This window comes from Sminthopsis crassicaudata, chromosome 1, assembly GCF_048593235.1.
Source record: "Sminthopsis crassicaudata isolate SCR6 chromosome 1, ASM4859323v1, whole genome shotgun sequence".
Taxonomy (NCBI): Eukaryota; Metazoa; Chordata; class Mammalia; order Dasyuromorphia; family Dasyuridae; genus Sminthopsis; species Sminthopsis crassicaudata.
Window position 1 is genome coordinate 616,705,320 of NC_133617.1, and position 72,089 is coordinate 616,777,408.

Genomic DNA, 72,089 nt, shown 5'->3' on the forward strand with positions numbered 1-72,089 from the left:
GAAGTAAAAACAGGAGAAAGGGAATTTCTGAGTTGGCATCATTAATTTAGCTTCATAATGCCCTATTTTTAAAAATAGACACATGTTTATTTGGTAGCCTTAGTTTTCTTGAAATGCAAGTTTAGCTAGATCAAGTGATTCCTTCTAAAAATCCTTTTATTTAGGGGGAAGGAGGAGCTTTTTTGTTTCTTCCGTTTTCTAAGCTGAAAATTAAATCCGTTAGGGAAAAAAAAAAGTTTTAGGACAATATTAAACTTGAATGCCTCCAATAATCATACCATGATTGAACTTTCCACACTGACAGTTTTTAATCTTCAGGCTTCATTCCTGCAAAGGCCAAAGTTGAGGTGACACAAAACTGTGTTATACTGTTTCTAAGGAACTAAGCCTGCCTGGAGTCAAAATGGGAATAAGGGGGAAAAGGAGATAATGCTTATTTGACACCCTATTATATATTAGGAATTAGTTTTACCTGGTCATGTGGGATCTGTTTTTGAGGTAACTGGTATTCTATTGAGATTTTTGCACCATGAAAAATCCTCAAACTTGCAGTGAATTATCTCAGGTCCCTCTCTGTCTCCAACCTCAGCCCCACCCCCACCCTTAGGAAACAGGACTGCTGTAACCTTGATTTGTTCCAACATGTTCACTGTTTCTGACCCTGATTCCCTCCTTTGGCTCAGCTTCTCAGACAAACTTAAGGCACGTTTGACTAGAAAGGGGGTAGCATTGCCCTATTTAGCCAAATGTTGGAGTTTGGGGAATGAAATTTTAAAACTTGATTTGGAAAAGTTCTTTAAACATGCAAAACCACTAATAAGAGTGACAGTTCTCAAAGTAGGAACCATGAATCGGCCCCGTTCATCTGAACCCTGAATCTTGAGTTCAAGTGTGGGAGAGTTCCAACTTTTGGTTTAGGTTTGAGAATTGAGAAGAAAATTAATGTGGAGAGCAAAAAGCCCCCTACTCAGAACGGCCTGGAATTTAAGCAAAGGAACTGTTTAAAGTTAAGAGATACACAGTGTTTAAATTATATGCTTTTGCCCCAGCCAAGAAATCTTTATTTACACAGCTGGAACTTTCTAACTAGGCGATCTCAGATACTGAAACCAATGTTGAGAAAAAAGATGACTTGAGTAATTCACTTTCACATTAAACCACACAATACAATAAGCAAAGTAATGAAGGTCTTATGCAAAACAAGGCAGAACTAGGAAAGGCTAAATTAGATCATAGCCAATTAGGACATTTCAGGTATGAAAATTAACAGCATAGAGATGGAACTGATTGATGTTACTTGAGGTATCAATCAGGCTTGCCCATCTTGGCAAATTATTTTATGTGAATAATATGACATTCTGTTGGGTTTTGACCTGCACTATTTTAACTAACAAAGTCATAATGTTTTCTTGGGGGCATTATTCCTCAAGAGAAGTTAGGAGTGTGACTGGTCATTAGGTAAATTGAGTAATAAATACTTGGACAAATAACACATACCACATTCTTAAGATGCCCATAAACCAGAAAATCTAAGTGGGGTTTATTGCTTTGTCAGTTTGAAAGAAAAATAGATTGCAAAATTACCATTTGAGTTTATTTAAAATTAGAAAATTGTCATAATCCAAGTTGCTTGGGGAAAATTTTAAAAACAAATCCAAAAATTTATTGGCAGTCTAATTGAATTCATAAAATAGAACAAAATTTGGATGTGTGTCGTATGCCCCGGTAGACACGGGATGCTTTCTTTGAGTTTCCTTCCTTGGAGTCTGGCAGCGTCATTATTGGGACATTCTCTAAAGCCCTTCTCTTTTGGACTCTGTGCAAAATGATACGGTAGACCCCAGTGATTGAGCTGCGGGAATCTCTCCCTTGGTTATTTCTGATATGTTCTTCAGTAATACCCAGATTTTCTAAGGTATGTTTGACCTCGTTCTCTTCTTCCTTAAGTATGCTTTTTTCTGACAAATACTTGGGGTCCAATTGGAAAGGTTCCAAGGGAGTGGGGTGTAGTACTCCTTGCATCCATTCATTGTCCATGATGTAGTCAATGCCATACCTTTCTGTAGGTATTGGCTGTAGAACGCCACGGATCAGCCTCTGACAGGGGTTAGAGACATAATGGGGTATGCTGTATGTCCCATCGAGAATACACTTCTTCAGTTTGGCCACTGTCTCTGCTCGAAATGGCATGGTGCCAGTCACCATAAAGTATAACAGGACCCCCAAGGCCCAGATATCCACATAAATGCCCACATAATTTTTATTCCGAAAGAGTTCTGGGGCAGCATATGGAGGAGACCCACAGAAAGTGTTCAGGGTTTCACCTTTTTTGCTTACTGTGCTGAATCCAAAATCGCCCACCTTCACACAGGTATTGCTTGTATAAAAGACATTTTCTGCCTTCAGATCTCTATGAATAATTTGATTTTCATGCTGTGAAGCAAGAAAAGACAAAGTCAATGTAAAAAACTGATTTAAGATAAAAAAAAAATCTGTGTTAAATATTCAACAATTCTATTTAGACACTGGATAATCATTTACAGAAGCATGAAGATTCATTTAAATATTAGAGAACTTGACTGCTTTAAGCTTTAAGCCCAATGGACTTTTTAAGGTAGTCAATAAACATTTTTTAAACTCCTACCTATGTGCCAGGCACTGTGCTATTGAAAGAAAGTTTGTTTTTTGTTACACAGAATCAGAATGACCATTTAAGATTTGGATGGAACCTTAGAGGTCATCCAATCTAACCCAAACAATAAAGGAATCCTCATTATAACAGCCCTGTCTGAATACTTCCAGGGAAAAAAGTTACTACATTTTGATACATGAGGAACTGATCTAAAGGGGAAAATGTGCCTCCTATTTAAGCACTTTAAAAGCAGACCTGCTCAATACAATAACACTTCCAAAGGACTTAGGTTATATGCTACCCATTTCTAGATAGAGAAGTGATAAGTCAACACATTGAGGTACTTTTGTTTTCTTGGACAGGTGTGGGAACTTGTTTTCTTTGACTATGTGTGTGTGCAACTAATTTTATTTTTTCTTGGTTTCTCAACAGAAGGAAGGGAAAGGTTAAAGGGAGAGAATGGAGCTGAAAATAAAATTGAATTTAAAAAACATTTTTAGCTACTACTGGGCAAAACAATATTTAGCTTGATAAATTCTCCCTTGCTTTAACATTCCTGAGGAAAAATAACAATACAGAGAGTCCTTTGGCTGCACTTTCAGTTAATTAACCTTTGTCATAGACCCCACAAAAAAAAGACTTGAAAATGAAATGTGAATAAGGGCTAGAGCCAGGACCATAAAGGAATACAACCTTGTAGATGGCTTCCTTGACCTCAACAAAACACTATGAAATCCAGCTACCAGAAGAAGCTGATCCCAACCTAGCAATCCCCTAATATATATCCCTGATCCTTGACGTTTGCTTCTAGTCTTGGAGAAGACAATATGGTGTTAATTCAAACAGTACTGGTTTTGGAGTTAAGGGACCTGAGTATAATCGATCTTACTTTTCTTATTTATTCATTGTTTAGGCAATTTTATTTCCTTGGGTCTGTTTCCTCATCTGTCAATCTGTGAAGCTAAGGATGCTGGATTTCAACCTGAGATCTGTCAACTTTAAAAAAATTTTTTTTGATAATCATTTATAAATATAATTGATTTTTTGGTAATCTTTTGTATTTTGTTTTATGCATTTAAAAACATTATTCTTAGAAGTCCATAGGCTTTGCAGACTTCCAATGCTGAACACATGCAAAAAGATGAAGAATATCATCAAAATAATCTGTAAGGTCTTTCCAGCTCTGAACCCTCCCATCTTTATATCTGTACCTTAGATGTCAGATTTATTAGAGCTGTCAAGCTCACAAAGAAACAGAGGCCTCTAACATGTACGTAAGGATCACTGCAGGCTGTATATTCACTTAGATAACTATATATTAACTATGTTCTCCTTTTCTTTATTTTGTTAAATATTTTCTAGTTATATTTACTTTGCTTGGGTTGTACTGTGGAGTGATACAGAGCAGAATTTGGCTTCTCTGCCTTAGTGAACCTGCAGTGACTGCCCATCCTTCAAAGGCTATGTGCTTTTATTCCTGGCACTAAATCTGACCCATAGTTATTTCTCTGCTTTGTCAATGAGGGGCTGCTGGAAAATGGTTCGATGTTCTTTTTCTTTCCTTCCTCTTTATATAGAAATATAGAGACAAGAATAGGGAGTGCAGTTTTACAGTGATCTACAATGTGCCCTTGGCCAACTGCCCCCTACTCTCTTACCACTCATATGCCTGCTGCTTCTCCTCCTAGTTTTTCTTCCTTTTTTTCAGTGGGTGTACAAGTAAGGAGAGGGTGCTTTATGTAAACCAATATATGGAAAGGTTTCTGCCTTAAAGATATAATGCTACCAGAAAGCACAGCCATGGTGGGGCTGACCCATTCCCTAGCAAAAGAAGGCAACCGGTGCCACTAAGTAGTAACATTACCACTCCTGCCCTTCCAAAAACACACAGGGTGGAGGGAGAGAGAAAGAGAGAAGAAAGGAGAAAGAGAGGGAGGGAAGGAGAGGAAAAATAAAGGGAAAGAAGGAAAAAGAGGCAGAGAGGGAGACAGATAAACACACACACGGAGAAAGAGCAGAGAAAATCTTATATTTTTCTTTTTATCTACCCCATGCCAAATTTCCATTCCCAATACAAAGGCCTGCTTAGGCCACTGATAGCTGTCTGAGCTAAAGAGTTTACATAACCTTATCTCTCTATCCATGAGGAAAGACAGGCAGTGTTCCTTCCCCAAATACCCCTATCCTGGCTGATCTGAGGGAAGCACCAGGCAACCATCATATAGGCTTTGAACTCAGAAGTTTAAAAATCACCTAGTGTACCTGCCTCATCCCCATTTTACAAAGAAGAAAGTGATTGGATCAAAGTTACATAGCTAATGAGGAGGAAGACTAGGATTTAGGCCCAAATCCTCTGACTTCAAACTCATTATTCTTTCTACTATGTCATTCCATTCTTTTTTTTTTTTTTTTTTTTTTTTGCTGGCTGGTTACACCAGTAAATGTGGTTTAGGTGAGGAGATGGTGAACTTGTTTGAGACAAGAGCCACGAAAAAATAAGGAAAAGCAAAAAAGTATTAAGTACTTATCAAATGCCCTACACAAAAGGGTAGAGATGAGACTGAAATTTGCGTTCTGGTTTTGGCAATAGAATTTGTACATATGGACAAACTAGAGACCAAAAGAAGAAAGTACAGGACTGCACAATTAAATAATGAAGTGAAAGTTTAGATCTGCTAAATGGTATAACATTGGGTATACATGAAAGAAGGAATTCAGAGAAAGGAACATTTAATGTAGGTTGGAATAGTTTGGAGAGAGTACATGGAGATGGGGTTTGAGAGAGATCCTAAAGGAAAGAACAGGTTTTTGATTGATGGAATAGAATGGAAAGGAAAGTGTTCTAAGCACAAGAGGGAAATGAGAACAGCTTGAGCTAAGCATAAAATACAAGTGATAGACTTGGTGAGGCAATGCAGGGTCAGACTCTATTCTCTTTTGGGGATTCCTGTTGACAAAACTGAAACCACGGGCCCATAATCCTAAATCCTATTGCTAACCTCCACAGAAAGGCTAGATACCAGAAAAAGATACTTAGCCTATTGGTCAAGCAGCCCTAGCCAGACCACTCCTGTTGATGGTCAGAAACAATGGAACTCACCATGTGCTTCACCGCTGACACAATCTGGGAGAAAATGAGCTTGCTTTCCATTTCTGACAGCTTCCCCTCAGTGCTGATCTTCACATAGAGCTCTCCCCCTCCGGCATATTCCATCACCAGGTGGAGCTTAGAGAGTGTCTCTACAACTTCATACAGGCGGATGATGTTGGGATGGTGAAGTTTTTCCATACTGGAGATCTCACGTGACAGTAATTTTTGGGTTTTCTGGTCTAACTTTGTCTTGTCCAGGATCTTAATAGCCACCTTTTCTGAAAATGCAAAAGGGACAATGGATTGATGAGAGCTGCAGTAATTCCTGGCCAACCTCACTGAGTTACACTGAGCTGTGTAAAATTATGTCTCATAGAGGTTAAGAAGCAAAAACTTAAGAAAAAATAAAGGGGGAAGACAGGTAGCTAGGTGGCACAGTGGATAGAGACCTGGGTTCAAATCTGGTCACAAACACCACTTCCTAGCTGTGTGACCCTGGGTTAATCACTTTATCCCAATGGCCTCACAAAAGAAAAAAGAATAGAAAGAAAAAAAAAAAAAAGAAAAGAAAAGGAAAGAAAGAAAGAAAAAGAGGTAATAAAAGCCTGAAGATCATTTGAAATTCAATTGACTCATCCAGGGTCACACAGTTAAGTGTTTGAGACTGGTTATGAACTCAGTTCTTCCTGACACCAAGTTTGGTACTCTGTCCACTACCCACATCACACTGGTAGTAAACTGCAAAGGCAAAATTTGATCCCGTTCTAACCACCCATATCAAGGGCTCTGGTCCACTATTATTCCTGGAGTTAGGAAGATCTGAATTCAAATCCTCAGACACTTACTAGTTGTGTTACCTTGGACAAATGTGTCTCAGCTTTGGTTTCCTCATTTTACAAATGAGAAATATAATTTGTAAAATATAATATCACTGATCTCCCAAGAATGATTAATCTCAAAGGATTAAGATAAGAATTGGAAAGTAGCTAGCAAACCTTAAAATGCTAGCTCTTATGCTTACACCACTCTTCTTCAACTATGTACACAGTTAAACTTTATTAATTCATATTCTCATGGTTCCATATTGGCTGGGATTTTATTTATGAATATAACAAGTAATTTGGTTCGGCTGAAGTTGCCTGATCAATGGCAGTTGGCTTCTCATTCTATTGTTCTTCTAACAATCCCTTTTATAAATTACTTTTAATAAAAACTATTGGTAGCTTAAAGTAACAAAAAAAGTGATCACAGAGTTGCTATAAATTTGTATTTATTTCAATGTAAATCAAATGTAACGGTTGTTAAAGTAGATTTCTGTTCTCTAAGCTGAATGGCTCCATAGTGATCCCTTTGAAGTTTTTGAAACTAATATAGAAATAGGCTTACTTGTAACTAGATAGTATTTATGTCTTTGTTCTAAAAAAAAAAATGAGTTAATATCTACTCTATACCTCTGATAGAATAAAAAGGTAAAACTTTTTTTTAAAGCAGGAAGTGGCTTATTGCTCCTCGTGTTTCAAAATTTCTGGCAAATATTGATTTCTGGGATTCAAGAATAAGAAATCACAATTCTTGGAAATTCCACAAATCATAAGTTGTTCTGTATTTAATATTTTTTTAATAATAAGTGACCATGATAATAAATTGTGAATGAATTTTCTGGGATAGGGTTATATGAAAAGTTTCAGAGGTTTTCTATTTTAAAAGATTGCATGTTGAACAATAATATTAGTAACAAATAATGTATAATATTTAGATGGATTTGATGACAAACTAAGATATTAGGACAATGATTTCAAATATTAAAAAAGGAATAATTTGGCAGTCATACTATGCTCCCTACTTCTTATCTCCCCCATCCTGAATTCTGCACAAGTAGGTAGAACATCAGCTTGAAGTTGTTTTCTTAATAGTACATACAGATTTATGATTGTTTTCCCACAATTTGTGGGAGTCCTCCAAGAGATCCCTAGTCCCAAGGCTGTGAACTAGAGCTAAGCTGACCAATTCATGTGAAGACGGATACTGTGATCTTGAACAACTTTAACCAACAGCCAAGCTGACTGCCTACAAACCAAACTTGTATAATATGAATCATTCTTTACAAGAGAATGCCAAGTACCTCCTTGTATAGTGAGGTTTGTGGTATGTTATTTTTTGTTTGCTTTTAATGAAACACAACTACTTTAAGTCTTTTCCTGGCTTCCATGTTGAACGAGGCTCTCAGAGTCCATGCTGGACACCAAAATGGCTTCAGAGCCACCCTGACTATTTGGTTAAGACTACAAGGGAATTGAAGGCCAAATTAGTCTTATCCAGAATAGCTCCTAGTATGGAAGATGCCACAGTTACAAACCCCAGATGGTCCCTGAAGTGGCTCTAAGTTGGTCCTAAAATGGATCTGTTCCACAACCAGTTGTTACTCCCACTGTTCTGGAATTCTGAGTCTGGATTAAGACACACAACTTAAAAAAGATAGTTTTTTTTTTTTTTTTTTTAACATTAAGTTCATTTATGAATTTCCACTCCTAAACCCAAAAAGCTAGCCCTTGTTTGGAAAAAGAAAAAAGAGAAAGAAAAATCAGTTGATAAAAACTAGCCAATGCATTTACCAAGTCTAACAGAACAGATAAGAAAAATAAATGCATTTCTCACCTCATATTTGGGAATAAATTTGGTTATTATAGTGAAATAGCTTTTTTTTTCTGTTTACATTGTTGTAGTCATGTGTGTTATTTCCTTAGTTCCATTTATTTCACTTATTCATGTCTCTCTGAATTCATGAATTCATACTAATCCATCCAAGCACCACAGTTTAGCCATTCCCCAGTCAATGGGCTTCTCTGAACTTCTGGAGTCACTCTAGGACTTGGTGTATGAGCTGATGTGGATTGTAGACAAAAATCAGCTACTAACAAAGGAACTCAGAATGTGGAATGGAGGAAGGGAAGAAGGGAGGAAAAGTGATTGCTTATTCCTTGGGACAACAGGGAGTCCTTGAGAAAACGATTATCTACATGGACAATTAAGCAAAATAAAGATCTCCAAGCTTAATCAGACGTTGTTATTTATTTGGATGATTGTAGGCAATCCTTCACTCACTATCAATTTAAAGAGTGACCTATACACATGAAGTCATTCCCCCAGCAATCTGTCTCATTCTATCTCAGTTTGTATGCCCTGCTACTAAATATTGAGCCTTTCCCTGACTTTGATGTTCCCTTCTCCAGAATCAGACTTAATGAATATAGAAAGGACCTTCTCACCAAAGTCACACTCTGTTGTATAGCTGCTGTCCATCCTGTTGGTACTGGAATCTTCTCTTTGTACTTACCTATCATGTAAACTATCCTGCTCATTTGCTGTATTCTACATTTTCTGCTTTAAAGCTCAGGCTTCAGAAAGGCTTAAGAATTCAGAAAGTTTTTGTTTCAGAGAACTTAAAATACTCAGTATTACTATCAGTACGATTTCATCATATGGATATATAGATATCCAGCCCTAATCACTCTCCTGAGCTCTAGTCCCCACATTTCCAACTGTTTTATTAGACATTTCCAAAACAGATGTCCTACAGACAACTAAATATGTCCAAAGCAGAACTAATTTCCCTCTCAACTTATTCCTCTCCTGAACTTCCCTATTTCCATCAAAGAACACTGTTGTTCTCCCTTTTACCTTGTTACAAAGCCAAGTCTACATATCCGTTCAAATTGACTGACCCTTGTACCTATCTTCTCAATATCTCATAGCCTACTTTCCCTCTACTCTCACACAACCATCTCCTTATTCCTTTGAATTGTTCATCACCTTTTGCCTGGGACTATTTCAATATCCTCCTAATTTATCTCTTTCTTCACTTCAAAACATCTTTCACATAGCTACCAAAATGATATTTCCTTTTTAAAATTTTATTTATTTTATTTTGAATTTAACTGAAACAAGCATTTCTGTAACAGAAAAAAAATTATTGTACATAAAACTCCACAACTATTGTTTACAACTTGCAATATCTTTTAAATATATAATATAAAATTACCATGAAACTTTCCCTTTTTTCTTCCCTTCCCCTAATATAGGAATGGTTAATATAAAGCCATTCTACATATACTTCTATTTATCCAGTTTTTTTTCCTCTGGATTTATATAGTGTCTTCCTTCATATGTCCTGGGTAGTTAATTTGGATATTTGAAATAAGTCAAAATGACTTATTTACTCAAAGTTGTTCTTAAAACAATTATTGTTATTATACTATGTTCTCTTGTTTTGTTCATTTCAATCTTTATTTCATACAAGCCTACGCATGTTTTTGTAAGATCATCAGGCTTTCTTATACCACAGTAGCATTTCCTCACAATTATATAACCACAACTTGTTCAGCCATTCCCCAATTGATGGACATCCCCACAATTTCCAGTTCTTTGATATTTCTAAAGCATAGATCTGATCTCATTGTTCTCCTTCCCAAGAAGCCTTAATGGGTATCTATTGCCTTTTAAGATCAAACAGAACTTCCTCTGTTTTTCTTGTAAAATGGGAACATCTAAAGCTATTGCCTAAATAATAATACCTAGAAAGGTTTTTGTGAGGCTTCTATGAGGTAATCCATATAAAGTATTTTGCAAACCTTAAAGAGTTATGTGTGTCTATTATTATTACTTTGTACTTATGCTGGTTTTTCCCTTAAGAAAGACCATCACAAAGAAAATATCATTTCTTATTTTTCAATGACAAGTAGAATTCTGTAAACCTAAATGTTTTTTAAAGAAAACCCAAAATGGACATGTATACATATATTGTATTTAATTTATACTTTAACATATTTAACATGTATTGATCAACCTTCCATCTGAGGGGGAAGAAGAGGAAAAATTGGAACAAAAGGTTTGGCAATTGTCAGTGTTGTAAAATTACCCATGTGCATATATATATATATATATATATATATATATATATATGGTAAATAAAAACTATTGTTATTAAAAAAAGAAAAAGAAACAAAAAAGAAAACCCAAAATTTTAAGGGTTTAGTGTCCTTTGGAAAGAATGTATTATCATATGTGACCTGAGTTAAGTTATTTCCCTTCGTTAAGCCTAGTTTAGACTGGAAGTTCCTTCCAGATCTAGTATTCTGTGAAAACAGTAACTTTGAATTATATTTTAAAAGGCAATCTGACTGAGTTGTTTCCCATATCATCTATTCAAAGAGACTGAATATGTTTAGGGGACACCACATTGTTTACAGGAGGGAAAAAGAAAGCCAATCTTCCAGTTTAGAAAGAAAGTCTTTGGCTTATCGATAAGGAATGGTCAGAGAGAGATTGGCTAAGGGAGAAGAAAGCCAGGGAGGGAAGCTTATTTGACATGAGGTATATACACAATTTAATTTCTAATTCCAATCACCTGTTTCTCACATATCAAATTTTAAATTAAATAGGATTGATCAAAAAACTGCTTAATAAGCAAATAGGCATCTGAGGTACCATACTTTACACTTCTCAGATTGGCTAAGACTTCAGGAAAAAGATAATGATAAATGTTAGGGAAAAGAGGGAAAATGGGATACTTAGTGCATTGTTGGTGGAGTTGTGAACTGATCCAACCATTCTGGAGAGCAATTTGAAACTATGTCTAAAAAGCTATAAAACTGTGCCTGCATTCTCTTTAATCCAGCAGTGTTCTATTAAGTCTGTATCCCAAAGAGATCATAAAAGAAGGAAAAGGACCCAGGTGTACAAAAATATAGCAATCTTTTTTTGTAGTGGCAAGGAACTGGAAATTGAATGGATACCCATCAGCTAGGAAATGGCCGAATAAGTTATGGGATATGAATGTAATAGAATATTATTAGTCTATGAGAAATGATGAGCAGGCTAATCAGAAAAGCCTGAAAAGAATTACGTGAACTGATGCTTAATGAAGTGAGCAGAACCAAGAGAACACAGTAACAAGATCTGATGATCAGCTGTAATGAACTTGGCTCTTTTCAACAATGTGGTGATTCAAGGCAATTCCAACAGACTTCAGATGGAAAGTACCACTTGCATCCAGAGAAGGAACTCTGAAGACTGAATATGTATCAAAGCAGAGTATTTTCACCTTTGTTGCTGCTGTTACTTTTTTTTTTGTTTGCTTGTTTTTTTTTTCCTTTCTCATGTTTTTTCCCTTTTATCTGATCTTTTTTGCATAGCAGAATGAATATGGAAAAATGTTTAGAAGAATTGCACATATTTAGCTTGTATCAGATTTCTTGTTGGCTTGAGGAGGAAGGCAGAGGAAGAGAGATAATTTTGTAACACAAAATTTTGCAAGGGTGAATGTTGAAAACTATCTTTTCATGCATTTGGAAATAAAATACTAATGAATAAAATCAACCAGCTGGCATTTGTCAACATGGAAATATAGAGAAAAATGTGCAGCTTTTAACAGTCTTCCTGGGCACCAAACTGAAACAAACAGATAATACTGCAAAAAAAAATCAGTTATTACAACTTGACCAGTTTTGGTATGTTGCTGAGCAAAATCCTGGAGAGGAGGGATCAATTTCTAGTACTTCTCAGGATACTAAAAAATACTCCCCATCCGTGGGTGTTCAACAAACAACATTTGTATGACTAACTTCAAATCAAAGTATACTCCCTGTGAACACTGTGAACTGGCTCCCCAACCTGAATATGGCCTTGGAGGCTTAGAAAGCTAGAGCATCTTCAAAGTTTCCTATGAAGAGGAAATAAGGTGGTGGACCAGAGGTGACCTATCCTGCTACTTGGTTGATAAGCTAACTGGAGAGAGTGAAGAACAGTAAGCAGTACATTGGTACCACTAAGAAATTGGCAGGGTCAGGAATGGGGGGGGTTGCGAAGAGAAGTACTGATCAATCAATAAGCATTTATTAAGACCCACTATGTAATGGTCATAAACATACTATGTGGTGAGTATAAAAGTACTAAAAAGAAATAATCTTTTCCCTCAAGAAGCTTATATACTATCTGGGAAAAGTGACAGAGACACAGTGAAGGCAGACAAAGGAATTCATAGCAAGGGAGAAGAGGGAAAAGAGGAGAAAGGGGGAGGAAGTAAGAGAGGGCAGAAAAAGGGAAAGGAGGGAAGAAAGCATAAGCTCCAGGCATTTGCAGTAAGACCAGCAGAACATCAAAGTACTGATAACTTTGAGATGATCTCGTTAGGTTTGCTTTTTAAAGTTTTACCAACAACTTGGAGGTGCGCTGGTTGTTATGAACTAAACCCAAGGTGACATGGATCAGTTAGTTTATATCTAAAACCCTATAAAATGAGACCTCAAACTGCTCTGTCCCCCCGCCCCATTCCATACTCTTTCATCGGCATTACTACCCACTGTTACAAAGTCTGATCCATGGTTCCACAAGGGATCATCTCTGTCCTTTTCCCCACACAGCCTATTTCCCTTCGCCATCCTATCCCTGTACTCACCCCATCTGCTTCTGAACTACTCCTTTATCTCCTTAAATCTGAGCTTTCTGTGCCTGTTCATCCAGACACCCTCTGTGCCTTATTAAAGTATGATTTCAGTCTCTTACTTCCTGATGCCATCATGGTCTTTATCATCAAGTACCCAAAGAATCTAACACAACTGCCCCACTCCATAATTTTATAAATGAATAATTCAGGAATAATGTACAACAAACCTAGAAATGTAGATTGGAGCCTGATTGTAAAGGGTTTTAAATGCCAAAGGGAAGAGCTTCTATTTTATCTGAGAAGCAATAAAAGGATCTATTGGAGTTTCTGAACAGAGGATGACAGGTTCAGAATTGTGGATATTTAGGAGTATCATTCTTCAATTGAATGGTGGATGGATTGCAAAGGGGAAAGACTAATGACAGGGAAGCTGATTAGGAGGCTATTTTAATAATCCAGGATTATTGGGTAAAGCACTGAGTCTAAAGTCAGGGAGACCTGATACTTCCCAATGCTGATGCTGGGCAAATCACTTAACCTGTTTGTCTCAGTTTCCTCATCTGTAAAATGGAAATAATAGCACAAATCTCCCAGGGTTGTTGTGAGAGGATCAAATAACATTTTAATTGTAAAGTGCTTAGCACAGTGCTTGGCATGTAATGCAGTGCTATATAAGCATTAGCTATTTGTAATTATTATTATTCCAAATGTGAAGTACTTTCAGGCCTTAATGACAAATAATCCTTGAGCTGTAGCCATCTGGAGCAACCCACATTTCCTGGGGTAAAAGTTTCCATTTAATCTAAGACAGAAAGGGGAGGGAACAAAATGAATCCCGCCCCTGGGCATAGCAGACCCAGGTCTGGGAAGCAAGAAGGCTATGAGCAAATATGAGATTCAGTCAATGTACCTAGTCACCTCAGGATGGATCTACAGTGTTCTAGCTTCATCATAGAATCTAGAGCTGAAAGGGACTATCAGAGACCATCTTCATCTTTGTACAGAGGAAGAAACCACAACCCAGAGAGATTAAGTTATTTGCCCATGGCCACACAGATACTGAAATCTCAGAGACTGATTATGAATCCAGATTTTTTCATTCTAAATTGACACAAGGACTTCCTAAAATCATTTACATAATTTGCAGGAAGAATGAGTACAAAATCGAATGAGCAATATCTATATGTTCCTCGAAATCAAATAACTGAATCCCTTCACCCCATAAATGAAAGTTCAAGCTTCTCATTATGGATCTTCCACCAACTGACTTCTCCTTGCCTATTTGCTCATGTTGTGCTGTTTTGGTTATACCTTCCACAGGCCAGGCAAACTAGAGTAAATGGAAGATAAACCGAGAGGGGAAGAGAAAAGGTGATTGGAGGTGGTGGTAGGAGGATTTGGACAGACCTTTTTTAGAAGATGGCCTTTGGGCTGAGTCTTCAAGCAAATCAGGAAAATCAAAAGAATGGGGCAGCTCAGAGCATTTCAGGCATGGAGAAGGGAGGTAGAAAATCATGGCCACAGAAAATAAAACTGTCAGGTTAGCTAAATTATAGAGAGTATAAAAGAGAATAAATACTAGATAGAAGACTTTGTATTTGATCTTTGGTAATGGGGAGCAACTGAAACAGCTATATGAACTGCAAGGGAACTGAGCAAAGGAAGGTAACATAAATCTGTGTTTTAGAAAAATCACTTTTGGATCAGAAAGGGGAGAAATTAGGCAGGGAAACCAGTTAAAAGTTCATAGCCCAGCACTCAAACTACTGTGCCAACTAGCTGGTCTCATCTATTCTCTATATGTATATCTTTTATGGACTTTTATGGAGTTATTTGCTTCTCTGGTTTCCTCCACCTACCGTGTTTCCCCGATAATAAGACACTGTCTTATTATTTTTTTGGGACTAAAAAACACCAGAGGGCTTATTTTCAGGGGAGGGCTTATTTTATCCTCCATCATGCCCCTTTTATCCTCCATCATGCCCATTTTAGCCTCCATCATGCCCCTTTTATCCTCCATCATGCCCATTTTAGCCTCCATCATGCCCCTTTTAGCCTCCATCATGCCCCTTTTAGCCTCCATCATGCCCCCTGAGTGCTTATTTTATTCTCCATCGCTTACTGAACTTACCGAGTTTTTAGATGGTCCTGTCTCAGCTCTACTCCGCGGCGCTGCTCTCAGTAGCGCCAGCAAGCAAATCACCAGGGAAGAAGAGGATGACGCGCTCACTGCTGCAGCTCTGATTGGATGCAGCTCGGACCGCGACGTGCGTTTCACCCGGGAGGGGAGGGCGGCGCTGCTTACTGAAGGTACCGCTACGCAGCATATAGCGCAGGGGATCACCATGATGACCATTTTCATAGTAAGTTCGATAGGGCTTATTTTCGGGGGAGGGCTTATTTTAGCGGAATATTAAAGAGTATGTGGGTGTCTTATTTTCAGGATAGGTCTTATTATCGGGGAAACACGGTAGAAAGGCAGGTCCAGAGGAGAGAACAACAATCATGTTGTGGGATCAAGTGACTTGGAGAAATGCAAAGCTGGACCTCTAGGAAAGGGGCCAGATGGTGAAGGACTTTAAAAGCCAGACATAGGATTCTGTAATCCCCAAAACCTGCACAAGGGGAGCTGCCCATCTGCTCAGGGTTTGGGGCATAAATGGAGGCAAACCATTAATTAGCTCCTTTGTTGACAGACAGCATGCCTCTGTTAATATAATGCATTTTATTACGCTCATAAAACTATTTCACTAGAGAACAGATAGACTGTTCTCTATCTGTCGATCTCTCCTTGTGTCTGTCTGTCTGTGTCTGTTCATCTCTGTCTCTCTCTCTCCCTCTTGCCATCTGTTCTCTATCTCTCTCTGTGATGATCCCTAGTGCTTAACACAATGCCTGGCATATAGTAAGCACTTAAAAAAATACTTGTTGAGTGACTGACAACTTGTTTTTGGCAATTCAACTTTTAATGTTAGTAAATTCAGAATATGCACAGTGCATACAGTGCTAGTATCTAAACTAGTACAATAAGCAATTACCAAACATACAGTAACTTGAAGTTCATTCAGTACATTCGGCAAGTAAAAAGCTGCCACTATTTTCTCTCCTCTTGTCAGTCTCTTACAATCTGATTTTCAGCTTCAACTCATCTGAAATGGCTCTTGCCAGTTGCCCCTGACCTTTCAGTTTCTCAATCAGATGGCCTTATCACAGGTTCTCATGCTTCTTGATCTTTCTGTAGTATCTGATATTGCAAATAGAGATGTCTCTGATGACATCTCTTGCACAGAAGCACAATGTGCCCCATGCTGGGAAACATTTCCTTTCCTCCTGCATCTCAAGAATTCCTGATTTCCTTAAAGACTGAGCTTAAGAGCCGCCTTCTACTTGAGGTCTTTTCTAATCCCCCAGTTAGAAATACTATTACCATATTATTATTATTATTAAATATTATTTAATATAATACTATCTGTGGCCGTGTTATTTGCTTCATTACAATGCAAGGTCCTCAAAAATTCCTTGAGAACAGTGAAAATTGTGTTTTTCTTAGTATCTCAAGGACCTAACACACCTGGAGTAGAATAGGTGCTTAATAAATGTTTGTTGGTGAATTAATTCAAGGCTTCCTATGATGTAGTATCAAAATACAGTTCTATCTCATGTCACAGTACTTGCCTTCCTTCACTCTGGTGAACTGGACTACTGGGTCCCATACTTTCTTGCTGCTTAGCCCAATCACTTCCCTCCAACTAAAAGTCCCTTTCTCTTCATCTCTGCCTTTCCAGATTTTACCCATCCACTCAGATACCATTTAAACTATATTTGCCCTTTTGGTCTGATTTTTCTCTTCCAACATGATTCATAAGGAAATGTACATTTTTAAAAATGAATATACATGCTTAACCAGAAAAATAAAATCATAATAAAAATTATATTTACCATGAAAGTTTTGCTGATTGTAACTTCTTCCTCTTCTGAATGGTCATAGTATCTTGTACTATGCCTTTAGCAAGGCTAGGGGATTTCACTATTCACAAAGTGCTTTCCTCAACTGAGCACTATGAAGAAAATGGGAATTTGCCTAGAATCCCATTTTACACATCTAAAGGGAAGCTGTGACTTTGTTTAAAATCAATAGGCCAATAAAGGTCTTTTGACTCAAGTTCAGTGCTTTCCAGATGACATTATTTCACAAAGTTAAAAAATAAAATGTTTTTCCCTTCACCTTTGCCCCACTATATTGTGAGTTCCTTGAGAAACAAACTGGATCTTTTTCTTGATTGCCTCTGTATTCCCACAGTATATAACAAAATGCTTTGTAATAGCAGATACCAAGTAAACTTATTTATTCTAATGAATTAATGTTAATGATTTAATGAATTGATATTAGCAAAATCAATTTTATAACCTTAATCTTAAACCAAGCACATGATCCACAACAAATTTTCAAATATAAATTATTTCTGGATTATTTAACTGTTCAAGACTCTTTTGGGCCATTGCTAATACATATGCAAAGATAAGATATTAATTGATATGTACTTCAGAAATGGGTTGGTTTGACAATATACAAACTCCAATTAATCATTTTAAGAAAATTCAGCATTATTATGTCACTATGATTGTGCTTGGTTCCCAAATATCATGAGGGTTTCATCTTGAAAAGTCAAACCTTACCTTTGGTTAGGGAGTGAATTCCAAGCTTCACCTGGGAGAAGTTTCCACTTCCAATTTCCCCTCTGACCCTGTAGAAGCCGATTCTTTTCCCAAGTGTGATTTCTCTCACCACCTTCTCATCCTTAGACATGTCCCGCATGAGTTTCTCAAATGGTGTCAGCTTATGCTGCTGCCCTTCTGCATCTCCCTTGTAGTGCTCAGTCTGGCCATAGTCCTCAATGCTCTCCCGACGACTCCATCTGGCATAGCGGGGGTTCCCCAGGCCTCCATTCACATACACTGTGGTCATCGTCCAGGGGAGGCTCACGTCTCCATTGTGATATCCAAAGGGTGTTAGCCAGTTTTTAAGAGTTCAGTGGGCTGGGCAAGGTTCTACACAGAAAATAACTTGACTTTGGATTCAGAACTACTTGTTTAGCCCAGAGGATGGTCATCCAACATGAGTAATTTCAGTTTCTCAATTTTACTCTGAAGACTATCAAAGAGATCATGGTATAATGTATTTGTAAAACGGAAAACTGCTCATTTCATGTGAGAAGTTCCAAACATTTTCCTGTGGGCATAATCTATAGGCTTTCATTGACTGTGGGGTCTAGGACCATAACCAGCTGCTCATGTAGGGACTCTGATCACTTTCAGATCCCACTGAACAAACCATAGCATCTTCTTATCAGGCTGAAGATCAAAGACCCCAAACTGCTATTTCCTGTGATTCATCTTCTAGTCTCAGTGAACTTTTCATTTAAGCATATACAAGATTCCTTCTGCCCACAAAGTCCTGGTTCTTTGGATACCTCTTTGATTCTCTCCATTTCTAACTGTTGCCAATTGAATAACTGCCCATGAGTTCTAGAGCTTGTAATTTGGCTCCATTGAAAGGGAAAACTTATAGATAGATCTTGCTTTAGTCACATGGGAAACCAGAGAAGGATTCAAGCACTACAATGTCATTTTAACATACATTTATTTATATGAGCCTTCTTCTATTGAGTCTTCTCAAAAATTTGGCAGATGCCTATTCATCCTAAGAGAAGAAATGAAAATCATTAGCTTGTTTATATTATTGAATTGTTTTATTACATATTTAATATATGATATACATATATATTTAAGGAAGGAGATGATATATATATGCATATATACACACACATTCATTCATATTGAACAATTGGAAACTGTTATATTCTAGTAAAGTACAAATCTCACTTCTTAAAGTTTAGGGGAAAATATATATTGTCTTCTCTTTTAAGGAATCCTGGGTATTTTAAACTCCTGGTGTCAAACTCAATTAGAAATGGGAGCCGCTAAATAGCTTGTAAGGATCCCTGCAGATTCATACTGACTTTGAAAACTACATATTAACAATATAGGCATTTTATTGGATTTTTATTTATTTTCTTAAATATTTCCCAATTATATTTTAACATTGTTCAGGTCACACTCAAGGAATGTTGGGGGCTGCAATGTGGGCTGTGTGTTTGACACTTTGGGCTTAGACAACACACAAGAAGACTCAAGATAAGAATGAAACTCAAAAGACCATTGTACTGACTGAATAAGCATTAAAGGTGTCACTTTTCTACTCTTAACAATCTCAAGAGTTGCAAGATACCTTGCTAGGATTCAACCTCATGTTTCCCAATGGGAAATGAAGGAATCTGATTCAAATTCTTAAGGTAAATTTAGATGAATAGACCATAGACTATGTCTTGGAAGTGTTACCTTGGGATCCATCAAAGGCAAAACAAATGTCTGATAAAATGATACCAAATTAACTATCCAGACCATAACCAATGACTGGGGACATGTTGCTGCTTTCCATCCACAGAGATGACCATGTGGAGTTGCTATCTATAGCAATGAAGATTCAGTCACACATTCTTGCCCACTCAGGAGATAAGGACTAGGTCTCCTAGTCAGGAAAGGGAGAGAGCAGGGTGTGGGGGTATCAGGTGGAGACTTGGCTTTATTAGCCCCACACACTAATCAATTCAATAAAATGTGATGATTCTTCCTCTTCTTCAGTAGTGTCTGACTCTTTGGGACCCTATCTGGAGTTTTTTTGGAAAAGATAATAGACTGGTTTGCCATTTCTTTCTCTAGCTCACTTATAAATGAGGCAAACAGGGTCAAGTGACTTATCCAAACCACACCAGCCAGTTAAGTGTTTGAGACCAGATTTGAACTGTGGAAGATGTCTTTCTGAGCACTCAATCCACTTGCGCCATCTAATATTATGCTAATGACTTAGTAAATGTCCAATACAACAATTTATAGTGGTAGGTGCCAAATAAATATTTGCAGTTGAATTCTTTGTCAATTCATTTGAACAAACTTTTATTAAGTTTATTAGAACAATCCAAGGATTTCTTGCTTCAACAAACCATAGAACTTAAATGGAAAGGACCTGAAAGGTCATTTAGTCAAAGCCACTAGTTGTACAGATGAAGAAACAAAGGGTATGAGTAAGTGACTCCCAGAGTGGGTGACTTGCCTAGAGCTTTTTGGTAATAGAGAGTGGAGGCTAAATAATCCACATCTTTGAACAGCCAATAATCTTCCCACTATACTAGACTGCTTGAATATATCGCCACCTAAACTTACTATAATCACCCAATTTTAAACTAAATCAAGCTAGCATGGCAGAAACAAAGTTTAGACCAAAATTGTCCATTATATACCAAGACAAGTTCAGAGATGAGTACATGACTTAGGTGTAAAGGATGACATCATAATCAAATTTAGATGAACTTGGAAGAAAATATTTGTAGGCACTATAGAGAAAGGAAGAATTAATAACCAAACTTTACCCACAGAGATTACTTCTGGGCCACTCAAAATTTCCTATTGCACTGTGGCCACCTATTTATAGGACCCTTACAATTCCCTTCTCTTGTTTTGCAGGAACTGCTCATCTCATCAAAAATGTAGAAAATTTGACTACATGAAGTTAAAAGTGTTTGTATACAAGAAAAAAAACAATTCAACTAAAATTAAAAGAGAAGGAAATAGGGAAACAATTTGCATCATTTAATAAATGTCTCATTTCTAAAATATATAGGGAATTGATTCAAAGAACCATTCTTCAACTGAAAAGTGATCAAAGGATATAAATAAGCAGTTTTCAAAGGAAGAAACCCAAGCTATCAATAGCCATATGAAAAAAAATTCTCTCAATCACTATTAGAGAAATTCTGAGGTAGTACTTCATATCTATCAGATTTGCAAAACTAACAATGGAAATTGACAAATGCTAGAAGGTCTGTGGGAAAATGTACCTTAATACACAGTTGGTGAACTATGAACTGGTCCAACCATTCTAGAAAGCAATTTGGAAGGATGCCCCAAATCCTGTTTAATTATCCATTTTCTTTGACTCAGCAACACTGATAATAAAGCTATGTTCCTTTTTTTAAAAAAAATATAGCTTTTTATTTATAAGATATATGTATGGGTTGGTCAACCTGCCACCTGGGGGGGGAGGAGGGGAAAATTAGAACAATTTGGAATTGTCAATGTTGTAAAATTACCCATGCATATATCTGGTAAATAAAAAGCTATAAAAATAAATAAATAAATTTTAAAAAGAAAAAAGATATATGTATGGGTAATTTTTCAGCATTGATAATTGCCAAACCTTTTGTTCCAACTTGTGCCCTCCTTCTCTCCACCCTCTTACCCCAGATGGCAGGTTGACCAATACATATTAAATATGTTAAAGTATATGTTAAATACAATATTAGTATACATGTCCATAGTTATTTTGCTGTACAAAAAGAATCAGACTTTGAAACAGTGTACAATTAACCTGTGAAGGAAATAAAAAATGCAGGCTGACAAAGGTAGAGGGATTGGGAATTCTACGTATGGTTCATAGTCATCTCCCAGAATTCTTTCGCTGGGTGTAGCTGGTTCAGTTCATTACTGTTCTATAGGAACTGATTTGGTTCATCACATTGTTGGAGAGGGCCTCATCCATCAGCATTGATCATCATATAGTATTGTTGTTGAAATATATAATGATCTCCTGGTCCTGCTCATTTTACTCAGCATCAGTTCATGTAAGTCTCTCCAGGCCTTTCTGAAATCATCCTGGTGATTGTTTCTTACAGAATAATAATATTCCATAACATTCATATACCACAATTTATTCAGCCAATCTCCAACTGATGGACATCCACGTACTTTCCAGTTTCTGGCCACTACAAAGAGGGCTGCCACGAACATTCTTGCACATACAGGTCCCTTCCCCTCCTTTAAGATCTCTTTAAGCCCAGTAGTAACAATGCTGGGTCAAAGGATATGAACAGTTGGATAACTTTTGGGGCATAGTTCCAAATTGCTCTCCAGAATGGCTGGATGTATTCACACTTCCACTAACAATGTATCGGTGTCCCAGTTTTTCCACATCCCCTCCAACATTATCTTTCCAGGGAACTAGTCATTCTAGCCAATCTGACAGGTGTGTAGTGGTATCTCAGAGTTGTCTTAATTTGCATTTCTCTGATTAATAATGACTTGGAGCATCTTTTCATATGGCTAGAAATAGTTTCAATTTCTTCATCTGAGAATTATCTGTTCATATCCGTTGATGATTTATCAATTGGAGAATGGAATAAAGCTATATTCCAAAGAGAAAGGACCCATATGTACAAAAATATTTATAGCAGGCCTTCTTGTCATGGCAAAGAATTACAAACTGAGGGTTTACCTTTCAATTAAGAAAAGAATGAACAAATTCTAACAACAGAAGCATGTGAAGTGATAAAATACTATTGTGCTGTAAGAAATGATGGACTTCTATTATTACATATGCTTTCTTGAAATGGAAACTTATTGTTACAGATTTTGAATCCTTCCTGATGTTTTGTTAAGCACTTGACTATGTTTTCCCCCTTTTTCTGTTCTTTTTCCATTTAATTTTTTTTCTTATTTTGCAATAATTTTTTTAAAGAGAAAAAAAGAAATGACAGAAGATAGTTTCAGAAAAACCTGGGAAGACTTATATGAACTAATAGATGAAATTATCAGAATTAAGAGAACAATTTATTTACTGACAATATTTCAAAAGACTTCAAAAGATTTTATAACAAATATTGTAAATTAGAGAAAAAAAGCCTTATTGAGATTAACATATTTTGGTCAAAAATGTTTGTGCCAGCCCTTTTTGTAGTGGCTAGAAACTGTAAAATGAATGGATGTCCATCAATTGGAGAATTGTTGGGTAAATTATGGTATGTGAATGTTATGGAATATTATTGTTCTGCAGAAATGACCAGCAGGATGAATGCAGAGAGGCTTGGAGAGACTTGATGCTGAGTGAACTGATGCTGAGTGAAATGAGCAGAACCAGATCATTTCAGATCAATTCTTCCTTTGCAACAACAACAACAACAATAATAAAATTCAGTTCTGCACATATGTATTGTATCTAGGATATACTATAACATATTTAATATGTACGGGAATGCCTGCCATCTAGGGGAAGGGGTGGAGGGAAGGAGGGGAAAATTCAGAACAGAAGGGAGTACAAGGGATAATGTTGTAAAAAATTACCTATGCATGTGTACTGTCAAAAATGTTATAATTATAAAATTAAAAACAAAACAATACATATTTTGGTCAGTTGTGGGGTTTCTCATGTTCTAGTTTTAAAGGCCCTTATTAACTGTTTGAAAACTGAAACATCATAAATTTAGAGCTAGAAGTGGCCTGTGAAGTCTACTTCAATTTCTTCATTTTTCAAATGAGGAAACAATCAGAGAAGTAAATGACTTAGAACCATATTTTCTTTTCTTGCTTTCTGTTTTGGGGGTTGAGGGAAGGAGAAACGTAGCTTATGCAGAAATTTATTTTGCATGACTGTGTGTGTGTGTGTGTGTGTGTGTGTGTGTGTGTATATATATATTAAGGGTTTTGTTTTTCTTGCCTTCTCAATGAGTGAAGTAATGGATAAAGGTGGGAGAGAATTAGAAACTAGAAATGAAAAAAAATTAAATTACAAAAGAAAGTGTAACATGCTCTCCTAGCAGTTACTATTACCAGTCTCTCCTGATTCCTAGGCCCTCAGAGACCTTTGGTCACTGACCTTTGCAGTGTCAACTAATTCTACCAACTCGCCTCCTCTGAGGCCTTCAGAGGCCTCTGGCCACCCAGGAATGGTAAATATGAAATAGAGTGGGAGAGCATATGAAAGAAAAGTTCCTCAGTGAAACAATACCCAAGTAAAAAGGGAGCACCCATGAGGTTGGGGCATGCCCTTAGCTGGCAGGCTAAATCCTGAAAGGGACTTAGCATATTAGAAGAGTTAGTGAGCTGTAATGAGAAATGGGGTTAGGAAGCATAGTAGAATTAGGGGAGATACCACGTGGCATCAGGGAAGGGGAAGGAAGAGTGGTACTATGGTGAGCTGATCCAAAGGAAGGTACCTGCCATGGGATGGCTCATAACTAGGTTTTATAGGGAAATTTTCAGCTCAGGGAGATGACTGGGATTTCTGACAGGGAGTGACAAAGTGAGACTGCTGGAGATCTCTACAGAAGGTGGGTTCTCAGGAGTTTAACATAACTTGGACTTCAGACTGGACCATCTCCCCAAAGGGTAGGACCATGAAGCTAAACTGATCTCTAACAGAGCTTTCCACCTGCTTGCCTTAGAGATCAATGGTCCAAAACAATAGCCAGGATCTCATCACTCAAGACTCCATATGGTATGGCAGGGACCTGGGCTCTAGATATAGTCTAATATAGCTTAAACTCTGGCACATTCTGCTATCCTTTACTTCTACTTTTTTAGGTATGTAAACTACTTTGTAAATGTAGAGCATCATTATTATATATAAAACATAAATACATAAATAAGAATGTATATATTACCTACTATGTGTCAGGCATGTGCTAGAGACTGGGGCTACCCAAGACAAAAAAGAAACAGTCCTTAAAGAATTTACATTCTCTAGGGGGAGATTATCTATCTGTCTGTCTGTATGTTCATAAAATAAACACAAGCAAAGTTTTACAGGAAAATAAGAGCAGCTAGGGAAGTAACTAGGTGATAGTAGAGTCCCTGGGTTTGGCGTCAGGAAGACCTGAATTCAAATATGAAGTCAGACACTCACTAGGCTTGTGTGAGTCTGGACATATCACTTAATCTGCCAGAGAAGGAAATGGCAAACTATTCCAGTATTTTTGCCAAGAAAACCCTAAATGAGGTCACAAAGAGTCTGACATGACTGAACAAGAATAATAACAAGTAAGTACAGGGATCAGGAAATACTTCATATAGAAGATGATACTTCAGCTGAACTTTTAAACAAACTATGAAGTGCAAGAAAAAAAGATTAAAAGGAAATTCACTCCAGCCATGGGAGAACACCTGTACAAAGGGCACTGGGGTGGAATGGGAGATGGGACCTCATGTGGGAGGAACTACAGCGACATTTTGGCTGGATCAAAGACTATATGAAAGAGAGGAATGTACAATAAGGTTGGAAAAAGTAGATTGGAGCTCGGTACTTCCTCCCCCACCCTGCTGTTTCTTTTAATTGTTCCTCGAGACAGATTAGGTTAAACTGAATAGCGTAGTCTAAGTATCTCAATGAAAAATGAAGGATTGGAAAGAGAAATAGTAACTGTAAGTCTACATGAGGTTGAAGGCAGAGGTTGGCAGTCCTATAGCCCCAAGAGAGACCTGAAATCTATGTGGGATCTAAAATTGCTGGACTTTATATGCAAGAAGATTTAAGAATAACAAAGGGTATTTTTATTTTTTATGTTTTTGCTCTTAGTTTGTTGTTTTTTTTGCAATTGGGGTTAAGTGACTTACCCAGGGTCACACAGCCAGGAAGTGTTACGTGTCTAAAGCCAGATTTGAACTCAGGTCCTCCTGAATTGAAGGCTGGTGCTCTATCTTGCTATTAATTTTTGACCTATAAATGTATTTGAAGCTTTTCTCCAAAGGGCTTGTCTTAGAGGGTAGTAGGAAGGCCCCTAAGAAAGGGAAACTGTGCCATCTGCAGGAGGCTAAAGAGAATGACAGAGTTGCAGAGGGCCGGAATGAGCTTGAGGAAAAAAAAAAAAAAGTATCTTGTAATGGAAAAGAGGGGAAAGGAGGTAAAATAAGGGAAATTACATCTCACAGAGAAAAATAAAATATAACAAGAGAACCAACCCTTCCCCTGCCAAAAAAAAAAAAAAAAAAAAAAAGCATATGTTAGGCAAGAGCTGTGAGGGATACAGGATAGTATAATGGAAGGTACATCAATTTGTAGGGAGCTGAAGAAAATTTCACAAAGAAAAGTTCTGGAGAATGAAAACAAGGAGTGTGTTTGAGAACACACAAAAAAAGTAAATAAAACAGTAGTTATGCAGCTATAGGAGCCCCCAAAAACAGCTGAGGAAGGGGCAAAAATCACTGTACACATTGGTGTAGAGAATGTTGTTCATTGTTAAATACCATTACTTATAGATCTGCATGTCAATACTATTTGTTCTAACAATTCACAAATAAAAACATGTTTTGAGCCTTGTAAACCATTGTGCTTGTAAAAGGAAATTGTGACTAATGTTAAGGGATTCAAATACTGAAACTTCCAGATGATCTAAATGGGACCAACAGGTGGCAATAGTGAGAGGGCCATCAAAAGTTTCCTTAAGCTCTTTGTGTCAAAAGGGGACTCCCAAAACAAAGATTTTGTTGTTGTTTTTATTAATAACCATACAAGTTTTTATATTTTTATTTATAAAATATTACAAGCTGAAAATTATAATTATTTGGTATGTCACGAATGGAAATTTCATTTTTCTATACACATGATGAACTTACATTTCCAAAAATCATTAATACATTGACCCAAATTTTCATTATTTTAAAGACATTCATCTGCATTCTCTCATCATGACACATATTGCTACCCCTTCATGCTTTCTTTTACTGTACTTTTCTTATCCATGGCTCCCTATAAATCACTGACAAGTAGCAAGTGACAGCCAGGATTTAAACGCTGGAACTTTGATTTCACTTTCAGGACTTTTTCCATTGTATCATGATGTCTCTATCATTGAAAGTACTCTGAAACTCTTTCAAATACCATCTAGCATTATTATCCTCTTGCTTATCCTGGATCATAGGCATTTTCTATTTGTAGCTATTGTCCAATTGATGAAATTTAAAATTGTAAGAAACTTTAAGGATAGAAGTTTGGGAAAATGGATAGTGTGCTGGACTTGGATCATGAAGCCATGGGTTTAAATCCTGCTTTATTAGCTGTCTGATTAACAGTGAGGCAACTCTTTTAGCCTCTCTATAACTCAGTTTCCTGTTCTGTAAGATGAAAATCAAAGAGTGGAATACTTCACAAGGCTAGTACAAGAATCATGAGAATACATGCAAAATATCTTACAGACTTTAAATAGTTATATGGATATATCAATCATTATGATTGAAAGCAGTAAATACTAAATACTAAAATCATTGTTCTATGATGGATTTCTCTTACCAGGAACAGACATTCTACAATTGCCCTAGTAATCCTATACTTCATAAAATAAATGTCTCAATTTTTGTTTCCTTCTAATTCTGGCATTTCCTTCCTAACTTTCTATATATAATTATGTATATTTTGATAAGTACTTTTTAGGGACACACACACACACATATATGCTTATGTATATGTATATATATTTACTATTTTTATGGGATTTTTTTTCCAAATAGGTCAATTCAATTCATTTCAGTTAAAATTTAAAAGGCAGAGTTGGGTAGAAAGATAGAAACACAAATAACTATGCCTTACTCATAATAGGTCTTAATAAATTTTTGTTAAATTAAATGAAAGTCCTCCCCAAAAAGAGGATAACAACACACTATTTTATTACTTTACATCGATATAGGTTTTTTAACTCAAAGGTGACTCTCTTCTTTAGTATTGATAATTTACCTTGTAAAAGGAGTCATGGAATAATGTTAAGTCCTTTGAGATCAGAAAGTATATACTCTAGAAGAGACTATTGTCCTTAAATTATTGTAACCCTGTGCCGAAATCTAGACAATAGCATAAGACTCCATTGGTGGGCAGAATGATTACTAGAGTTATCAAGTTAACCATCATTCTCTCTATCAATGAGGAGACACAGGTGGAGATCATTCCACCAAGGGGTCAAATATTGTGCATTTGCCTAGGCTTCAATCTCAGGTAACACTATCATCAATCAATGCATCATGGATTAATCTTCCCCTCCATCAATTAGGTGTTTATTTTTTTATTGTGTACTTAATATACCTTTTATTAGAAAGTCTTTCTCACCAACTGTTAGATTAGGAAGGCTATTTAGGTAGCCCAATGGTACCAAAATAAGGGCTAACAAACCATACGTAAGGATCCCTGTGGGTCACACATTGACTTAGAAAGCCATGTATTAATATTATCTGTATTTTTATTTATTTGTTAAATATTTTCTAGTTATATATTAATCAGATTTGGGCATACTCAGAAATGTTGTGGGATATACACAAGTCATAGATCATATATGTTTCATATCTCTGATCTTGTCCAAAACTATTATTTTATATATGAAGAAAATGAAACTTATCTAGTTTCACAAATAACACGAATAAGGATTAAAATCCAAATTTCTAAATTCCAAATCTAGCAACGCTTACCACTACCCCATCCCTAGTACAATGGAAAAGTAACAGATTTGAAATGAGAGGACCTAAATTTAAATCCCAGAAATTACTTCACCCCTAAGGGACTCAGTTCCTAATTGGTAAAATAAGAGATTGGATTGAACGGCCTTCAATGGTCCTTCTAGATTTAAATCTAAACTTCTATCTTATCCAAAGTTGCATAATAAGTAAGTTTTTAAGTAGGGTACAGAAACCAGTTTTCTGATGCCAAATCTAGCACTTTTCCCACCAAATTAAAGTTGGCCAGTCTGTTGTCGGGATCTGGAAGTCACGTGGTGATGTCAAATGTGCTGTATAATCTCTAAGAATGAATATATGTGCAGATCTAAGATAATTGCAGAAACAGAACATGTCATTCCATGGGGGTGACAAGTCTGTATTCGAGGCGCCATCACAAAGAAAAGGGGACCAAGGAAACACAGTAACTGGAGTCTTAGCTTTCAGGAATGACCATAAAAGGAATCCAGACAAGCTGTCTACTGTATCTTTCAGATCGCTATAAAAACACTACAAAAAGAATCTTTCATGATGTTGCTATTTTACATGATAAAACCAACTGGGAAGCAGTCTTTAATTAAAGTTTTGAACTGTACTCCCATTTACATTAGAAACATCACCTTTTTCTAGCGTTTGTTTCTCAAACCCATTGATCTGCCAGTGCTTTGAAATCCTTGGCAGGAATTCACTCACATCAATGCTATTTTGAAAGAAAAGAACCCTCTTTCCAGCTCTCTAAATTAACTTTCCACTAGGCTCAAAACCTGGACCACCTTTCTAGTTGTTTTTCTTCAAAGGTCAGAGAAACTCTTATTAAGTAGCCAAATGAAACAGATGAACATGAAATTAGAACTCCAGTTGTGAAGAATGAGATTTTATTTTAAAGGAGTCTGAATAATCCAAAAACTTAAAAGATTAGACCTTTAAGGTTTCATGGAAATTTACTAGTCAACTAAAATAACCAGAGATGCTGCTTCTGTTTAGTCTATCAACTTTTCATTCTTTGGGAAATCAGTTTTTATAACAATAAAATAGATATATTTTTCCTTTTCTATATTTCTGGGGTCAGGGCTCAAAAATTTCTACAAGGGAAAGAAGAAAGTTGGGAAACAGTCTTTACAAGTGTCTCTGATATTTCTCATTTCTCAAATACATAGAAAATGGAGTCAAATTTATAAGACTACAAGCTATTCCCCAATTGATAAATGATCAAGGATATGAATATGGAGTTTTCAGATGAAGAAATCAAAGTTATCTATAGGCTTATGAAGAAGTGCTCTAACTCATGTTTGTTAGAGAAATGCAAATTAAAACAACTCTGAGATACTCACCTCACACCTATCAGAAAGGCCAAGATTTCATACAAGGAAACTTCAAATATAGTCCTGGGGAATATCAGTTACAGGAGATACAAAGGCAGACTGATTTCAATCTCAGGAACAGCCAATTTACTACTACTTTATTTCATTCAAGGAGTTACGAAGATTAAAATAATTCCTCAGACCATTTTTTCTTTCTACATTTTATCTGGCTTCAACTATTCAATATCTATGTTACTGACTTTTAATCTGTATGTTTGACCCATTTCCAAATGTTTGTTGAATTTTGGTTCACATGAATGTCCAAAATTCTTCCTTTCCCTCAAAATACCTGCATTTCCTTCTAATTACCTTGTTTTTATGATTGCAACACCACATTTTCAGGCTTATGGGACATAAAAATTAGGGGATCATCTTTGCCTCTTCTTAGGCATCAAATTCTGTTGATTCTACCTCTTTATAACCATCTTTTACATAAGTGCTCTTCTCTTCAATACTAACTGACTCTCCCATAAATTCCCCCCCTAGATTGCCTGCCATCTAGGAGAGGGGGTAGAGGGAGGGAGGGGAAAATTCAGAAAAGAAGTGAGTACAAGGGATAATGTTGTAAAAAAAAAAAATTACCCATGCATATGTACTATCAAAAAAATTATAATTATAAAATTAATAAAAATAAATAAATAAAATAAAATAAATTCCCCCCCTAAATCTTTTCTTGGATAAAATTCCTACTCTTTATCCTGGCATCCACAGACCTTCACCACCTGGCCTGATTTACCTTTCCAAACTCTTTTTCCCCCTATGGCTTCCTTTCATAGCCCAGGCTATGTGAATTTCATCCAGAGCCATCTCTAGTCTTCTTGATCTGTAATTTGCCATTGGACCCAGATGGCTCTGGAGGAGAAAGTGAGGTAGTAAGTGACCTTGCTCTCACTTAAATCCAATCCACTTGCATGTCATAGCATCACCTCCCTAATGTCATAGTCCTATTCAAGAACAAAGGACAAATACAATCACCAAATAATTTTTTAAGCCTTTCCCATCCCCTACTTCCTATCTTATTTAACTATAAATTTGCTTTATCTACTCTGACCTTACTAGACTGGGGTTCTGTTCTAATCTTGCTCAAAATGCACAAAATCTGCCTCCCTTCCTCCTCCATGATCCCTTATACATAATGATTTCCTCAGTATTTCTGACTCACTCAAACATGAACTCTCTTTCCTTTGCCTTCTCTTTGCCCTTGGCCTTTTCTCCTTGTAACTGAGATCACAGGGAATTCCCTTTTTATGCCATTTTTTCCTCTTACTCTTAGATTATAATTCCTTCTGCCCCTCAATTTGATTTCATTTTTTTTGTTCCTGTCCTTTTTTATTGCATTCTCTATTTAGAAGTTCTTTCTTTCTACAGTTAGTTGCTATAGCAGCTTCAACTGTCTCCTGCATGAAGATGACCCTCAAAGCTCTTTCCCTTGGGGAAGTTTAAAAAAATTATTATTTTTTGGTTTCTCTAATAATATTAACAAATCATATTTCTCCTGCCGCTAGATTGTGAGTTCTTTGGGGACAAAGACTATCTTTTGCCTTTCTTTGAATCACCAGTGTCTAGCCCACTTTGTTGTAATTGTTCCATCATTTCAATCTTGTCCGACTTTTCATGATTCCATTTGGGGTTTTCTTGGCAAAAATACTGGTATGATTTGTCATTTCCTTCTCTAGTTCATTTTACAAGTAAGGAAACTGAGGAAAGTGGGTTAACTGATTTGCCCAGGGTCACCTAGCTAAGAAATGTCTAAGGTCAGATTTGAACTCAAGATGATGAGTCTTTTTGACTCCAAGATCAGTGTTCTATCTGCTATGTCATCTACCTGCTCTAGCACATGATAGTTGCTTAGTAAATGCTAGTTGATTGACTATTGACTAAAACCTTTTTCAGATTTTTCTCTTGGGAAAGAGCTAAGTACAAAAGCTAAGATCCTCTTTTAAAATGAAATAATGACTGTAATACATTATGTATGGGATTGCCTGTCATCTAGGGGAGGGAGTAGAGGAAGGGAGGGGAAAATTTGGAAAAGTGAATACAAGGGATAATGTTATTAAAAAAAAATTACTCATGCATATAAACTGTCAAAAATTATAATTATAAAATTAGTAAATTTTAAAAATAAAATGAAATAATGGTGAAAATCATGATTCGTACTTGTTTCAAAGAGTACTTTCCCCACAATCATCCAGAGTGATTGGTACTGATACACCTAAGGACAAAGAATTCTTTTTTGAAATTCAAGGTTAAGACATTGACCACAGGAATTCTTAAGGGAAGGTTGTCCATGAAGAAAGTGAATGGTGACTAATTTGGAATGTTAACCCCAAACTATATTTTAACATATTATGAAATTTTCCTTGTTCGAGATTCCTACAAATGTTACCTGAAATCATCTTGGGGCAGAGAATCATGTTAAAAGGTATGGGAGACTACACCAGTTTGGATATTTCTCCCCCAAGCTAGACATATAACTTGGTTTTATGTATATATATACTTTATATTAAAGTAAATAAAATTGTTTCTGGTAGACTCAAGCCTAAATTACAAAATACTAATACTAAGCTTTTTTCAAGCAGAAAATGTCAAGTTAAAATGAAAGGCATTTTACCATAGAAAGGAGAATTCTTCTGGTAAATTGACACACAAGCTCCTAGGGTCTGACATTTCTAGGAAAAAGAAAACTTGCCTAGTTCAGAATAAAAGCAGGCTAATTTACCCTGCAAGAGTAGAGAACTCTAAATACCCTCTGTGGCTTCTTGTTGCTGTGCTAAGGCTAACCACGGAATATGGCAGAAAGGGATAGGATCAGGAGGGACCTCCTTGAGGGATGATGAGAAATTCCAGATGAAATGAGCATAACTGGCTGTAATTAGAGAAGGCTTTCTTCTCCCTGGAGCAGGAACTGATTTAGGAACTAAGAAGTAATTACACTACTTCGTGGTGGCAGAATGAGGGAGGGGTGCTGCAGAAGAGAGTAGAATGTCAAGGAGCCAGGGGTCTGGCAGGCTCACAGGCCAGCAAAAGGGGGGGGACCCCTCTGAGAACAGTGTGCTGTTCTCTTATGCCAGTTAATTGATGTTTTCCCCAAAGAGAGGCAAGGGAATGTTGATAATGAGGACCTTTCTCCCAGGAGAAAGAGAGAAAAGGTTTCAGTTGAAGAGATGGTGAAACATTTAAAGGAGGAAAAAATGCTAGAGAATCACAGGTGACAAAGGGAAAACTAACTTTCTGAAATATCCAAGTGATTTCTACAATGTTTTTCTTCCTGGTGCTAGTTTATTTTCAATTTTATGGATACTTTAAATGGCAAAAACTAACCAGAGACCCTTACAATTTGCACATTTCTACAAGCTTTTTCATAGAAGATACTGTTTATTGACTAAGAGCCTGTGTATGAAAATATACAAAGTATCTGTACCTAAACATGGCATAAAATGGGTTTCATTGAGTAAGTGCTAAAAACAGGATGGTATAGTATGAGAAGCAGAGTGGTTGAGGGGAGGGAAATTTGGTCTCAAAATCAGGAGATTTAGTTCCTAATTCCTGTTTTAGGCAATTCCTATTGGTGTGACTTTAAACAAATCACTTAACCTCTATGAATCTCAGTTTCCCTAATTGCAAAATGAAGAGATAAGACTACATGACTTTTAAGATTCCTTTAGATCTAATTCTATAATCTAATTGATCCTATGGAGTTACACTGGATAAAATCAATTAGGCCGAATAAATGACCTCCCAACTGGAAATCCAATGGCTTCCTCTCAGCCCAAATCCTATTCCAGCTTTCCTCAGGATTTGGTAATGTTGACCACTCCCTCCTCCTTGATTCTTTTTCCTCCTTGATTCTTTTTCCTCCTTTGGGTTCTATGACCTTGCCTCTCATTTAAGTTCTTCTCTTAGCATTTTGATTGATTCTTTTTACTCCCTTATTGTTTTTCCTTTTGTTCCCTAAGTGCGGATATTCTTAAAAGCTGTTAGATCTCTTCTCTCTATATGCTCTCTTAGAAATCTCATTTACTCAATTATCATTTCTACTCAGAGGACTTTCAGATCTCTCCAACCCTAGCTAATTTCCTTGTCTTTCATTCTAATTAACTGCTGATGTACAATAAAAAGTCTCACTAACACCTCAAATTCAACCTGTCTAAACCTGAACTCAACTTTGAACTCAGATGGCACAGTGGATAGAGTATGAGACTCTGACACTAGTTTTGTGAGACAGGGCAAGTTACCTACTCTGTGTACCAAGTTTCTTTATCTATAAAATGGAGATAACAAAAACAACTATTTTCCATTATGACAAGTAAATGAATTAACTTATATAAAGTGCTTTGAAAACCTTTGAAATGTGTGATATGTCATTTATATTTATAATTTTTATATAATAATGATTTATCACATAATTATTATTCTTCATCCAAAGTCTGCCTAGCTTTCTCATCCTAACTTTTCTACATCTGTTGATGAAGCCTCCATCATTCCAATCAAATATCAGAAATGTTCTTGACTCTTTACCTCACTACCCTCTATAATCAATTGATAAATCAGGTTAATTCAATTTCTCAATTTTTTATAACATCCATCCCCATCCTGCCCACTGTCATAACTTTTGAATGATTAAGTCCCTAGAAGTAATCTGAAAATTCAGTGGACCTGTGGATTGTTGATGGCATAATTCTGTGGAGTATTATTTTTATTAATTATTGTTATTATTCTTTGCAATATGCTTAGAAAATGTCCCCACATAATTTGTATTTGCTTTTATGTATATAGAAATGTAGCTATAACTTCACAACATAATTTGTACCATAAGTTTATTGATTGTTTTGGTTTATACTCTTCAAATGGCTCTGAAGAGAGCTTACCATATTTTTCTAGGCAAAGAAAAAAGTATATTTTAATATATTATAATATTTTATTGATGTATATTTTATTTATATTTAATGTTTATTGTTATATTTTAATATTTAATATAAAAAGTATATTTTTAAACGATATCTCTTCAGTTATGCCATTTGCAAAAAATAAAAATTGAATTCACCCAAAAACATCAGACTTCAATTTTCTCACCTCTAAAATGAGATGATTATACTAGATGATTTTTAATATCTGTTCCAGTTCTGACTTACAATGAATCCTTCTCTGGTTTTAAACAAACAAAAATAACAATACCATAACCATTAATTAGTTTGCCTTATTAAAATCAGTCTGGTGTTTTGAATAACCAGAGGAACAAGAGGAAAGGACAGTATGGTGAAAGAGACAGGGACAGCTAGGTGGCTTAATGGATTGAGCACCAGCACAGGAGTCAAGAGGATCTGAGTTCAAATTCAGCCTTAAGAGACTTACTGGCTGTATGACCCTGAACAAGTTAACCTGATTGTCTCAAAAGAAGAAAAAAAAAAAAAAGAGAGAGAGAGAGAGAGAGCACTTGAAATCAAAATACCTAGATTTGCCATTAATTAACCTGGGACCTTGGGAATGTCATTGAATTCAAACTGGAAAGAATTTGGGAGATCATTTAGTCCAACTTTCTAAGGTTAAGATGAGTAAATTTAAACCTTAAAAAACAGAAATGGCTTGCCCACAATCACACAAGTCTTTAGATTCTAGATTCAGGGTTCCTTCCAGGTTGCTACCTCAGACACCACATTTGGAAAAAGAGGAACTTGGAGATAGATATCTATGGTTTATTCCAACTCTGACATTGTGGAATTTTGTAAGAAACTGCAAATGTATTTTTTTTTTTTTTTTTGCAATCACCACAGGCCTTTTACAACTCCCCTCACTAGAAATACCTCTGACTGGAAAATGTCTGCAGTCTTGTGGGTTCAGTAGGAGCTGCCTCATCTCTTTCAAACAGCTTCCTAAGGATAGGTTTTCCAGTGGAATACATCATAAATGTGAGGGAACATTCCAAAGAAGCCTGGCTGTTTGAATTGGAAATGTGTAGAATATTCACAGGACAGCCTTCACCCTAACCCACAGACAATAAAAACAAACCAGATTATGGCTTCACCTTGGGGTGGTTCTCCAAGTTACAATAAGCACACTCAAAGACCATAAAGGCTGCATTTTCTCCTGGTTTTTTTGTTTGTTTTTTTTTTAATTTTCTTTTTATTTTTAGCTAGTAATGTGTTTGCAACCATTCCTCCACTGACACTGGGAACTTTATTTTCAGGTATAAGAAATAATCACGGCTCTATTTTCATGACCTTTCCTGCAACTCTTTATTTTTCTAAAGGCACATGAAAATAAGCAAACCCAAAGTCTTTCCTTCTACCTCCTCTTTCTTTCTGTTTTTTCTTTTCTTTTTCTTTCTTTTTTGCTGAGGCAATTAGGGTTAAATGACTTGTCCAGGGTCACATAGCTTGTATCTGAGGTCAAATTTGAATTCAGGTCCTCTTGACTTCAGGACTGATGTTCTGTCCACTGCACCATCTAGCTGCCCCTACCCTCCTCTTTCTTTATGTTAACACTTCCATGACAAAGCGTAAAGTAATGGCTAAGTTCTGCCTCTAGGACTCCTGTCATTGTAGAACATAAGAGTGCATGGAGGTCAGTGTTAATTGAAGTTGGATATGACTCTATTATGCAGGGCAGCTAAGTGGCACAGTGGATAGAGTGCTCATGATGAAAGTCAAGAAGTTCCTCTCTGCCTTACTAGCTGTGTGACCCCGAGCAAGTCACTTAACCTATTTGCCTCAGTTTTCTCATCTGTAAAATGTGCTGGAGAAGGAAATGGCAAATCATTTCAGTATCTTTGCCAAGAAAACCCCAAATGGGGTTGCAAAGAATCCAACACAACTGAAAAACAACTGAGCGACTACAACAAGAATGGCAAATGACCTTATTAACTAATGATGAAGCATACCTTACCTCTCCTGGCAAAAAGAAAAGGAGGTCTAAAGATGCAGAATGAGACCTATTTTCAGATATTTACAATACTCTGGGTTGCTTTGCTTGACAATTATTTGTTACAAAAAATTGTTGTGATGGAGGTGAGATAATGGATGATAAGAAAGATGTGAAAAAGAGAAAGAAAGAAAGAAGATAAGAGCATCAATAAAATATTTTAGAAATTGTAGCATTCCCTCTGGGCTACTGTCCTGACTTGTATTTTCACACTTAGAAGGTTGGGTCCTGTTACCTTGAGTTTAACCCAGTAGTTTCTATTCCTATAACTATAATTCATGGTTCCTTACCAGTGCATTTCCTATCAGCAACCAACCAGCAAACAAAATTAGTTCTTAGGAAAGACATTTGCCAAGTTAGAAAAGAAGCAATAGTAGTTATAAAATGTTCTTCTCATAAATCTGGAGTGTACTTTCCTACAAACAGGCATAGCATTATAAGAAGAGTAGGCACAAACTTTAAAAATATAATAATAATAAATGACATGTATAAGATACATATGTAGTAAAGATGATACAAAATTTCTAGTCTGATAGAATCTTTACATCATGTTCTGAAGGTTATTCCTTTCCATAAGTGTGAAACAGCTTTCTCCCTCAGGTGACTCTGTATTTACCTGGAGTATATATCTTTTCTTCCTCAATTATGCCTTGAGCTCTCTATCTGCAGAGAGGTATCTATTTCTAGACAAGTTGCTGTTAGATACTGTGACTGATGGAGTAGGGAGAAGAGAAAAATTCCCTGTGCTCTCCTTTTCTCATGAATCTCTTCTCTATCCTGACTGCCTCAAGTTCCTTAGGACTTAGTTATTTAATGCTCCCAGAAGTGTGTGTGGCTAATATGCTTTCTGTCAGTAATATTTTTCCTTCTCGACTCAAAAGGGAATGATACCAAATAAAAGGATCAGGAAACTGATGCATTTCTACAATTACACTAATACTTTGTAGTTACATCTGAGTTTTCTAAAAATTATATCATCTGAACTGTGTGTGGGAATCTCCTCCCCTATTAAATCTACAGGAAAAAAAAAAAAAACAACAACCAAAAGTTCAGAAAGGGTCTCTAACAAGGCAATTTTATTACTATCTTGTTAAATTTAATATATATATATTTTAGGGGGGAAAAATCGTACATAATGAAAGTTCAAGGATTCATATACAATCCTCTTTTTGTTCTTTTTATTTTTAAATGTTTATTGATTGAGGTAATAAAAATATTTTTTAAAATTTGTAATTGGAGTCATTTCTAATTCTGTTCCTTCCAACTCTTAAATTGCCCTTTACAATCCAGAACTGATCTCTGAAAGAGATTTTGACTATTCCCCCAGTGATTAGACTTTTGTTAACATCTAGATATCTAGACATCTAGATATAATGAGGATCATGAGTTTAGAATTGAAAGGGACCTTGGAGATCATCTACTTTTGTGATCTTCAAAGGAGGCTGTAGCCTGCCCCCAAGAGAACTACAGCCTTATCCTGAAGCAAGGGATGTGGAATCAACCAATCAGAAGATGAAAAGATGGTTCAACATCCTATCCACCCTTCTTATAAACTGGACATAATCCCAATATAATCATACTTGCCTTTATCCCCTTCTCGTTCTTCCCTTCTCTCTATTGTGAAAACTCTTAATCCTTCCCCACTTCAGAGCCCAGAACAGGTATAACACATCCTTTACCCACCTACTTATATAGCAGCATCAGTGAATGTGCCATTGAGAACATTTCAACCCTACCTCAAGCATTGTCATCTTTCATTTCTCAATTTGCACCCACCACAGGTGCTTCTGTTGTAAGATTCCTAACAATCCCTTTTTAATTTTGTGTGAAACTGAGTAAGTTGCAGGTGTGTTCCCAAAATGCATATCACAAATTTCCTTATATTATCTTTTCCCCCAAGCCCACCCTTCTTCCAACCTTTCCTATTACCCTTCTGGTCACTACTATTCTTCCAGTCATCCACATCCACAACTTGTGTGATTATACCCTAATTCCTTGACTTTCCTCCCCCATACATAGTCAATCAGTTGCTAAATCTTTAGTGTTTTCTCTATAACATCTTTTGTATTAGTCCCACTTTCTCTAGTCCCACAGACACCACCCTAGCTCAGTCCCTCATCACCACTTGTAATAACTTCCTAATTTGTTTTCCGGTCTGTGAAGTGATTTTCTTAAAGCATAGTCTGATCATATCACTTCCTTGCTTAGCAAACTTCAGTGGCTCCCTATAGACCCTCAGAATGAATATACTATTTTCTACACAAAGTATTTTCTGAGCTCCTCAGCAATTATTGCTCTTCTTCTCAAACTACCTTGTATTAAACTAATTATTTACATTTATTCTGCATATACTTATAAATGTATTTCTTGTCTTCCCTGTTAGAATATAAGCTCCTTGAGAGCAGGAATTGTTTCATTCTTTGTATTTGTAACCCTATCATTTAGCACAATGCCCGGCCCATGATAGGCACTTAAAAATGATGAGTTGATGAATTGATTATTATCTTTAGCTTATCCTTTTAAAATTTATATTTATGTGTTTTGCAATACATAATGATTAATCCATTGTAAATAAATACATGTATACATATAAATATATATTAAATATACAAATATATATGTACACATATACATACATATGCATTTTATTTGTGTTAAAAAAAATACTGATGAGTTTATGATCAAAAAATTTTGGAGATCCCAAATCTATTACAATCCTTTAATCTCACAGATGAAAGAACTGGGACCCAGAAGAGTTAAATAATCATACACTGCAAACAGATAGTAAGTAGCAGAATTGTGATTTGAACCTCAATTTAATATGAAATTCATTATTACCTTTATCATTCTTCTTGTCATTAGAGCTCAAAGGCCTAAGGAACAAGGGTAATTGAGGCAATAAGTCACTAATCTCAGCAGCTGCATCAGAACACATAATAGCAGAAACCCTAGATTGACCTCAATTAGAAATAGGAAAAGTGAGGAACCCAAGCTGGATACCAGACCAGGATAAGAGCTCAGGCTACTTTGGGATGGAAAAGCTGCAGAAAACTTCGAAGGTCAGATTTATGCTTTAAGCAATGACAAGGCTAAAGAGATCGGAGGGGGAAAAAACCCCACCTAATCCTATTGTTATTGAACAAACCAACCTCACTTCACAGCAGGTCTCAGCATGACTTATTAGCTCAGGGCCACCTGCTGGGTGATATTTGCCACCAGAAGGTTGGAAGCCTGATCCTTTAGAAATCTGTTCATTTAAATCTGACTGATGAATAAAAGAAAACCCCAGGCCATTGCATTTTATTTTGGTCCTCAAATATTGATCATCTTTCAATATGTTGATTCAATGTGCATGGATGGATCTCTTTTAATTATAAGACTTTTATCTATAACCTGCCTCTTCCACATACCCACCCTTCAGTGTGAGTCCTTGAAGGCTTTACTCAAGTTCAAAGCTCATTAACTGAATGTAAACTTATTCAAAGCAGAAATTGTTTTGTCTCTGTATTTCTAGGGACAAGCACAATGCCTAATTAAAGCTTGTTGATTGGTTTTCATTTGACATCTATGCCAAATTTTAGATCATGAATTGCCTTCCAATATATCATTCTATGAGGCAAAACTAGAAGACATGTTAAAAAATACACCATTACTAAAAGAGTATTTGATTACGAGAAAAAACTAGAAAGATAAACATAGTGGAACAATTGTATGAGTCACTGTTTATATTCTAATAGAGGGAGAAAAACAATTGTCTTTGACCTGTATTATTTTCACAGGTCAGAGAGAGAGATAAATAAGACAAACATAGGACCTTGGGATAATGTTGTTATGTTTTGGTGTTATTAAGTGAAGAAAGAAAAGATATTAAAATTATTAAATTATTATTAATAAATAATAATTATTTAAAAGGCAATTATTAAATAAAATCTCTTCTTCATTAATATACCTCTCCTTCCCACCCTAAAATATATAGCAGTATATTCTTTTATATTACAGGTGGAAAAAGGAACATGTTTGCAGCCCAAACAATTATGTTCCTAGAGTTGTGTCCCATATGAAACATATTGCTGCTGCCAATGCTGCTGTTTCCCTTAAAGAGTTGCTGGTCAGGATGATTTCAGAAAGTCTCCTGAACTGAAATTGTTATGCTTACTCTTTTCTTCCAAGGAATGACACTTTTTGGAAAGGTGGGCTATTACAGATTTTTAGTCAAGATGCATGAACTGATGCTGAGTGAAATGAGCAGGACCAGGAGATCATTATATACTTCAACAACAATACTGTATGATGATCAAATCTGATGGACGTGGCCCTCTCTAACAATGAGATGAACTAAATCAATTCCAATAGAGCAGTAATGAAGTGAACCAGCTACACCCAGTGAAAGGACTCTGGGAGATGACTATGAACCACTACATAGAATTCCCAATACCTCTATTTTTGTCTGCCTGCATTTTGAATTTCCTTCACAGACTAATTGTACACTATTTCAAAGTCCGATTCTTTTTGTACAGCAAAACAAGTGTTTGGACATGTATACATATATTGTATTTACCTTATAATTTAACATCATCTGGGAGAGGGGATGGGGGGAAGAAGGGGAAAATTTGGAACAAAAGATTTTGCAATTGTCAATGCTGGAAATTACTTATGCATATATCTTGTAAATAAAAAGCTATTTAAAAAAAAAAAAAAAAGAGTTGCTGGTGTCACCTATACATCTAATTTCCCTCCTGAGCATCAAGCGGTCATATCCTCTGGGCTACCAACTGCTTGTTCTTTGTCGGATGCTACTGCCTGCTGTTGATTCTCAGTCAAAGCTTCTGAGATCTCCTGAACTGAAATTGTTATGCTTACTCTTTTCTTCCAAGGAATGACACTTTTTGGAAAGGTGGGCTATTACAGATTTTTAGTCAAGATGATGAAATGAATAGGAGCAGAACAATCCAATGCTCACAGATGCATTCCAGAAAAGAAAAAAATAAACAAGTATAGGACTGAGTAATGATGAAAAATCTCATGAAAAAACAAATAAGAGAAGAAGAAGAAATAACAAACATCTTATACTTTATGTCAAGATAAGCTCCAAGTGAGTACATGACTTAGAAAGAATGGTATTATAAATGAATTAGAGGAGACAAGGAGGAAATTATCTAGATCAATAGATAGGGTTCAGAGTACATAACTGAATGAGAAAGGATTATAGAAATTAAAATGGATGATTACAAAAAAATTTTAAAAGTCATTGCACAAACAAAATGAATGCAACTAAAACAAAAAGAGAAACAGGTAAATAGTCAGGGGGGTGGAGAATCTTTGCATTGTTTCTCTGATAAAAATATTATTTCTAAGAAAATTTATTCAAATTTTTAAGAATAGCAACTGATAAATGGCAAAAGGTATAAACAGGCAGTTTGTGGAAGGGATACAAGCTATCAATACCCATATTAAAATGATTTAAATTACTAATAATTAGAACCAGGAACATTAAAATTCCTCAAGTTTCATCTCACACCTATTAAACTGATAAAGTTGACAAAAATGGAAAATGATAAATGTCTGGGTTATAGTCAGATACATTACTGTCAGATATATATAAATAAACATATATATGATATAATTTAGTATAAAAATAGGCATATTATTCTACTTTTAGAGTAGCTATTAATTGGTCCAGATGTTCTGGAAAATAATTTGGAATTATATTCAAAAAGTTATTAAACTGTATATACTCTTTGATCTAGCACTACAACTAATAGATCTATATTCTAAAGAGATCAAAGAGGAGGAAAACCCATGTGTACAAAAATATTCATGTAAGCTTTTTTTTTTTTTTTTTTTTTTTTTTTTTGGTAATAGCAAAGAACTAGAAACTAAGGGGATGTCCATCATTTGGGAAATGGATGAACATTTTATGGTTTATGAATGTGATAAAATATAACTGTGCTATAAGAAATTATGTTGGGATAATTTCAAAGACATGTATTGAATTCTTGAGAAAACTGAGAGGAATTGTATGAACTGATATGAAGTGAAGTAATCAGAAGGATTGTGTATCTAATAATACCAATATTATAAACACAAGTATCTTTGAAAGCTTGAAGGACTTATAATGAAAAATACTACCTACCTCCTGACAAAAAGCTGATGGATTTCAGACTTGAGATATGTGTGTTTTGGGTGGGGAGGGGCTTTTGGACATGGACATTGCAGGGATTTGTTTTGCTTGACTATCCATATTTATAACAAGCTTTTGTCTTTTTTACAAGGGATCAGAAGGTGAGAGAAGGAGAAGGTAGACTTACATTAATTTTTAAAATAAACTTTAATTTAAATGAACTTTAATTTTTAAAAACATATAAAAAGATTAATTACCTTCACTTAGCCAAAAGTCAGCAAAAAAAAAAACCAAAAAAAAACACTTAAAAGCCCATAGGCAATAAAAAGGGAACCCAGCTAGAAAAGTTAAATTGAAGCAATCACATCACTGAGACCCCAACCATGGCTTGATCCAGGGTCTAGAAGGCTTCAGTGCTCCTCTTAGTGAGGAGGTCTCCCCATGGTAGATTAAAGACCTTTAAGAGATAGAGGTCCGGATGTAGGAATCAGCTCATCAAAACTACAATACTTCTGGAAATAGGGCAGCAATCAGTTCATTAGCAGTCACTAAGAAATTCACAAGAAACACCCAAGAACTCAGAAAGTTTGTAGTAAATTGACATGAGCTGTTTTAAATGGTTTTGAAAAATTCAGTACTCTGTATTTGGAAGATATTGGGAATTCTTGGGTCTATTAATACTCAATGCACTAACATATACCAGTTAAAGGAAGGAACCATGGGAGAACCCAGACAATATACATCATGAATGAACAGAGGCCCCTCCTCTCACTGAAGTTTGTGAGAGAAGTTGGAGTCTGGCCCTTACAAAATGTCCCACTTCTGGGAGTAAACCTGGAAATAAGAATAAACAGAAGAATAAGTAAAGTTATCATATTATTAAGAGGCATATAGAATATGTTTAGTAAAAGAAGATAATAATAATAGCTATTTATATGATGCTTACTATATTGTGCTAAGCATTTAACAATTATTTCATTTGAGCCTCACAACAACCCTGGGAGGTAGATGCTATTCTTATGCCCCTTTTACATATAAGGGAATTAAGGCAAACAATGGGTACATAACAGCACTGGATTTGAATACAGGTCTTCTTGATTCCAGACTTGATTCCACCTATCTGCCAAGTAATTTTACAGAGACTATAGGCAGAACATCTGATCTAATCTAAATATGATTTGGCCAAGGTCTATTATAATTCCTGGAAAAGATAAAACAAGATATTAAAAGGATATTATAAATGAAATGAAATTTCTAAAGGAAAGATTTGGAAGAAGAATAAACAATTTAGTAAAGGAAATACAAAATCTTATCCAAGTAATATTGCCTACATACATACTTGAAGGAAATGCTAAATTTCAATAAGAGGATAGTGAAAATAAACATATAATAAAGGCCAAGGTCTCCTACTGCATCCTGGGATCTTGCCATTGGACTTTGATGATTCTGGAAGAGAGAGTGAGGCTGATGACATTGTCCAAATCTGCCTCACTTAAACCCAATTCATGAGCAAGTCAGGACATCACCTGTGATGTCATTGGTCCTCTTTGAAAACAAAGGCCATACCAAAGAGATCATAAAAGAGAGGAAAGGGACCCATATGTGCAAAAATGTTTATAGCAGCCCTTTTTGTAGTGGCAAGAAACTGGAAACTGAGTGGATGCCCATCAGTGGGAGAATGGCTGAGTAAGTTATGGCATGTGAATGTTATGGAATATTTTTGTTCTATAAGAAATGATGAGCAGGGTAATTTCAGAAAAGGCTGAAAAGACTTATATGAACTGATGTTGAATGAAGTGAGCAAGATCAAGAGAATATTGTACACAGTAATAGCAAGATTATATGATCAACTATGATAGACTTGGCTCCTGTCAATAATATCTTGATCCAAGAATATTCCAATAAACTTGGAATGGAAAATAATATCTGCATCCAGAGAGAGAATTATGGAGACTGAACATTGTTTGAAACATGGTATTTTCATTTTCTTTTGTTTGTTTGCTTTTTCTTTCTTGTGTTTTTTTTCTCCTTTTGGTCTGAAATTTCTTGTACAACATGATAACTATATAAATGTGTTTAAAAGGATTGTACATGTTTAACTTATATCAGATTGCTTGCTGTCTTGAGGAGGGAGACAGGAAGGAAGGGAAGGAGAAAAATTTGAAACACAAAATTTTACAAACATGAATGTTGGAAACTATATGTGTATTTGGAAAAATAAAATACTATTGAGGAAAAAAAAAAAAGAGCAGTGTTTCCCTCCTTCAAAAAACAAAGGATGTAGAATAACAACAATTTCTTTTTTTCCAGTTGAAAAAGGTATACACAAATGAGGGGAATGACCCATTTGCTATCTTGGCATTGAGTCATCAAAGAAATCTAAATAATAATTGGCATAAGAGAGACAGTGACTTGGTTCAAATTCCCCATATGAAAACCAGCAACATCTGCATTTTTAAAATATCACATTAGAAGAGAATCAAAGCCTAGTTGATAGTACAAGTAGACATTTTAGTGGTGCCCCTGGCTCTTTTCAGACAGCTTACATTTCCCAGTCTGTCATGTAAGTAAGGTACTGAAAGCACTTTTATAGGCATGATTGATCCACAAATAGTGCTACTCTCAGCCTGCTTTGAGTTCTATACTTTCTAATTGCTGAATAGTTCCTTTGAGGAACTATTGCATACTAGATAAAAGAAATGTTCATTGCACTTCCATTGGAAGTTAGGTGTGGTAACCCATCTGCAAACCCACAAAGCAAGGATTTTCCTTCAAGCTCATGGATATCATGCTTTAAATGACAGGTTAGCCTCCAATGCAGCCTAATTATAAACCCTTTCCTATATCATTCAGCTAAATTTGGCATTTACTCAAAAAAACAAACAAACATCAGAATAATTGGATCATTTTCATTGAAAACTACCACACACAGAGATATAAACACTGCTCAGTTTGATGGTATAAAGCAGATGAATAATGTTTTGTAACCCTAGATATTATACTTTGTGGTAATAATTGTAAAATGCTTAGTAGTAACAGTGCCTGGCTTAAGTCTTATGTAAATACTAGCTATCATTATTACTATTGTTATTGAACATGGATAAAATATTTTAATCTCTTCTGCTTCAAATTGCTGTTTTTGTTGTCTTTTTAATTTGGATATGACTATGATCCTATTTGGGGTTTTCTTGACAGAAAAACTGGAGATTTGCCATTTCCTTCTTCATGTCATTTTACTGATGAGGAAACTGAAGTAAATAAAGTTAAATGATTTGCTAATAAGTGTCTGGGACCAAATTTGAGCTCAAGAAAACAAATCTTCCTGACTCCAGGCCTGGCATTCTATGCACTATGGCATCACCTAGTAGCTGACTACCTAGCCACCTAACACTTAGTAATAACTTGTTGATTGACTGACTAAAAGTGAAATAGCATGACATCTATCCAGATATTTGCTATGGGAAGCTTACCTTCTTTAATTTTCTCATTGCAAAATGAAGGGATTAGTTGAGATGACTTTTGAATTCTTTCACCTTTTTAGCTTTTTTTTTTTTCTTCTAAACTTCCAAGAAGACAGTTTTTTCTGCCCCAAAGTCTCTATGTATTTGTTTTTTTTTGGTCTTTAGTTAGGTTTTAGTTTTTGACACTTTGGATTTTTCTTTTTTTGTCCTTACTATCACCAGTAACTAGCACAATATATTATCCCTAATGACATTAAATAAATACTTGTTGTTGAATCTGTATGATATATATCATTATCAGTGGGTTGTATTTTTAAAAATTAAAAACTTTAGCTTTTGTATTTTAAAAGACAGCAAATCTGCTTTTTACATCTCCCAGTCTGTCATGTAAGTAAGGTACTGAAAGCACTTTTATAGGCATGATTGATCCACAATTAACTCTATGCTTTACGCCTTTAACTAGAAATAAGGACCAACTTTTCCATCTCGACTTACAGGTTTGTATTTGTGTAATGATTCATGTTTTAAAATATACATATGTCTTTGACAGGAACAATCTGCATACTAGAATGGGCTTGAATCAAACATTTAAAATCATTCAAAACAATAAGGACTTTTCTTTAGATCTGAGTTAGTCAGAAAAAAAAAAAACCCTCCTTATAAGTAGGAATTTCTTTATCTGTCTTTCAACTTTTAGAAGTTTAAGAATTTCCAAAAGGTCAATTGTTTTGCTTAGTTGCTAAAATCAGGATAACTTGCTAATACCTCTGTCCATGGCTTATACTTCAGTTGGTCTTGAATGGCCCTAAAGCAGGGGTTCTTAAGCTGGGGTCTATAAACTTGGTTTTTTTTTTTTTTAAACTATTTTGACAACTATATTTTAGTATAACGGCAACTGTATGGCATAATAGATAGAACTCAGGAAGAGTTCACATCTAGCCTCAGATACTGACTAGCTGTGTGACCTGAGCAAGTCACTTAGCCCTGTTTGCCTCAGTTTTCCCATCTATAAAATGAGTATCATTGCCAGGAAAACTGCAAATGGCATTATAAAGAGGCAAACATGACTAATAACAACTGAACAACAAAATTATGACTCTCAAAACTATGCCATTCCATTTCCCAGTCCTGTTGATTCTGCCACATTTTTTTTTTTTTTAATCAAGACTTGGCCTTGTTAAAGTGACTTTCCAACTAGGGCCAATTCTGTGGCCCTTTGGTCATTTATTTTCAGAGTTTGACACACCTATGAAGCCTTCTCTTATCCCCTCAAATATTAGTTTCTCTTTCTTCAGTAAATTACTTTGTATTTGCTTATCTATTGCATATTGCAATCATCCAAGCAGAATGTGAGTTCCTTGAGGGCATGGATGGTCTCATTTTTAAATCTATGTATGCTCCTTTCATTGTGTGGGCTCAGACAAGTGACAAATATTTACAAATATTTAAATACTTGCTATTGTCAGACATTGAAGATACAAGTTTAAAACATAATACAATCTCTACCCTTAAGGAGATACTAGGGATGTAAAGCATGTTTACAGGTAAGTAAATAAAGTTTACATGCAAAATAAATACACCATGTTTATTTGATGGAGCTGGTGAGTTGGAAGTTAGAAATCAAAAACTGAGTTGGAAGGTAGAGAAGCATTAGAAAAGGCTTTTTAAGGAAGTTGGCACTTGATCGAGGATTCAGTAGTGAATCAGCCTAAAGATGAAAAGAAATGTCAAATAATTTCAACAGCTTCAATCTGATGCATTCAAATGAGTTGTTCATGCCAAAAGGAGGGAAAGGGAAAAAGGCAATTGATGTTGACCTTTATTATTACTATTTATTGCAAGTTTCATCAATATACAGCAGTTACCCAAGGAAAAGGCCAAAAACTAACTTAACCAGAGAACATTTGATCTCTTTGCCAAGTGGTGAGAGATGCTAGCCAAGGACAACATTTGTTCAGAATGAAAACCCATTTGTAAAACACTGTGGAGGATGGTAGAAGATCATGAATCTTATAAAGCCCTGACTTATAAAACCACAAAAAGCAATGGGAACAAAAAGAAGTCTTTTAAGATTGTGGGGTGACATCGAAATGAGACACTTCATTCCCCAAACATTCAGAGATGAAATTAGCAGGACAACAAATAGATATAAAATGGGACAAATCTGTCAAAGTTTCCATAAAAACTATTTTCATCATCAATGACAGAGGAACCAACACATTTGTACTCTTAACTTTTCAGTCTCCAGAGTCTCACATGAAAAAGGAGAAAATAGAATCTGGAATATAAATTGGAAAGAATGTCTGGATCAAATTAAGTATAAATCAAGGAAATACTGGCTAAAGGAAACACTATCTTGAAAGAATTGAAGGTTAGCTTTAGAAATTACCTTATTTATCCCAAAAGAATGTGGGAAAATAACATAAAAAAGGAATACCCCCCAAAAAAACTACTGAAAAAAAAATAAATATTGATTCATAGTTTCACACTTTGTAGAATCTTTATGATAAAGATATGAGTATCCAGTGTTTCATCAGTGAAAATATGAGAAAGGAAACAGACATTTACAAACAATATTCTACATGACATCACACCTTTAAGTTACATAATTGTCTAAAATTTATCTGTGATTTTTTAAAAAAGCATTTTAGTTCATATGGCAATATAGCCTTAAAGAGGGTCCCTTCACTAAAAAGTTTCTCATGCATAAAGATCATACAAGAATCCTTAAGAAATCCAACCATAGGCATAAAACCTAGAGACCTCCAATACATTGGATGGATCTTCTGTGGAAAAAATTCCTTAGGATAACAAGGTATGGACAGAGTTGGGAACTAGGCAGAAGGAGAAAGTTCCAAAAGATCACAAATCCATGAAAGCATTCCCAATACTGGCACAGAGCCTTAAATATAGTAGGTTCTAAATATAATTTGTTGAATTGAACAATAAAATTCTACATAAATTGTATAAAAGATGAGACCATCAACAAGCAATGAAATTCTGAAGATTTAATATTATCATTGGATATAATTCACAAGAATTTCTATATTCTCTTGAAAAACCATATTATTGAAAGGGAAGAGCACTCAAACATGAAAGGTTGGAATCATAAAACTAGGCTAATTGTGAGGCCACAAGATGGCACAGTAGAGTGCTTCACCTAAAGTCAAGAAAACCTGAGTTCAAATCCACCTTCAAACTCTTCCTAGCTATGTTACCCTAGGCAAGTCATATAGACTTTGTTTACTTTAATTTCCTCAACTGTAAAAGAAGGATAATAACAATATCTACCTCCTAGGATTGTTGTGAGAACTAAATGAGATAATATTTGTAAAATGTTTAGTATTGTAATTTTTGTAAATATTTGTAAAATATTTAATATTATATACCAGTGCTTGGTATATTGTTAGTATTATTTGAATGCTTATTCTCTTCTCTTTCAAGATGATTATTAATTAACATAAAAGGCCAGACTTTTGACAAATGATAATGTGGAAGAGTTTAGAAAATATGTAATGACTTGCTAACGTTCACTTCATACATCATTGGAAGCATGGGACCTGAACTCTCTCAAGACAATTAAAGCTTAGTACTGTCCTAACTGGGAAAGATTCAAATGCTTGTAATCATAGTACTTTTTCTTCCCAAAATTCTAAAGCCAATAATATTGTCATTCCTAAAAAATTATTCTTACATTGTAGTCCATCGTGTGATAGTTCTCAAGATACAAAGGCTAAATGAATTTATCATTTTATCAACTTACTATTTTTTTGGCATTTTAAAATATTTTATTGATGCCTTTTTCATTTATATTAGTTATTTCCTGCTTCTCCATTGAAAACTCACTTGTGACCCCAAAAAAAAACCTAATTGAAGAAATTATGATATGGAGAAGCTATCTGACGTACATATTCCATCCTTGTAGTCCCCTCATCAACAGTAAGGGGAGGAAACATGTTTCATTATCTCCTCTGTGGGATTTTCATTGCTTTTCCAGTCTTTAGAATTCAACTCCTTTTTTTAGTAATTTTTTAATTTTCACTGAGGTCGTTAGTATGTGTGATATTCTATTGGTTGGGCTGATTTTCATCTTCATCTGTTCATGCATAGGTTTTTTTTCCCTCATTCCTCCAAATAGATTCCTCCTTTGTTATTACATAATAACATCACATTATATTAATATGCCTTAGGATTTTTAAAGTCATTTCCCAATCCTTCAGAATCCTCTTTATTTTTTTTAATTTTTTTTACTGTGCCATGTTGCCTCTTATATCTCTTTTTTATTATTCTTATAGCTTTTTATTTATGATATATGCATGGGTAATTTTTCAGCATTGATAATTGCAAAACCTTTTGTTCAACTTTTTCCCTCCTTCCCCTTACCCCCTTTTCCAGATGGCAGGTTGACCAATACATGCTAAATATGTTAAAGTATAAGTTAAATACAATATATGTATACATGTCCATATAGTTATTTTGCTGTACAAAAACAATCAGACTTTGAAATAGTGTAACCTGGGAAGGAAATCAAAAATGCAGGCAGACAAAAATAGAGGGAGTGGGAATTCTATGTAATGGTTCATAGTTCTTCTGCTGGGTGTAGCTGGTTCAGTTCATTACTGCCCTATTGGAACTGATTTGGTTCATCTCATTGTTGAAGAGGGCCATGTCCATCAGAATTGATCATCATATAGTATTGCTGACGTATATAATGATCTCCTGGTCTTGCTCATTTCACTCAGCATCAGTTCATGTAAGTCTCTCCAGGCCTTTCTGAAATCATCCTGACCAGCAATCTTGCCTTTGTGACTATCTGTCACAAATGATTTAGATTTTTGCAGGTTTCAGTGTAATCATCTTTTTTTTTTGAGAGATGAGCTTTTGTTGTTATTAAGTCACTTTTCAGTCATATCTGATTTTCTGTGACCCCATTTGGGATTCCCTTGACAAAGATACTGGAGTGGTTTGCCATTTTCTTCTTCATCTTATTTTATAGATGAGGAAACTGAGACAAACAGGGATAAGTGACTTGTCCAGAAAGTATCTGAGGCCAGATTTGGGATCACAAGGTTGAGTCTTCCTAAGATCAATTAAGATTATTCTATCCACTGTGCCACTTAGCTGCCCCCTTAAGGATGAGCTAAATGATCTCAAAGGGCCTCTCCATCTCTAAAGATTTCATGTAGAATAAATAAAAATGAGCTTTTTAAGATAATGAAAAAAAATCATGGATTGTCTCCTGTACATTCTAAAAAATATAATAAGTATCAGAATTGTAATAAATGTGATATTGCATTTAGAAATGGGGCATCAGGTAGGAAATTAAAACAGGCTCCATTAGCTGTTTACTTGATGATGCTATAATGCATGCAAGACACAAACTGAGTTCAGCTGCAGGGAATCAACTATAACAATTTAAATTTAAACTCCAGAGCCCCAAGCAAAACTTTGTAAAGCAACCTTCATTCTTTGCAGGCTTTCATTTGCAGAAATGTCTTTTAAGTATTGCACTTGTGTTGGGGTCCCTTTTGTCCATGTTATATAATAAAGCCAGGACATCTTGGTAGGATTCTCACTCATGGTCAAGTTAAGGCAAGTTATTTCTAAACACAGATTGTGCCTAGAATAAGGAGATAAATATGATGGTCCTACTGTGGCTAGCTATAACTAGCCATTGTGATGTCCAGGGCAAGCACCACAAAATGTGAACTGGGCAAAGAGGAGGAAAGGTTCCTTTGAATCAACTTTTAAAAGATAAATCTAATTGATAAATCTAATGGAGAAGGGGATGGAAGACTTCTGAGAAACTTCACAACATGACACCAGCCTGAAAATAAAGATACAAGACCCTTGAATACCACTTCTGGAGAAGCCATCATTGGAGAAGAGACTGAGATAGGACCCACCCACATGGAGTCAAAGTTACTACCTTACTGAATTGATGGATTTCACATGGAGGCCACAATCTGTCCAATCCATGCTAAGAGTTGGAACAGCTTAGTTGAACATACTTTCTATGTTAAAGTAAATATCCTTTTGTTAGCTATTAAATGATCTATATTTTGTTTCATTCTGTAAGCTAATCTACTAGGGGATTGACCTCCATCAGATCTGCCCTAATATCATGGCCACAAGAATTCATTGGTGGTCAGGGAAGTGGTGATGATTTTTTCCAAATTTAGATAAGTTAGACTTTAAAAACAGGTACAATAAGTCAGAGAACTCATACCCCACATTTTTCTAAAATGAGAGACCATATCAAAATTTGTACCCTCCTGGCATAGTCTTCAGGAACCAAAGTCCCCTCCATGCCACAATGAGGAAACTGAGTAGTTTTATGGAAGGCTTTATACATGTTTGTAATAAATATCTATTTAATTTGAATGCAAATATATATGTGTGTATATATACATATATATATATACACACACACATACATATACATATAGTTTTAATTTTTCTTGTATATGTAACCTATCTTTGTAGTTGAATTTTAAACTTCTTAAAGCTAAGGGAAAGTAATTCCTACTTTTCGTGACATTGCTAGAAATGATAGAGAAAAGTAAAATGATACAAAATGAGTCCCATTTTCTTATGTATTGCATGACCCTTATATAACATGTGCTTGTGCTGTCTTACTAGTAATTGAGGGAAAGGCTAGACAAAAAAGGATGGCTGAATTTATGGAATGGTGCAGAAAATGGCCACGTGAAAATGAACTATTTTTCTTCACCTTGGGAATCTTTTCTTCTAAAAACTGATCTTCAGTTAAGCACCAACAGGAGATAATTTTTACTATTATATGCAGTAGAACCCAAGGGAATGGAATCTATTATTAGAACCCATCCCAATGGATTATTCACTGCTCTCAGGAGATATTTGTTATATTATTTTAAAAAATATCTAAAATGCTATTGTGTCACCTGTAAAAGACAGATTATAGACATTATTATATTATATTATGTATACCTATAAAGATAGATAACCTGTAAAAAAGGTTAAGTTATATAATGATATTGGTGCTATAATGGAAAGAGCCCTGAATTTAGAATTAGATCTGAATTCCAATCTTGTTTTAGTTATTTACCATATAATTATGTGACTTTGGGCATATCATTTTAACCTCTCTGGATTTCAGTCCTTATCCACAAAGTGGAAAGGTTTAAATGATCTAAAGATTTCTTTTAACTTTTAAAATCCAATGATCTAGCTATAAAGTCCTAAGGAAAATGGGAATGTTTGCAATTAATTATCCACTATAAAGATAAACAATTTAGATAAGTCTTTCCAGGACATAGGATTAGGAAATCAAAACAATTAAACCCTAGGAGAAGAACCCAGAGACTGGAGACCTTCCTACCTGACCTTTCACCTCATCTTCTGCAACAGGGAAGGAGATCAAAGCAACAAAGTCTAAATTCCATTTGGTTCCAGCTAAAAGAGAATGTGGTCTGGGCAAGGGGAAACCCAGAGTTTCAAGTTTAAAGGGCCAAGGCCATTTTGCTTCATTGCATTGCTCCAAAGTCCTCACTAGATCTTTTTTTTGAGTTCTCTATCTTAAACAGTTGCCATCCTCCCCCAATACAGCACTACACATACACAAGCACGCGCACACACTGTACCCCTTCATCACTATAGTATCCCAATCCTATCAAAGAAATCTCCTTATCCTCGCCTGCCTCTGTTTTCTGGCTGGGAACTCATACTGAATTTGAATTTATCTAAGACCTCTGACAGTCCATCACTGAACTTTTCCTCCCATGCTCAAATAGTTCAATAGTGATTTCTTTTTATCAACAAACATCTATTTACACAGTATATGTGAGAAATGTTAATCCCCCACACCAAAAAAAAAAAAGGTACATAGTGAATAGATTTGCTCTACTGGAGTGAAAGTTATATGTTGGAGAATAATCAGAAGTAAAATTCAATGTCCTTTATATTCAATTGCAAGTCTTGCATATTCAATAAATGTTCACCTTAGGAGAAAATAATATTAATTTAAAAAGAAGTAAAATTCAACAGTAGTATGGGGCTTGATTTGTGGAGGATCAGGAAAACCAGACTTTAAAGGTAGTAGACTTGTGAGTTGAGACTCAAGTCATTCAGAATCATAGAATCACCAAATTTGAAAGTTGGAAGGGACTTTTTAGCAGCCATTTAGCCCAACCTAAAGGAATTCACTCTATGATCTACTTAACTAGATTCTTCCGACATGGAGCTCTTCAAGAAGGAGCCGAATGACTACTACTTAACTACTTGAAGAGCTAGCTCCATGTCAGAAGAATCTACAATCCATTCCACTTTTGGACAATTCTAATAGAAGTTTTGTCAAAACATGAAGGTTCAATTTCCTTTCTTTGCAATTTCATTGTTCTTGATTTTGCCAGATGGAACTAAATGAAAAAGCCTAATCCCTCTTCTAAAGAATAGCATTTCAGATATTTGAATACACCACAACTTCATTGAATCTTCTCTTCTCTTGGTTAGACATCTGCAGTTCCTCATATTACACATATTCAAAACCTATTTTCACCTTTCTTCCCCTTCTTATCTCTGTCCTTCTTAAACTGTGGTTTCCAGAACTGAACACAAGACTCAAGCTGAGATTTGATGCAGGCAGAGTACAGTGGGACTGACATATCATTTCTGGAAGCTATACCTCTCATTCTTATTGATGTTATTGTAGTATTTAATTTCAGTCATTATTAATTATTCTTTTAAAAAAATTCACTTCAATGGAATATTGTAGCCAGATTTAAGAGGTAGTATATCTGAGAAGTCCAGTGGAAAGCCATTCCTCAAATATCCTTGATGTTGAATTTGGCCTTGTCTGTAGATGCCTTGGGAATTTGGGAACCTCAGATCACAAAAATGACACCTGGAATAAAACATTCTATTAATTAGGTTTTATTCTCTCTATTTAATTAAAGGTTTGAGATATTTAGAATCTGAGCAACTAAGTTTGAATTTTGGCTCTGACACCGATTCCATCTGTACAATCTTGAGCAATTATGTGAGCCTCAGTTTCCTTACTTGTAAAATGATATGATTGGCTTCAAACATCTTTTTTAGCTCTATAATTTACAGTCCCTATGCAAACTGACCTCATCAGGAGTATCCATTTATTCCCCTAATAAACACTTGTTAAGCTCTGTCTCTATGCAAAATCCTGGGCTAGATTTGGGAAATATTCAGAGAGAAGTAAAACTTGATTGTTGGTCTTAAGAAACTGGTTTTCATGTAGGGGTGACAGGGACAGGCTGGTACCATGGGAACAGTGTTGTTCTGGAAGTCACAAGACTTGAATTCTAATGGTGGCTCTGTCAGTTACTATTTCTCTGGCTTTAGGCAGGCCATCTAACCTCACAGAACTTTGATCTCTTCTTTGTACAAGAGAAAAAGGATAGGATTGGATGACTTTTCAAGTTCATTCCTTTTCACCACTGAATGTATAATCCTGAGATTGCAATAGTGTAATGCCAATTAGTATACATGATAAGTGCATGCATGTTTGAGTCACAACATAGATGCTGGAAGAATTCAAAGGACTATCTCTGACTGGGAGAAATCCATGAAGGCTTCACAGAGAAGATAACATTCTGGCCAAGGATGGTTAGGATTTTCACAGGTAAAGGTAAGAGGGTAAAGGTGAGAGAGAGAAATATGAGGAGAGGAGGACAGAAAAAGATAGAAAAGCAAGGAGCATATTTAGTGGTCTCATTTGGTTAGAACATATAGTATATAAGAGCGAGAAATATGAAATGAGGCTAGAAAAAAATAATATCTAGGTGGCTTGGCGAATAGAACATTGGTCCTATAATCAGAAGGAACTGTGTTCAAATCCAGCCTCAGACATTTATTAGCTGTGCAACCCTGGCAAATCACTTAATCCCATTTCCTCCAAAAAGAAAAAAATAAGTTTAAAAAGGTACCAATAGGTTGGGGAGATGGCAGAATGAAGCCAGGAAGCTGCTCCATTCTCTCACTTTCTCTTGAAAAATCCCTTGAAAGTTGGAAGGGACTTTTTAGCAGCCATTTAGCCCAACCTAAAGGAATTCACTCTATGATCTACTTAACTAGATTCTTCCAACATGGAGCTCTTCAAGAAGGAGCCGAATGACTACTACTTAACTACTTGAAGAGCTAGCTCCATGTCAGAAGAATCTACAATCCATTCCACTTTTGGACAATTCTAATAGAAGTTTTGTCAAAACATGAAGGTTCAATTTCCTTTCTTTGCAATTTCTGAACAGAGTCTGATGGAATTTCTTTGCCTCTGAACAGAGTCTGATGGAATAAAACCACTCTCCAGCTCAAGATTGATTAGAAGATTTCAGGAAAGGTCGGTCTCACTGGGGTGAAAGGGATATTCAGCCCAGCTCGGGCAGTGTCCAAGAAAACTAGTGAAAGAGTCTAAGTCATAGCAGAAACTAAGACCCTCAGTTTTAGCTCGGTAGTAGAAGCAGACCAATGGAGCAGCTTCCAATCCTAGTTCAGAAGGCACATTGCCAACCTGGGAAACTAGGCTGTTGCCTGGAAAGAATAGGTAGGGGTACACCAGAGGCCTCTATGCTGAAAGCCAAGGTTCAGAGCTGCACAGGGAGCTTGGGACAGTGGCCCTTATATTCCAGGAGCAGAGTTCAACTTTAAAAGTCACAAATATGAAAAAAGAAAGAAAGAAAATGAGCAAAAAAACAGAAAAGAACCGTAACTATAGAAAGCTACTATGGTAATAAAGAAGATCAAAATATCAATTCAGAAGAGGACAAAATGCCCACATGGAAAATCTCAAAGGGTGATATAAATTGGTCTCAAGTCCAAAGAAGCTTCTTGGAAGCACTCATGAAGGATTTTCAAAGACAAACAAGAGAGGCAGAAGAAAAAAATGAGGGAAAAAAAGAGGTATACAAAAGAGAGTCAATAGTTTGAAAAAGGAAGGGAAAAAACTGACTAAACAATTCCTTAAAAAAATACAATTGGCCAAAAAAAAATCTATCAAAGAAATCAATATCTTAAAAAACAGAATAAGTCAAATGTAAAAAAATAAAATCCACCAAAGAAGAAAACACTTTAAAAGTAGAATTAATTAAATGGAAAAAAGAGATACAAAAGCTAACTGAAAAAAAATCACACATTAAAAAATAGAACTAGGCAAATGGAAACTAATGAGATTATGAGACATCAAAATCAGTGAAACAAACTAAAAAGAATGAAAAAATGGAAGAAAATGTAAAATACCTCACTGGAAAAACACCAATCTAGAAAATAGAACCAGGAGAGACAATTAAAAATTATTGGTCTACCTGAAAGCCACAACCAAAGAAAAATACTGGATAGTAGTCTCCTTCGAGATATCATCAAAGAAAACTGCCTAGATATATTAGAACCAGAGGGCAAAATAGCCATTGAAAGAATCCCATTGATCACTTCCAGAGATTCCACAAGGAAAACCTAGAAATGTTTCAAAACTCCAGAACTATCTCTAGAAAAAATATTGCAAGTGGCCAGAAAAAAATAAAATTAAATCAAAAAATAAATTATCAAGAAACCAAAGTCAGGATCACCCAGAATCTGACAGCTTCCATAATAAAGGGTCAGAGGACCTGGAATACCATACTCTGAAAGGCAAAGGACCTGGTATTACAACCAGTGAGAGAGTGATCATCATCTTTCAGGGAAGGAGATAGATCTTCAATGTAGTAAAAAAAAAAAAACTTTCAATCATTTCTATTGAAAAGAACTAAACAGAATATCTAATCTCAAATCTCAAACACATGGCTCAATAGAAGCATAGAAAGGTAAACAGAAAAGAAAAAGAAAACATTATTTAGAGGTTTAACTCTTGAGAACTGTAACTTTAATTAGGGCAGGTGTGTGTGTGTGTGTGTGTGTGTGTGTGTGTGTGTGTAGCATACATACACACAGAAGGTATGGGTATAGATTGACTCTGAGTGATTATATCAAAGAAAAAGACATTAAAGGATGAAAAAAGAATTTTATTGGGCAAAGAGGAAAGAGGCAAAATCGGTAAATTAGACCACATAAAGAGGCACAAAAGATCTATTAACAATAGAGGGAAAGAAAGGAAGGTGGGAAGAGATCAGCATTGTCTAAAGCTTACTCTCATCAGTTTTGGCTCAAAGAGAAAAACATTCACTTAACTGAGTATTAAAAGTTATCTTCCCCTATAAAGAAGTAGGAGGAAAGAGGGGAAAGAAAAGGCAGGAGCTGGAAAGAAAGGACAGACACACTACAAGAAAAAGGGATAAGAGAAGAGAGGAAGTCTTATAGAAGAGAGGGCAGGTTGAGGATGGGGAGACTCAAGAAACAAAAAACTACTAATGAGGGACAGGATGGAAAGAGAGAACAAAAGTTTATACAGGGATGAAAATAAAATGAAAGGAAATACATAGGTGGTAATCATAGGAAATACATAATAATACATAAGTGAATGTGAGTAGGATGAACTCTTAAAAACAAAAACAGCTGAATAGACTCAGACTTCCTACAATGATATTTATAAGAAAAACATTTGAAACAGATACATATAGAGAAAGGGTAAAAGGCTGGAGCCTTAAATAATTAAGCTTTAGCTGAAGCCAAAAAAAAACAAACAAACAAAAAAAAAAAAACAGGAGTATCTGATTACAGATAAAACAAAAGCAAAAATCAGATCTAATTAAAACAAATGGGGGAGAAGGTACTAATAAAATGTTGAATTTATACTTTATTTGATAGGCATTGAGGAAATATTGAAACAGCTAGGTGTCTTAGTAGATAGAATGCTACTAGGTTTGTAATCTGGAAGACTTACTTATCTTCCTGAATTCAAATCTGGCCTCAAATATTTACTTAGATGTATGACCTTGAGATAGTCACTTAACTCTCTTTGTCTCAGTTTTCTTATCTTTAAAATATGATTATCTTTGTTCTATTGGCATAATCATTGATCCATACATTTAGTGATGATATTTTAGCAACTATTATTAGCCAGCAATATTTATAAATCATATGCAAGAATTTAATGAATGTTAAGATTGAACTTCAAGTCACTGTAGATTTAGTAATTACTTATTGTATGAGTTTAGTTGCTAGCACTGCATGTGCTGTGCATATTCTGAAATTATTAAAATCAAAAGTTAAGCTGCAGAGTTTAAAAAAAGAGCACATAATAGGGACAGTATCTTAGAAAGCTTTTGCTGTGGAAAGAGGTTTTATTTACCTTACAATGCTATGCATATGTAAATTACTATTTGAATTAATAGTAAATATTTACTAGTTGATCAAATTAATCATGTAGTATTCAAGTGTTAATTTGGAATTTGTCTGTTTTTAGTGAAATCAACTTTTTTTTTTTCCCCCCCTGAGGCTGGGGTTAAGTGACTTGCCCAGGGTCACACAGCTAGGAAGTGTTAAGTGTCTGAGATCAGATTTGAACTCCGGTCCTCCTGAATCCAGGGCTGGTGCTCTTTCCACTGCGCCACCTGTAATCAACTTTTAATGTAATTCTTATAAAATAATAGATTGAGTGATGGAAGGAACACTAGAGTTCATGGAATCCAACTCCTGCATTTTACAGAAGAGGACACAAATTCAAGGAAAGACTTGCTTGAGCCACATAGCTAATAAGTTCTTAGGGAAGGACTCAAATCTTTCTGAATTCAGGTCTGTAATTTTCTCTGTTGAGGTTTTCTTGGGGTCTGAATGTGTCTTGGTTTCTGTGGGGGAGGTAGAAGGATTGCCACCAAGGTCTCTGTTTTCTAGTTCTGATTCTAGCTGAGTTTGTCCGAGCTCAAATGGTCTCTTATCAAAGGTGCGAAATCTTGTAAAACTATAGTAAGTACTAAGTACATGTACTGAACTAGAGAACTGTTAAGCACCATGCTAAATAACTATTGTCTCTATCAACTCCACCTTGTTTCAAGTTCTGGCCCATAACACAGGTCCATCATTTTATCCAAACTGTCTCTCCTGTTACTATCTTTTTGTCTATATTTTGAAACCCATTTGCCACCTTGAACCTTAATGTTCATGTAATTACATATGGTGTCCTGAAATTTTGAAAAATTATTTTTAAAGGTCCCTTTAAATGTAAATTTCCTTCCCAAGGCTCAGCAAGGACTTGTGGCTATTGGCTGTTTATGGGTAGTAAGTATATAGCTACCATGCTGCCATTTTAAGATCAAAGGACCAAGTAGTTTCTCTGTCTCTTTTGTAACTTTAGCCATGAGACATTACCAGAGCTGAGGGATTTGAACAGGTAGTATGTTGAAGGGAGGAGGAAACAAGAGGTCAGAAGTCTCCCAATTCTGCCTGCCTGTTCCAGGCTTCCAGCCACCACTACTTAAGTACCTTGTGTGTTCATTCATTATTGCCTCTCAATTTGGATTCCACATCCAGCTGATGGGGAGAAACTGCATTTATGTTGTTTTTGTTGTTGTTGAAAAGGAATCCAATCTGGCTAAGATGACAGGAAAAGGTAATTACAAATGTTGGAGGGGATGAGGGAAAACTGGGACACTGATGCATTGTTGGTGAAACTTTGAATGTATCCAATCATTCTGGAGAACAATTTGGAACTATGCTCAAAAAGTTATCAACCTGTGCATACCCTTTGAATCTAGCAGTGTTACTACTGGGATTATATCCCAAAGAAATCTTAAAGAAAGGAAAGGGACTTGTATGTGCCAAAATGTTTGTAGCAGCCCTTTTTGTAGTGGCTAGAAACTGGGAAATGAATGGATGCCCATCAATTGGAGAATGGGTGGGTAAATTGTGGTATACGAATGTTATGGAATGTTATTGTTCTGTAAGAAATGACCAGCAGGATGAATACAGAGGGGCTTGGAAAGACTTATATGAACTGATGCTGAGTGAAATAAGCAGAACCAGATCATTATACACATCAACAATAACAATACTTTATGAGGATATATTCTAATGGAAGTGCATATCTTTAACAATGAGAAGATCCAATTCAGTTCCAACTAATCAATGATGGACAGAATCAGTTACACCCATAGAAAGAACACTGGAAATGAATGTGGACTACTTGCATTTTGTTTTTCTTCCTAGGTTACTTTTATCTTCTGAATCCTACTTTTCTTGTGCAACAAGAGAACTGTACAGATCTGAAAACATATATTGTATTTAAGATATACTTTAACATGTTTAACATGTATGAGACTGCTTGCCATCTAGGGGAGAGGATGGAGGGAGAGAAGGGAAAAGTTGGAACAGAAGTGAATGCAAGGGACAATGTTGAAAATTACCCATGTATGTGTTCTGTCAATAAAAAGCTATATTAAAAACAAAATAAAACACTATATTAGTCCTCAAAAAAAAAAAGGAATCCAATCTTATGAACTTTATTGTTTTTTATCACTGTTTTGACTCTTCAAAATAGATGGGGGGTTTTTTGTCTTGTTTTCCCCCAGTGGTCTCAGCTACTAGTGGATTCCCTTTATCTTGCTGGTATTGTTATGCCACAGTTCTCTTTTATTGTTCTGACTCAGTTTCCCTAATTATCCTGGCCCAATCCTGCCTCAGTTTCTCTAAGTGTTCTGCCTGTTTATAATTGTCCTGCAAAACCTCTTTTTATCAGAATATTTGATAAGGATAAAAGATCTTATGTTTTAGAATTCAGAATGCCTCTCCCCATCCTAAGCTACCTGAATGTCAGATACCATCTTATCAAGATGCCTCTTCCCATCTCCAGTGTGCCTATTATGTCATCTCTATCTCCCGTGGCTCACCCCAACCTGTCAGAGTCCTGTGCCTCTCTCAGCACCCAGACTCCGCCCTTGTCTCCATCTACCCTCTGTATCTGAGCCACATGTATATATGTCATTGAGAACTCATATTGTTGGCTGGATTCTTGGAGACAATAGTCTCATTCAGCCCTGGGACCAAACCATGGATCTATTGGGTCCCAGTAAATCTCTCCCTTTTAAATAAATTGTTAAATACTCTCTAATCTCTATCTTGCCTCACTTTCTCTGACATTACAGTATCCTTTCTTAACTTATTGAAAAAATCTGTGTTGTACAATAATAAATAAATAAACGTAAACTTCCTTACTTAAAAAAAAAAAAAGTTAGCTTTTTTTAATCCCTTTAAGCAGACAGCATCAAAACAAACTAAGATTTAGTTGCCTAAACTGCCTGATATGGACAAAACTAATCTTGGAAACTGGCATATAGGTAGTACAGTGGATAAGAGTGCCAGGCAGAAACATTCCTCTTCATGAATTCAAATCTGGCCTCATTTACTAGCTGTGTGATTATGGGCAAGTCAATTATTTTTGCTTCCATTTCCTCATCTGTAAAATGAGCTGGAGAAGGAAATAGCAAAACACTCCAGTATTTTTGCCAAGAAAAGCCCAAATAGAGTTATAATTGAAACAATTGAACAATAAAATCTTTTAAATAACATTAATTTGCATAGATTCTGCAATCTTTGCTATCCAATCAGTAGGATTGTGATTGTCATGATGGCCCACGGACACTGTCCCATGCTAATTCTCTCCGTAGCATTGAGGATTCATTGACAGGTAGGTAGAAGTTGTACTTTCATTATAGATGACTCCATTGTAGCTTATTCTTGACTAAGAAATGGGTTTTTTATTACTTCCTTATGAGTGTTGGGACTGCCTTGAGATTGGTAACCAAATAGTATCAATTTTTCCCCTGTAAAATAGTAACAGTATGTGAAATATAACTGAGATAAATGGAAAGTCTTGCATGTAAGTAATCAACTACACAAGTGAAAGAGTTATTTTAGAAGACATGGGCGCTTTAATGAATTCTAAGCTCTTCATGATTCAAGAGAGTGTTTCAGAAATCCAAGAAATTAACTTATTGTTGGATTGCTTAAATAATGGCAACAGAATGACAGAATTGGGACACAATCTTTCTGCACTCAACTGTAACCAACTTAGGTTCTTTTTTCCTCCACTAATGTCAGGTACATCTTCTTAACAAAGCTTTTGACTATGGAATACATGAATGAAAAAGCATTGAAGTGTTCACCCTGTGTCAGACACTGCTAAGTGTTGGGATACAAATACAAAAGTGAGACAGTCCTTGCCCCCAAGCAACTTACACTCAGTAGAGTGTGGGAATGTGTACCCTTTTTAGAATATGCCATTAGAATACTATAAAACTATGTGTTGCCTACTGAATGAAATATTAAATAAGCTATTGTTGCTAACATTCAAGTCCCTCCATGATCTGGCTCCAACCCAAATTTGCAGCCAATCTCACATAGCACCAGTTAATGCACTCTAGATTCCTGACAAATCAGGTTATTCCCTATCCCCATTCTTATTCTTACTTCTTCTGTTCCTTAACCTTTGTATATATTCACCATATTCTAGGCCTGGAATGCACTATAGGATTTCATCTGCTCGTTGAAATCCTTTAACTCTTTAATTTAACACTGAAATCTCCTTTCTTTTGCGATTAATGTAAGGACCTACTTTCTCCATTAAGCCTTTCTGATCCCCTCAGCTGGAAGTGACTCCCTGCTCAAGTTTTCATAATACTTCAGGACTTTGGGGGGCCTCTCCTATGTACTTATATTCTAATATATGTTGTTTATGTTATGCTATATCATTTATGTTTTTCATTATGTATTCATTTATGTGTGTGTGTGTGTGTGTGTGTGTGTGTGTGTGTTTTTCAAAACATTTTGGTCAAAGACCACTTCCTTCTCCCCCACCCTTTTTAAACTTACAAGAGGAAAAGAAAAAAAAAATTCACCTCAGAGAAGATTCAAAATAAAAAGCAATAAATCTCCATTTCAAGAAGACCTATAATAATAAATATTACATATTTTGTTTAGAGCTGTCCATTTTTTCTTTGCTTCCTTGAAAGTTTTCTTTTGTTTTTCTGCTGTGCACTTTTTACTTATTCTTTTCCTCTTTATTCCCTGCCTCTAAGAATGCTACAATTAAGCACAGATGCACACATACACACATATCCATATTCATATCCATCTATGAAGATCTATGTAAGACCATACTATGTTTTTAGTTGTCTTCTGTTTCTCTGAAATTGGATAAAATCTTCCTTCATAAGTTCGTCTTTCCATATTTTTCTAAGTCCACCAATTTATCATTTCCTATACCATAGGAATAATCCAACTTTATATTATCTGGTTATTTTAAATAGTGTAAAAACAATATCGAGTAATATGGCTGACATATAATGTAGTTTCCCTATTTTTCTCTTTTTATAAAATCTATAATTATTTACCGATTTTGAATACCTTATAGAAATTTTATACAAAGACTTCCCCCATGCAACTGCTTTACTTTTTGACTTGCCTTGCTTTTAAAAAACATGTAATAAAATCAGCACATTATTTTCTTTCTATTTTCTTCCTTGAATTTAACCCTCTTCAACTGAGTGGGTCTCTTTTTAATTTATATTTGCATCATTATTGTTATCATTAGCCCTTTTCCTTCAATTAACCAAAAGAAAAGGGAACACGTTCATTGTCACTCAAGCAAAATGTATCCATAAAGTTGCCTTTTTGTCTTTTATTACCTCTCAGAAGGGCAGCATATATTTCATATGCCATCTGGACTCATGGTTGGTCACTGCTTTAACCAGAATTAAGTCTTCCAAAAAGTTTTTCTTTGGTTGTTGTTGCTCTTGTGTAAATTATTCACCTGGTTCCGCTCACTTCATTCTGCATCAGTTCATACTGCCCATCTTTGAAATAATTTCTTTCATTTGTTAATGACATATTAAAATTTCATTACATTCATATACAACAATTTGGCTAACTTTCTTTAAAAGGCCAGTTAAAGCACTCCATTAAATTCTACTTCTCTTTCCTTTCTTCAGAATCAGGAATTTGTTTTACTTATGGCTATTCCCTCTCCAAATTATCTTTTCTTTTAACATCATCCCCTTTATTTAGCTGTTGAGTTTGATGTGTTTCTTCACTATATGTATATTCTCATCATTTGTTGTCTATTTAGAAGTGAGATTTATCTGTCCACTTCCCCTACTTCTTTCTTGTTTGCATATTATTAATTAAACCCACTACTATAAGCCATCTTCAGTCATCTTGATTTATATCAGATCATTGAACCCAGATGAGTCTAGAGGGGAAAGTGAGGCAGGTGATCTTGCACAGTCTTTCTGTCCTCTCTTATTTAAATCTAATTCACTTGCATGTGAATTAGAGCCTTACCTCTGATGACATGATCCACTTCAAGAATGAAGGACAGCATGGACCCACACTTAACACCACATACTAAGATAAGATCAAAATGAGTCCATGATTTAGGCATAAAGAATGAGATCATAAATAAATTAGAGGAACATAGGATAGTTTACCTCTCAGACTTGTGATGGAGGAAGGAATTTGTGACCAAAGAGAACTAGAGCTCATTATTGATCACAAAATAGAAAAATCTGATTACATCAAATTAAGAAGCTTTTGTACAAAGTAATGCAAACAAGATTAGAAGGGAAGTAACAAATTGGGAAAACAGTTTTACAGTTAAAGGTTCTGATAAAGGCCTCATCTCCAAAATATGCAGAGAATTGACTCTAATTTATAAGAAATCAAGCCATTCTCCAATTGATAAATGGTGAAAGGATATGAACAGACAATTTTCAGATGATGAAATTGAAACTATTTCCACTCATAAGAAAGAGTGTTCCAAATCACTATTGATCAGAGAAATGCAAATTAAAACAACTCTGAGATACCACTACTCACCTGTCAGATTGGCTAAGATGACAAGAACAAATAATGATGAATGTTGGAGGGGATGTGGGAAAACTGGGACACTGATGCATTGTTGGTGGAGTTGTGAAAGAATCCAACCATTCTGGAGAGCAATTTGGAACTATGCCCAAAAAGTTATCAAACTGTGCATACCCTTTGATCCAGCAGTGCTACTACTGGGCTTATATCCCAAGGAAATACTAAAGAGGGGAAAGGGACCTGTATGTGTCAAAATGTTTGTGGCAGCCCTTTTTGTAGTGGCTAGAAACTGGAAAATGAATGGATGCCCATCAATTGGAGAATGGTTGGGTAAATTATGATATTTGAATGTTATGGAATATTATTGTTCTGTAAGAAATGACCAACAGGATGAATACAGAGAGGCTTGGAGAGACATCAACTGATGCTGAGTAAAATGAGCAGAACTAGGAGATCATTATACACTTCAACAACAATACTATGAGGATGTATTCTGATGGAAGTGGATATCTTCAACATAGAGAAGAGCTAATCCAATTCCAATTGATCAATGATGGACAGAATCATCTACACCCAGAGAAGGAAATGAGTGTAAACTGTTAGCATTTTTTGTTTTTCTCCCCAGGTTATTTTTACCTTCTGAATCCATTTTTTCCTTTACAACAACAACATTCAGTTCTGCACATATATATTGTACCTAGGATATACTATAACACATTTAATATGTATGGGAATGCCTGCCATCTAGGGAGGGGGTGGAGGGAAGGAGGTGAAAAATTCGGAACAGAAGGGAGTACAAGGGATAATGTTGTAAAAAATTAACTACGCATGTGTACTGTCAAAAAATGTTGTAATTATAAAATTAATTAAAATATATATATAAAGGAAAGAAAAGAAAAAAAAAGAATGAAGGACAAACAAGAACAATTTTAGCTTTAACTTTGTCTAAAATTGTTATTATTATCCTTTTTTTTAACATGAGTACTGATTTTATCTTATGTGTGAATCTTATTTGTTATCATTTTTGTATCTTTTATAAATGCACAAATGTCTGTGTATGTGTTTGTGTCTGGCTTTTGTATGTACATCTTGCGTGTTGTTTTCCTTCTAAGGAAAGTAAACTTCTTGAGGAAAGGGGGACTGTCTTTATATTACTGAAGATAGGGCAGGGCTTACACAAACATTTAATAAATGTTTCTCCTGCTATCCTCCTTACGATACTTTAACTTTACCACTAAAAATTAAGTCCCTTGAGTTAATACATTGTTTATCTTATGAAAATATTCCCCCATTGGTAAGAAGTCAAAGGATATGAACAGATAGTTCTTAAAAGAAGAATGAAAAGAAAATTCAATGTAAGGGTGCTGAAATTCACTAACAATAAGAGAAATGCAAAACAAAACAACCCTAAGATCTTACTTCATGCTCAGCAAGATAGCAAAGATGACAAAAGAAGAGAAAAGTAAAGGTTGAAAGGGAAGTAGAAAGAAAGACCCTTTAGGGCATTGGTGAAATTCTAAATCAGTACAATTATTTGTAAAACATTTGGAATTCTAGAAATAAATTGAATAAAATGTTTCTATTCTTTGAACCAAAGCTTCCCACTCCTAGACATGTACCCCATAAGTAGATAAATAGAAAGCCTCCACACAAACAAAAGTACTTATAGCAACCATTTTTATATTAGCCAAGAATAGGAATAGAGATGTCCATTTGTTAAAGATAATAGAAAAAAATTATGGTATAAGAATGGAATAAAATATTGCTGTGCTATGAGTAACAATAAATATAATGAATATAGAAAAGCATCACTTACAGAATGAAGTAGAGCCAAGAAAAAAATACACACAGTTACTACACTGTTAAGGACCATGCTTAAGTGAAGGGGCAGGTCAATTCTCCAAGAGCCTCTATGGCCTTTTTGAACTTGAAGGAGTTGCAAAGCAACTTTCGCAAATGTTCCTTGTGGATTGGGAATGAAATAAATTGGAGGCAAGAGGGATGAGGAGAGAGGTCAGAGAACAGCAACTGCCTCTCAGTCTCCTTGTATCATCATCATCTACTCACATGATGAAAAAACAACACTACTGAAAGAACAATCACCTCAAAACAATCTAAAATGAATATTGTACAAAAAAATAAGCTTGGCATTATATGTAAATGGGGATAAGTAGAAGCATTCCCAATAAGATCAGGGGTGGAATAAGGTTGCCTATTATCACCACTATTATAGAACATTGTAGTAGAAGTGTTAACTTTAGCAATAAGAAAAGAAAAAGAAATTGAAGAAATTATATAATAAGGAAACCAAATTATTACTCGATAAAATTGAAATGGGTTCATGATTTAGACATAAAGGATGATATTATAAGCAAATTAGTAGAGCAAGAGATAAGAATTGTGGAGAAGGGAGGAATTTATGGCCACAGAAGAACTATAGAACATTATGAAATACAAATGGATAATTTTGTTTACATAAAATTTAAAAATTTTTGCACAAAAAAAAGCCAATGCAGCCAAGATTAGAAGAGAATCAGGAAGCAGGGGAAAAACATTTTAAATCATTGTTTCTAATAAAGATCTCATTTCTAAAATACATAGAGAACTAAGATTTATAAAAAGACAAGCCATTCCTTGTTTAATAAATGGTCAAAGGATATGAATAGACAATTTTCAGATGAAGAAATTAAATCCATTTTTAGTGATATGAAAAAATACTCTAAATCATTTGATTAGAGAAATGCAAATTAAGACAACTGAGGTACCACTTCAGTGGCTAGATTGGCTAAGATGACAGGAAAAAATAATGATAAATGTTGGAGAGGGTGGAATTGGAAACTGGAACACTGATACATTGTTGGTAGAGTTGTGAAATGATATAACCATTTTGGAGAGCAAACTGCCCAAAGAGCTATAAATTTGTACCTTTTGATCCAGCAGTCTCACTGCATCTATATCCCAAACCAATAATAAAAAAAAAGTACCCATAAATACAAAAATGTTTATAGCAGCTCTTTTTGTAGAAGCAAGGAACTGGAAATTGTTTGAATGACCAACAATTAGGGTATGGCTGAATGAGTGATGGTATATGAAAGTAATGGAATATTATTGTTCTATAAGAAAAAATGAGCAGAAAAAGCCTGGACTTACTTGAACTGTTGCTGAGTGAAATGAGCATAACTAGGAGAACATTGTACACAATAAAAACAAGATTATGTGATGATCAACTGTGATGAATTTAGCTCTTCTCAACAATGCAAGTATTCAAGGCAATTCCAATAGACTTGGGATGGAAAATGCCAATCACATCCAGAGAGAGAATTATAGAGATTGAATGGAAATCAAAGCATAGTATTTTGTTTTCACCTTTTTCTTTGTTCTTTCTCAGTTTTTTTTTCCTTTTGGTCTGATTTTTCTTACACAACATGACAAATATGGAAATATGTTTAAAAGGATTGTACATATTTAATCTATATCAGATTGCTTGCTATCTTGAAGAGGGAAGAGGGAAGGGAAGGGAGGAAGAAAAATTTAGAACACAAAGTTTTAGAGAAAAATGTATGTTGCAGTAATGTAAGCAGCTACTTACTTCCAGTGAAAGAATTCTGGGAGATGACCATGAACCACTACATAAAATTCCCAATCCCCCTATTTTTTGTCTGCCTACATTTTTTATTTCTTTCACAGGCTAATTGTATACTATTTCAAAGTCCGATTCTTTTTGTACAGCAAAATAACTGCTTGGACATGTATACATATATTGTATTTAACTTATACTTTAACATATTTAGCATGTATTGGTCAACCTGCCATCTGGGGGAAGGGATGGGAGGAAGGAGTAGAAAAATTGGAACAAAAGGTTTTGCAATTGTCAATGCTGAAAAATTACCCATGCATATATCTTGTAAATAAAAAGCTATAATTTTAAAAAATTATGTTGTTAATATTCCCACTTTTTGTTGTTGTTCACTTGCATTTTTGTCTTATTCATTTTCTTTCTTTTTTAATCTGATTTTTCCTTTTCAGCAAGATAATATGCTTACATATATTGGATTTAACATATATGACATATATTGGATTGTTTGCCTTCTAGGGAAAGGGGGAGGGAGGAAGGAGGGGAAAATTTGGAACTCAAGGGCTATACTAGGGTCAATATAGAAAAATTATATTTGACCATATGTTTTGAAAATAAAAAGTTTTAATGAAAAAAAAAGGAAAGGTAAAAAACATGTATGTTGTAAACTATCTTTACACGTATTTGAAATTTTATTTTTTCAAAATAATATTGAAAAAGTAAAAAATAAAAAATAAAAATAAAATAAGCTTAATTCCAAGAAGAGATCTAAAAAGACACTTCCATCTTACACTGTGTGTATGTTTCTAGACCTTTTCTGCATATTAGTTAGTTTTGCTGATTTTTTTCCTCCTGTCTTTTTTTCTTAAAAAATATAATTTATTCTAGGGAATATTTTCTTGAGAAGAGGAGAGCAGGAATACTTGGGGATATTTTAGTGATGTTAAAGAAAGACAGCATAAAAATTTGTTTTAAAAAATAAATAAAAACTACCTTATGGATGCACAATATGTTATGCCTCTAATATCATTTAAATCTTAAATCAAATATTAATTCCTGAATTTACCACTTAAAATTCTTAACAATCTGCCCCCAAATTAAATACCCAGTTTTGTTGACCATGTACATTGTAGTCTCACCAAATTGGACTTTTTTTGTTCTTTACACATTACCTCCATCTCCTTTTTCTGTCTCACTTCTTGATATCTTTATATCATCCACTCTGCCTGGAATACATGTTATCCTTCCCTTTGTCTCTATCTCTCTTCTTTGTCCCTTAGTTTTTAACTCAAGTGCCACCTTCTATGTGATTACTTTGTCACAGTTAACTTCTGTTCCAAATTAGCCTATATCTATTTCCTTTGATATTTAGTTTATACATATATACACGTATTATATATGTGTGTGTATGTCTACATGTATGTGGTGTATGTATAGTCCTTTCAGCTTAAACTATGAACTCGTCGAAATTTGAATTCTTTCACATTTATGTTTGTATCTCAAGCATCTAGCACAGTACTTGGCACATTATAGGAATTTAATGTTTATTAATTAACTGATTAATGTGAATTAGTTTCCTAGGCAAACAACATGTTTGAGAGGAGATTGACATGGGAGGTAGAAGATCTATGAACTAATCTAGAGGCTCTACCACTGCTAAATTTTGTCATAGTTCACCACATGATGTAAGTTACATAATGTCCCCTAGCCTTTTTCCTCCAATGGAGTCTATAAGACTTAGACTACCAATATTACAAGGTGGTAGGGTTGGGAAGATCAACTAAGCTAATGAATGTAAAGGACACTCTATGAGGTTTTTTGGTCTGATAAAGAGAGATCTTTAATTTGTTCAACATGAATTTTCCATCCACTATGTGCAAATTAGAATTCCTTCATACCTTATTATACTCAACAATTTTGATTACAACCAATAATAAGCAGTCAGTATACATAAAATATCATTGAGAGAAAATAAATACAAAATTACTTAACATGTATCCTCTGCCTTCAAAAAGCTTATAGTCCCAAAGAGGAACTATTTATCAACACTGCCTTAGAGTTACAAAACAAAGTGTTATGAATAGGAAATCATCATCATCAAGGAAAGCAGGAAAAACAAGGAAATCTGCATTCATATCCTATAAATCCTCCATTGAGATCCAACAAATATTTTTTTCTTTTATTTACTACTATTTTTGAAAATACCAATGTAAAAAAAAAGTACCAATGTAATGCACATACTATTCCATTTGATTCAGCAATTAAATAATATATAAGACTTTAGAGCTCAGGAAAAACTAGTGTTGTTCATCTATTCTCATTCTTGCTACATTTTTGAACTATCTTTTCTGATAATACATATCCTTGCTTATGAACTTCTCATAAAATTTAGATACAAT

General features: G+C 35.3%; 1 protein-coding gene across 1 annotated transcript; it reads right to left on the reverse strand.

Annotated features, from left to right (window-relative positions):
* Positions 1-1,640: 1,640 nt before the first annotated feature.
* On the reverse strand, positions 1,641-44,371 carry NIM1K (NIM1 serine/threonine protein kinase). Its single transcript, XM_074282575.1, has 4 exons — positions 44,264-44,371; positions 17,842-18,865; positions 5,733-6,001; positions 1,641-2,433 (listed from the first exon to the last, which is right to left on the reverse strand). Exons 2-4 carry the CDS (start codon positions 18,128-18,130, stop codon positions 1,684-1,686), a joined length of 1,308 nt encoding a protein of 435 aa, XP_074138676.1. The 5' UTR covers positions 18,131-18,865; positions 44,264-44,371; the 3' UTR covers positions 1,641-1,683.
* Between the last annotated feature and the right edge of the window lie 27,718 nt (positions 44,372-72,089).

Coding starts and splice junctions, on each gene's coding strand:
- NIM1K (XM_074282575.1), bottom strand. CDS start 18,130: ATGACCACAGTGTATGTGAATGGAGGCCTGGGGAACCCCCGCTATGCC. Junction 6,002..17,841: donor AATTCACTCCCTAACCAAAG/GTAAGGTTTGAC, acceptor TTGCATTTTCAG/AAAAGGTGGCTATTAAGATC. Junction 2,434..5,732: donor TGTCAGCGGTGAAGCACATG/GTGAGTTCCATT, acceptor CTTGCTTCACAG/CATGAAAATCAAATTATTCA.